This window comes from Staurois parvus, unplaced genomic scaffold, assembly GCF_062004578.1.
Source record: "Staurois parvus isolate SC_StPar_1 unplaced genomic scaffold, SC_StPar_1.0 ptg001553l, whole genome shotgun sequence".
In the NCBI taxonomy this organism is placed as follows: domain Eukaryota; kingdom Metazoa; phylum Chordata; class Amphibia; order Anura; family Ranidae; genus Staurois; species Staurois parvus.
In genome coordinates this window covers 88,212-160,300 of record NW_028319349.1, presented here as the reverse complement: position 1 = coordinate 160,300, position 72,089 = coordinate 88,212, and the positions used below count along the sequence as shown (strand labels likewise).

At 47.1% G+C, this 72,089-nt stretch overlaps 1 protein-coding gene across 1 annotated transcript; it reads left to right on the top strand.

Moving 5' to 3' along the window:
• Positions 1 to 13,168: 13,168 nt before the first annotated feature.
• Positions 13,169 to 49,416, top strand: LOC149435304 (endoplasmic reticulum membrane adapter protein XK-like). Its single transcript, XM_089662807.1, has 3 exons — positions 13,169 to 14,053; positions 23,283 to 23,545; positions 47,344 to 49,416. Exons 1-3 carry the CDS (start codon positions 13,752 to 13,754, stop codon positions 48,066 to 48,068), a joined length of 1,290 nt encoding a protein of 429 aa, XP_089518933.1. The 5' UTR covers positions 13,169 to 13,751; the 3' UTR covers positions 48,069 to 49,416.
• Positions 49,417 to 72,089: the final 22,673 nt, after the last annotated feature.

The following is a 72,089-nucleotide window of genomic DNA, read 5'->3' as shown; positions in this document are numbered from 1 at the left end:
AGCAGTGACCATAACATGGTTTCATTTATTGTTAACTGTAAACAGCGAGCACATATGGGAAAACAAAAAACGCTCGACTTTAAGAAAGGTAATCTTCCAAGGCTGAGAGCTGCTCTCCAAGACTTGGGGGGGAGCTAATTACGAAAGTCCATATAAAAGAACATCTGGGTAGCAGTGACCATAACATGATTTCATTCATTGTTAGCTGTAAACAGCGAGCACATACAGGAAAAATAAAACCGCTCAACTTTAAGAGAGCTAATTTTCCAAGGCTGAGAGCTGCTCTCCAAGACTTAGACTGGGAGGGAATATTGGCATCGAGGAACACAACACAGAAATCGGAGTTCTTCAAAAAGACTGTATGAGAACACACTGCAAAATATATTCCCATGGGCAACAAGTTTAAAAGGCTAAAAATCAAACCTACTGTATGTGGCTTACGGACAAAGTTAAAAAAAAGCTATACATAATAAGAAAAGAGCTTTTATAAAATATAAAAATGAAGGAACGCTATAATCATTTAAACATTACAAAGAATATAACAGAATATGTAAAAAAAGAAATAAATAAAAACATTCAACCAGCGCAAATAATTATAAATCATGAAAAACCATAAAAATTAATGATAATAATATTCATTATTAATTTTTATGGCTTTTCGTGATTTATAATTATTTGCGCTGGTTGAATGTTTTTATTTAGTTTGGTGTAGATTGCACTAATGTACAGCAGCATTTAATTAATTTTGGTACACATACTAAAATATATTTATTTGGCACTAAGGATTTTCTGATTATAAAAAAGAAATAAAGGCTGCAAAAATTGAAAACGAACGACAGATTGCAAAACATAGCAGGACCAACCCCCAAAAAATTCTTCCAATATATGAATAGTAGAAAGGTCCGGTCTGAGCATGTAGGCCCTTTACAGAATCATCTAGAGGGGGTGACTAATTTATTATTGATTACATTTATTACCGCATGGCAGCTCTTCCTCACAAGTGCCACTGGCGTGCGGAGTGCAGCTGCACTTTTTTAGGATGTTGATTTCTCAGGTGCTGTTGCCAATGGGCTGCATGGCAGCTCGTCATGTCAAGCATGTGGTGCCCAAGTGGCTGGTGCTTTAGCCACGCTTGATCTGCTTCTGTTAGAGACTGCAAACAGCAATGCTGTGGTCTGCTGCACGTGTTGAAAAAAGCCCACACCAGAGAAGTTTTGTAAGTCTGCTGAGAGTCATGAGCGCCCTGCACCTGTGGGGCTTTGTCCTTACGCCTGCCCCTGGAGGACATCCTGTCTCTGAGTTGTGCCTCCTCACTTTCCTCATCTGTTCTCTCAGGCACCCAAACAACAGTGACCTCATCATCCCCTCCCTCCTCGTCACTGGAGCCAACTTGGCAGTGTGCTACAGCTGGGGGAACATTGACTGCCAATTTATTTTCCCTCATTGGCACCCCCTCTATGTAGGCTCACATCTCTCCTTTCCTCAACCTGGGAATCGACATCAGAGCATTGATGTCAGTGGGAGGAATGGTGGCACATCATTGGTGTCAGTGAAAGAAATGGTGCCTCATTACTGGTGTCAGTGGGAGGAATGGTGCCCCATCATTGGTGTCAGTGGGAGGAACAGTGCTTCATCATTGGTGTCAGTGGGAGGAATGGTGCCCCATCATTGGTGTCAGTGGGAGGAACGGTGCTTCATCATTTGTGTCAGTGGGAGGAACTGTGCCCCTTCATTGGTGTCAGTGGGAGGAACTGTGCCCCTTCATTGGTGTCAGTGGGAGGAACGGTGCCCCTTCATTGGTGTCAGTGGGAGGAATAGTGCCCCATCATTGGTGTCAGTGGGAAGAACGGTGCCTCATCATTGGTGTCAGTGGGAGGAATAGTGCCCCATCATTGGTGTCAGTGGGAGGAATAGTGCCCCATCATTGGTGTCGGTGGGAGGAATAGTGCCTCATCATTGGTGTCAGTGGGAGGAATAGTGCCCCATCATTGATGTCAGTGGGAGGAATAGTGCCCCATCATTGATGTCAGTGGGAGGAATAGTGCCCCAACATTGGTGTCAGTGGGAAGAACCGGTGCCCCAACATTGGTGTCAGTGGGAGGACCGGTGCCCCATCATTGCTATCAGTGGGAGGAATGGTGCCCCATCATTGCTATCAGTGGGAGGAACAGTTCCCCATCATTGGTGTCAGTGGGAGGAATGGTGCCCCATCATTGGTGTCAGTGGGAGGACTAGTGCCGCATTCATTGGTGTAAGTGAAATAGTGCCCCATCATTGGTGTCAGTGGGAATCACAGTCCACTCCTACAGCAGTTAGAACTGAGCTTACATAAACATCAATGTCCACCTAAAATTCTCTCTTATAATTTGTAATGTTTTGGTTTTAGCTTCAATGAGGAAGGATTGGACCGTTTCCAAAATATTTCCTGCTGGCCTGTTAGAGAGGTTCTGAGATCATTCACACGGTCGCAGTGCAATAACGGTAAGGTAACACACATTGGCGCACTGCAGTGAGCTTCACTTTAACCTCTTCCCCTCCTCCCTATAGCAGAAACACTGCTACAGGGCGGCAGGGGTGCGCAAAATCACTTACATATAGGTGATTTTGCATTTCCAGGTAGGGGGCGTGCACCCTATCTGTGCCGCCATTCGCGGCTTTGGCTGTCAATCGCCGTGCCCCGGCCGGTGATTTCTTGACAGCATCCAGTGTTTGATGAGCATCTCCGAGGGGGGAGACACCTGTGTATAAACAACAAAGATCACTCCCGGCAGCTCCTACACTGCTTACAGAATGCTTACAGAGAAACACAGCACACAGTTAACCCTTTGATCGCCCCAGATATTAACCCCTTCCTACCCAGCGCCATTAGTACAGTGTCAGTGCTTTTTATTAGCACTGATCACTGTATTGGTGTCACTGGGGATGTCAGTGACACCAAGTCAGTTCCCCCCCATGTCCGAATTCCCTCCGCAGTCCCACTATAAGTCGCTGATCACCACCATTACTAGTAAAAATAAAAATCCAATATATATATACCGCCATTTGTGAAAATACTATTACTTTCCCATAAACCAATTCATTTACACGTATTGGGATTTTTTTTTTAGCAAAGACATGGAACAGAATACATTTTGGCCAAAATTTATGACGAAATTAGATTTTTAAATTTTTTTTACTGGATATGGTTAGTAGCAAAAAGTAAAAACGTTTTTTTTTTCTCAAAATTGTCAGCCTTTTTTTTATAGCGCAAAAAATAAAAACACAGGCAATCAAATACCACTGAAAGAAAGCTATATTTGTGGGGAAAAAAAGGAGTTAAATTTCATTTGAAATGACACCAATGATGGGGCACTATTCCCCCCACTGACACCAATGATGGGGCACTATTCCTCCCACTGACACCAATGATGGGGCACCATTCCTCCCACTGACACCAATGATGGGGCACTATTCCTCCCACTGACACCAATGATGGGGCACTATTCCTCCCACTGATACCAATGATGGGGCACTATTCCTCCCACTGATACCAATGATGGGGCACTATTCCTCCCACTGATACCAATGATGGGGCACTATTCCTCCCACTGATACCAATGATGGGGCACTATTCCTCCCACTGATACCAATGATGGGGCACTATTCCTCCCACTGACACCAATGATGGGGCACCATTCCTCCCACTGACACCAATGATGGGGCACTATTCCTCCCACTGATACCAATGATGGGGCACTATTCCTCCCACTGATACCAATGATGGGGCACCATTCCTCCCACTGACACCAATGATGGGGCACTATTCCTCCCACTGACACCAATGATGGGGCACTATTCCTCCCACTGATACCAATGATGGGGCACTATTCCTCCCACTGATACCAATGATGGGGCACTATTCCTCCCACTGATACCAATGATGGGGCACTATTCCTCCCACTGACACCAATGATGGGGCACCATTCCTCCCACTGACACCAATGATGGGGCACTATTCCTCCCACTGATACCAATGATGGGGCACTATTCCTCCCACTGATACCAATGATGGGGCACCATTCCTCCCACTGACACCAATGATGGGACACTATTCCTCCCACTGACACCAATGATGGGGCACTATTCCTCCCACTGACACCAATGATGGGGCACTATTCCTCCCACTGATACCAATGATGGGGCACTATTCCTCCCACTGATATCAATGATGGGGCACTATTCCCCCCACTGATACCAATGATGGGGCACTATTCCTCCCTCTGACACCAATGATGGGGCACTATTCCTCCCACTGACACCAATGATGGGGCACTATTCCTCCCACTGACACCAATGATCGGACACTATTCCTCCCACTGATACCAATGATGGGGCACTATTCCTCCCACTGATACCAATGATGGGGCACTATTCCTCCCACTGATACCAATGATGGGGCACTATTCCTCCCACTGACACCAATGATGGGACACTATTCCTCCCACTGACACCAATGATGGGGTACTATTCCTCCCACTGACACCAATGATGGGACACTATTCCTCCCACTGACACCAATGATGGGGCACTATTCCTCCCACTGACACCAATGATGGGGCACTATTCCTCCCCACTGACGCCAATGATGGGGCACTATTCCTCCCACTGACACCAATGATGGGGCACTATTCCTCCCACTGACGCCAATGATGGGGCACTATTCCTCCCACTGACACCAATGACGGGGCACTATTCCTCCCACTGATACCAATGATGGGACACTATTCCTATTGCATGACCGTGCATTTGTCAGTTCTGGTCTTCTCAACCAACATCAATTCCCAACCCAGGGGCAGATTGACCATTTGGAAGCTTGGGCACTGCCCGAGGGCCCGGGGTCAGTAGGGGGCCCCATGAGATGCCCCTGGTACCTTTTTCATAGGCTTTTTTGAGCTTGGGCAAGGACACAGGGGCCCCATGATCCCCTATTGCTCAGGGGCCCATGAGTTGTCAGTCCGCCCCTGCTGTTAGAGGATATAACAGCTAGCAGTAATCATTGTGTTCTGCTGGCCAGGAAGGCTCCCAGCACCCCCTGACGGCAGAACACAATAGCACTGTGGGAGGAATTCCCCTTATCAAACACTGACTATTCTGATGGGGAAAACTAGTGATTTTCTTTCCTTCCACTCATGGTGGAAGGAAAGAAAATATTTTTCTATGGGCTGCCTAAGACAGGAAATAAGTTATAAATTTTTTCTTCGTTGAACTAGATTAAAAAAAAAAACAAACAAAAAAAAAACGGATTCCCCCACGCACACATTTGAGGTGGATAGGAAAATTACTCCCACAGCTCTATTGTCCTGCCTGCAGGAATCCTTCCCTTCCGGCAGAACATAATGATCAGCGTTGCATAAGGAAAGCTGGTGCTCCAGTGCAACGGATGTAATCAAATGCTCTTTAACAGCTTCAGCACCGACCCCATAACAGAAATACTGCTACAGGGTGGCACCGTGTGCAAAATCACTACATATATATATGTGTGTGCATATACACAGTTGTGTTCACAATAATAGCAGTGTGTTGAAAAAAGTGAATAAAGCTGAAAATCCTTCTAATAGCTTTTATTTCCATCCACACAAATGCATTGGGAACACGACACATTCTATTCCAAATCACAACATGAAGAAAAATACATCAAATTTGTGTTGTTCCTCTAAAAAAAATGGAAGAAAAGTGAATATTAGACTGTTCAAAAAATAGCAGCGTTTGTATTCTTCTTTACAAACACATAAGAGGGGGGATATGATCTCCATGTATAATACATAAGGGGGGGGTATGATCTCCATGTATAATACATAAGGGGGGGGTATGATCTCCATGTATAATACATAAGGGGGGATATGATCTCCATGTATAATACATAAGGGGGGATATGATCTCCATGTATAATACATAAGGGGGGATATGATCTCCATGTATAATACATAAGGGGGGGATATGATCTCCATGTATAATACATAAGGGGGGATATGATCTCCATGTATAATACATAAGGGGGTATATGATCTCCATGTATAATACATAAGGGGGGATATGATCTCCATGTATAATACATAAGGGGGGATATGATCTCCATGTATAATACATAAGGGGGGATATGATCTCCATGTATAATACATAAGGGGGTATGATCTCCATGTATAATACATAAGGGGGGGTATGATCACCATGTATAATACATAAGGGGGGATATGATCTCCATGTATAATACATAAGGGGGGATATGATCTCCATGTATAATACATAAGGGGGATATGATCTCCATGTATAATACATAAGGGGGGATATGATCTCCATGTATAATACATAAGGGGGGATATGATCTCCATGTATAATACATAAGGGGGGGGGGGGTATGATCACCATGTATAATACATAAGGGGGGGGATATGATCTCCATGTATAATACATAAGGGGGGGGGTATGATCACCATGTATAATACATAAGGGGGGATATGATCTCCATGTATAATACATAAGGGGGGATATGATCTCCATGTATAATACATAAGGGGGATATGATCTCCATGTATAATACATAAGGGGGATATGATCTCCATGTATAATACATAAGGGGGGATATGATCTCCATGTATAATACATAAGGGGGGATATGATCTCCATGTATAATACATAAGGGGGTATATGATCACCATGTATAATACATAAGGGGGATATGATCTCCATGTATAATACATAAGGGGGGATATGATCTCCATGTATAATACATAAGGGGGGATATGATCTCCATGTATAATACATAAGGGGGGATATGATCAACATGTATAATACATAAGGAGGGTATATGATCTCCATGTATAATACATAAGGGGGGATATGATCACCATGTATAATACATAAGGGGGGATATGATCTCCATGTATAATACATAAGGGGGGTATATGATCTCCATGTATAATACATAAGGGGGGATATGATCAACATGTATAATACATAAGGGGGGATATGATCACCATGTATAATACATAAGGGGGGATATGATCACCATGTATAATACATAAGGGGGGATATGATCTCCATGTATAATACATAAGGGGGGATATGATCTCCATGTATAATACATAAGGGGGGATATGATCTCCATGTATAATACATAAGGGGGGTATATGATCTCCATGTATAATACATAAGGGGGGATATGATCTCCATGTATAATACATAAGGGGGGATATGATCTCCATGTATAATACATAAGGGGGGATATGATCTCCATGTATAATACATAAGGGGGATATGATCACCATGTATAATACATAAGGGGGGATATGATCCCCATGTATAATACATAAGGGGGATATGATCTCCATGTATAATACATAAGGGGGGATATGATCACCATGTATAATACATAAGGGGGGATATGATCTCCATGTATAATACATAAGGGGGGTATATGATCTCCATGTATAATACATAAGGGGGGATATGATCAACATGTATAATACATAAGGGGGGATATGATCACCATGTATAATACATAAGGGGGGATATGATCACCATGTATAATACATAAGGGGGGATATGATCTCCATGTATAATACATAAGGGGGGATATGATCTCCATGTATAATACATAAGGGGGGATATGATCTCCATGTATAATACATAAGGGGGGTATATGATCTCCATGTATAATACATAAGGGGGGATATGATCTCCATGTATAATACATAAGGGGGGATATGATCTCCATGTATAATACATAAGGGGGGATATGATCTCCATGTATAATACATAAGGGGGATATGATCACCATGTATAATACATAAGGGGGGATATGATCCCCATGTATAATACATAAGGGGGGATATGATCTCCATGTATAATACATAAGGGGGATATGATCACCATGTATAATACATAAGGGGGGATATGATCCCCATGTATAATACATAAGGGGGGATATGATCACCATGTATAATACATAAGGGGGGATATGATCTCCATATATAATACATAAGGGGGATATGATCTCCATGTATAATACATAAGGGGGGTTATGATCTCCATGTATAATACATAAGGGGGGGATATGATCACCATGTATAATACAGAAGGGGGGATATGATCACCATGTATAATACATAAGGGGGGATATGATCTCCATGTATAATACATAAGGGGGGATATGATCACCATGTATAATACATAAGGGGGGATATGATCTCCATGTATATTACATAAGGGGGGATATGATCTCCATGTATAATACATAAGGGGGATATGATCACCATGTATAATACATAAGGGGGGATATGATCCCCATGTATAATACATAAGGGGGGATATGATCTCCATGTATAATACATAAGGGGGATATGATCACCATGTATAATACATAAGGGGGGATATGATCTCCATGTATAATACATAAGGGGGATATGATCTCCATGTATAATACATAAGGGGGGTTATGATCTCCATGTATAATACATAAGGGGGGGATATGATCACCATGTATAATACATAAGGGGGGATATGATCTCCATGTATAGTACATAAGGGGGGATATGATCTCCATGTATAATACATAAGGGGGGATATGATCACCATGTATAATACATAAGGGGGGATATGATCTCCATGTATGATACATAAGGGGGATATGATCTCCATGTATAATACATAAGGGGGTGATATGATCACCATGTATGATACATAAGGGGGGATATGATCTCCATGTATAATACATAAGGGGGTGATATGATCTCCATGTATGATACATAAGGGGGAATATGATCACCATGTATAATACATAAGGGGGGATATGATCTCCATGTATAATACATAAGGGGGGATATGATCTCCATGTATAATACATAAGGGGGGATATGATCTCCATGTATAATATATAAGGGGGGGATATGATCTCCATGTATAATACATAAGGGGGGATATGATCTCCATGTATAATACATAAGGGGGGGATATGATCTCCATGTATAATACATAAGGGGGGATATGATCACCATGTATAATACATAAGGGGGGATATGATCACCATGTATAATACATAAGGGGGATATGATCACCATGTATAACACATAAGGGGGGATATGATCTCCATGTATAATACATAAGGGAGGATATGATCACCATGTATAACACATAAGGGGGGGATATGATCTCCATGTATAATACATAAGGGGGGGATATGATCTCCATGTATAATACATAAGGGGGGGATATGATCTCCATGTATAATACATAAGGGGGGGATATGATCTCCATGTATAATACATAAGGGGGGGTATGATCTCCATGTATAATACATAAGGGGGGATATGATCTCCATGTATAATACATAAGGGGGATATGATCTCCATGTATAATACATAAGGGGGGATACGATCTCCATGTATAATACATAAGGGGGATATGATCTCCATGTATAATACATAAGGGGGGATACGATCTCCATGTATAATACATAAGGGGGGATACGATCTCCATGTATAATACATAAGGGGGGATACGATCTCCATGTATAATACATAAGGGGGGATACGATCACCATGTATAATACATAAGGGGGATATGATCTCCATGTATAATACATAAGGGGGGATACGATCACCATGTATAATACATAAGGGGGGATATGATCTCCATGTAGAATACATAAGGGGGATATGATCTCCATGTATAATACATAAGGGGGGATATGATCACCATGTATAATACATAAGGGGGGGATATGATCTCCATGTATAATACATAAGAGGGGATACGATCTCCATGTATAATACATAAGGGGGATATGATCACCATGTATAATACATAAGGGGGGATATGATCTCCATGTATAATACATAAGGGGGATATGATCACCATGTATAATACATAAGGGGGGATATGATCTCCATGTATAGTACATAAGGGGGGATATGATCTCCATGTATAATACATAAGGGGGGATATGATCACCATGTATAATACATAAGGGGGGATATGATCTCCATGTATGATACATAAGGGGGATATGATCTCCATGTATAATACATAAGGGGGTGATATGATCACCATGTATGATACATAAGGGGGGATATGATCTCCATGTATAATACATAAGGGGGTGATATGATCTCCATGTATGATACATAAGGGGGAATATGATCACCATGTATAATACATAAGGGGGGATATGATCTCCATGTATAATACATAAGGGGGGATATGATCTCCATGTATAATACATAAGGGGGGATATGATCTCCATGTATAATATATAAGGGGGGGATATGATCTCCATGTATAATACATAAGGGGGGATATGATCTCCATGTATAATACATAAGGGGGGGATATGATCTCCATGTATAATACATAAGGGGGGATATGATCACCATGTATAATACATAAGGGGGGATATGATCACCATGTATAATACATAAGGGGGATATGATCTCCATGTATAACACATAAGGGGGGATATGATCTCCATGTATAATACATAAGGGAGGATATGATCACCATGTATAACACATAAGGGGGGGATATGATCTCCATGTATAATACATAAGGGGGGGATATGATCTCCATGTATAATACATAAGGGGGGGTATGATCTCCATGTATAATACATAAGGGGGGGATATGATCTCCATGTATAATACATAAGGGGGGGTATGATCTCCATGTATAATACATAAGGGGGGATATGATCTCCATGTATAATACATAAGGGGGATATGATCTCCATGTATAATACATAAGGGGGGATACGATCTCCATGTATAATACATAAGGGGGATATGATCTCCATGTATAATACATAAGGGGGGATACGATCTCCATGTATAATACATAAGGGGGGATACGATCTCCATGTATAATACATAAGGGGGGATACGATCTCCATGTATAATACATAAGGGGGGATACGATCACCATGTATAATACATAAGGGGGATATGATCTCCATGTATAATACATAAGGGGGGATACGATCACCATGTATAATACATAAGGGGGGATATGATCTCCATGTAGAATACATAAGGGGGATATGATCTCCATGTATAATACATAAGGGGGGATATGATCACCATGTATAATACATAAGGGGGGGATATGATCTCCATGTATAATACATAAGAGGGGATACGATCACCGTGTATAATACATAAGGGGGATATGATCACCATGTATAATACATAAGGGGGGATATGATCTCCATGTAGAATACATAAGGGGGATATGATCTCCATGTATAATACATAAGGGGGGATATGATCACCATGTATAATACATAAGGGGGGATATGATCTCTATGTAGAATACATAAGGGGGGATACGATCACCATGTATAATACATAAGGGGGATATGATCTCCATGTATAATACATAAGAGGGGATATGATCACCGTGTATAATACATAAGGGGGATATGATCTCCATGTATAATACATAAGGGGGATATGATCTCCATGTATAATACATAAGGGAGGATATGATCACCATGTATAATACATAAGGGGGGATACGATCTCCATGTATAATACATAAGGGGGGATATGATCTCCATGTATAATACATAAGGGGGGATACGATCTCCATGTATAATATATAAGGGGGGGATATGATCTCCATGTATAATACATAAGGGGGGATATGATCTCCATGTATAATACATAAGGGGGGATATGATCTCCATGTATAATACATAAGGGGGGATATGATCACCATGTATATTACATAAGGGGGGATATGATCACCATGTATAATACATAAGGGGGGGATATGATCTCCATGTATAATACATAAGGGGGGATATGATCTCCATGTATAATACATAAGGGGGGATATGATCTCCAGGTATAATACATAAGGGGGGATATGATCTCCAGGTATAATACATAAGGGGGGATATGATCTCCATGTATAATACATAAGGGGGGATATGATCTCCATGTATGATACATAAGGGGGGGATATGATCTCCATGTATACATCAGTGGTTCATATAGTGAACTCGGTGAGTTATTCACTCTGAGGTCATCACAGAGGACAAGGGGGCGCTCTTTACATCTGGAGGAAAAGAAATGAAGTCTCCAAATATGGAAAGGTTTCTTCACAGTGAGAGCTGTGAAAATATGGAATATACTAGAATGGAATAGTGACGGTTGAGGAGGGGACCGAAGAATAGAGGAGTGATAGTTGCAGAGAGGACAGAAGAATGCATTAGTGACGGTTGAGGGGGGGGGGATGGGAGATTTGAGGAGTGATGGTTGAGGAGGGGACAAGTGGATTGAGGAGTGACAGTTGAGGAGGGGATGGGAGAATTGAGGAGTGATGGTTGAGGAGGGGACGGGAGAATTGAGGAGTGATGGTTGAGGAGGGGACAAGTGGATTGAGGAGTGACAGTTGAGGAGGGGATGGGAGAATTGAGCAGTGATGGTTGAGGAGGGGATGGGAGAATTGAGGAGTGACTGTTGAGGAGGGGACAGCATTGTTCAGGAGTGACGGGTGAGGAGGGGACGGAAGAATTGAGGAGTGATGGTTGAGGAGAGGACGGGAGAATTCATGAGTGACGGTTGAGGAGGGGACGGGATAATTGAAGAGTGACGGTTGAGGAGGGGACGGGAGAATTGAGGAGTGACGGTTGAGGAGGGGACGGGGGAATTGAGGAGTGATGGTTGAGGAGGGGACAGGAGAATTGAGGAGTGATGGTTGAGGAGGGGATGGAAGATTGCAGGAGTGACGGTTGAACAGGGGGTGGGGGAATTGAGGAGTGATGGTTGAGGAGGGGACAGGAGAATGCAGGGTTGAGGGGGGGGGCTGGGAGAATTCAGGAGTGATGGTTGAGGAGGGTACGGGAGAATTTGGAATGCCGGTTGATGAGGGGATGGGAGGATTGAGGGACGGGAGCATTGACTGAGGGTTGAGGGGACAGGTGAATTAAGGAGTGACAGTTGAGGTGAAGATGGGAGAACCGTGGAGTGACGGTTGAGGAGGGGACAGGTGAATTGAGGAGTGACGGTTGAGGAGGGGACAGGAGAACAGAAGAGTGACGGTTGAGGAGGGGACAGGGGAACTGAGCAGTGACGGTTGAGGAGGGGACAGGAGAACTGAGCAGTGACGGTTGAGGAGGGGACAGGAGAACTGAGCAGTGACGGTTGAGGAGGGGACAGGAGAACTGAGCAGTGACGGTTGAGGAGGGGACAGGAGAACTGAGCAGTGGACAGGAGAACTGAGGAGTGACTAGGGGCAGACTGACCATTTGGAAACTCGGGCACTGCCCGAGGGTCCGGGATCAGTAGGGGGCCCCATGAGATGTCCCTGGTACGGTTGAGGGGACAGGAGAACTGAGGAGTGTCAGTTTATGGGGACCAGTTTATGGAGACAGGAGAAATGAGCAGTGACGGTTGAGGAGAGGACAGGTGAATTCAGGAATGACAGTTGAGGAGAGGAGCCGGGGACTCCTGGACTGTAGAAAGACATTTGCGTTCCTATAGAACAGCTGATCCGGCCGGTGGAAGGGGTAACCGTCATCGGGTGCACTCTAGGACCCAGCGGAGGGACACACCTACGCCATCCATCCGCGGAGGAGCCTGTAGACTTGTGATACGGGCGGAGGTTGGGGCCCCTGCACGTCTGTCCCTCAGGAGACCCCCGGCCGATGACGGGCGGTGTGCCTCCTCCATGCAACTGTCAGATGTCGGGGCGTGTGTAGTCTGATCGCTGTGACCATGGCCAAGGACGCGTATGAGGCTAGCAGGTCCCCGGAGGAGTTCGTGTCGGTCCGGTCCCGGCCCCCGGTCATCATCCTCCTCTCCACCGTCCTCTTCTGCGCGGAGACGGCGGCCGCCTGCTGGGTGTCGGCGGAGTACAGCCGGTCGGAGGACGAGGTGTGGATGGCTCTGACTATCGTCTTCATGCTGGTCCCCTCCATCGTGGTCCAACTCACCCTGAGCTTCATCCACCGGGACCTGGGCGGGGATCGCCAGCTGGTACTGCTCCTGCACCTGCTACAGCTGGGACCCATCATCAGGTACTGCGGGGGCGGGGAGACTGAGAACACATTCCTAGTGGTAGGGAGCACCGCTTCAAAGGCCCCATTGCCCCACAGAGTACATTACCTCATACACCACACAGCACATAAACACACAGAGTGCACACAGCCGCCGCCCCCCCCCCCCGCAGTGTGCACACCCCCCCTTCTACAGATCACCCATATAGCGCACGCTGGCCCTCACAGATCCCCCCCCAGAGCACACACCGCCCCCCACAGAGAGCACGCACCGCCCCCCACAGATCCCCCCGAGAACACACACCGCCCCCCACAGAGAGCACGCACCGCTCCCCACAGATCCCCCCGAGAGCACACACCGCCCCTCACAGAGAGCACGCACCGCCCCTCACAGAGAGCACGCACCGCCCCTCACAGAGAGCACGCACCGCCCCTCACAGAGAGCACGCACCGCCCCTCACAGAGAGCACGCACCGCCCCCCACACAGAGAGCACGCACCGCCCCCCACAGAGAGCACGCACCGCCCCCCACAGATCCCCCCGAGAGCACACACCGCCCCCCACAGAGAGCACGCACCGCCCCCCACAGATCCCCCCGAGAGCACACACCGCACCTCACAGAGAGCACGCACCGCCCCTCACAGAGAGCACGCACCGCCCCTCACAGAGAGCACGCACCGCCCCTCACAGAGAGCACGCACCGCCCCCCACACAGAGAGCACGCACCGCCCCCCACACAGAGAGCACGCACCGCCCCCCACACAGAGAGCACGCACCGCCCCCCACACAGAGAGAGCACGCATCGCACCTCACAGAGAGCACGCACCGCCCCCACAGAGAGCACTCACCGCACCTCACAGAGAGCACTCACCGCACCTCACAGAGAGCACTCACCGCCCCACACACAGAGAGAGCAGGCACCGCCCCCCACAGAGAGCACTCACCGCACCTCACAGAGAGCACTCACCGCACCTCACAGAGAGCACGCACCGCACCTCACAGAGAGCACTCACCGCACCTCACAGAGAGCACGCACCGCACCTCACAGAGAGCACGCACCGCCCCCCACACAGAGAGCACGCACCGCCCCCCACACAGAGAGAGCACGCACCGCCCCCCACAGAGAGCACTCACCGCACCTCACAGAGAGCATGCACCGCACCTCACAGAGAGCACGCACCGCACCTCACAGAGAGCACTCACCGCACCTCACAGAGAGCACGCACCGCACCTCACAGAGAGCACGCACCGCTCCTCACAGAGAGCACGCACCGCCCCCCACAGAGAGCACACACCGCACCTCACAGAGAGCACACACCGCACCTCACAGAGAGCACGCTCCACCCCTCACAGAGAGCACGCACCGCCCTCACAGAGAGCACGCACCGCCCCTCACAGAGAGCACGCACCGCCCCACACAGAGAGCACGCTCCACCCCTCACAGAGAGCACGCACCGCCCCTCACAGAGAGCACGCACCGCCCCTCACAGAGAGCACGCTCCACCCTTCACAGAGAGCACGCACCGCCCCTCACAGAGAGCACGCACCGCCCCTCACAGAGAGCACGCACCGCCCCTCACAGAGAGCACGCACCGCCCCTCACAGAGAGCACGCACCGCCCCCCACAGAGAGCACGCACCGCCCCTCACAGAGAGCACGCACCGCCCCCCACACAGAGAGCACGCACCGCCCCTCACAGAGAGCACGCACCGCCCCCCACAGAGAGCACGCACCGCCCCCCACACAGAGAGAGCACGTACCGCCCCCCACAGAGAGCACGCACCGCCCCCCACAGAGAGCACGCATCGCACCTCACAGAGAGCACGCACCGCACCTCACAGAGAGCACGCACCGCACCTCACAGAGAGCACGCACCGCCCCCCACAGAGAGCACGCACCGCCCCCCACACAGAGAGAGCACGTACCGCCCCCCACAGAGAGCACGCACCGCCCCTCACACAGCACGCACCGCCCCCCACAGAGAGCACGCACCGCCCCCCACAGAGAGCACGCACCGCACCTCACAGAGAGCACGCACCGCCCCCCACACAGAGAGAGCACGCACCGCCCCCCACACAGAGCACGCACCGCCCCCCACACAGAGCACGCACCGCCCCCCACAGAGAGCACGCACCGCACCTCACAGAGAGCACGCACCGCCCCCCACACAGAGCACGCACCGCCCCTCACACAGCACGCTTCGCCCCCCACAGAGAGCACGCACCGCCCCCCACACAGAGAGAGCACACACAATACCAGAGGGCTCTCCACCCCATAGAGGACACCCCGATACACAGAGCACACACAATACCAGGGGGCTCTCCACCCCATAGAGGACACCCCGATACACAGAGCACACACAATACCAGGGGGATCTCCACCCCATAGAGGACACCCCGATACACAGAGCACACACAATACCAGAGGGCTTTCCACCCCATTGAGGACACCCCGATACACAGAGCACACACAATACCAGAGGGCTCTCCACCCCATTGAGGACACCCCGATACACAGAGCACACACAATACCAGGGGGCTCTCCACCTCATAGAGGACACCCCGATACACAGAGCACACACAATACCAGAGGGCTTTCCACCCCATTGAGGACACCCCGATACACAGAGCACACACAATACCAGAGGGCTCTCCACCCCATTGAGGACACCCCGATACACAGAGCACACACAATACCAGAGGGCTCTCCACCCCATTGAGGACTCCCTGATACACAGAGCACACAGGGTGCACACACAATACCAGAGGGCTCTCCACCCCATAGAGGACACCCCGATACACAGAGCACACACAATACCAGGGGGCTCTCCACCCCATAGAGGACACCCCGATACACAGAGCACACACAATACCAGGGGGATCTCCACCCCATAGAGGACACCCCGATACACAGAGCACACACAATACCAGAGGGCTTTCCACCCCATTGAGGACACCCCGATACACAGAGCACACACAATACCAGAGGGCTCTCCACCCCATTGAGGACACCCCGATACACAGAGCACACACAATACCAGGGGGCTCTCCACCTCATAGAGGACACCCCGATACACAGAGCACACACAATACCAGAGGGCTTTCCACCCCATTGAGGACACCCCGATACACAGAGCACACACAATACCAGAGGGCTCTCCACCCCATTGAGGACACCCCGATACACAGAGCACACACAATACCAGAGGGCTCTCCACCCCATTGAGGACTCCCTGATACACAGAGCACACAGGGTGCACACACAATACCAGAGGGCTCTCCACCCCATAGAGGACACCCCGATACACAGAGCACACATACAATACTAGGGGACTCTCCACCCCATAGAGGACACCCCGATACACAGAGCACACACAATACCAGGGGGCTCTCCACCCCATTGAGGACACCCCGATACACAGAGCACACACAATACCAGAGGGCTCTCAACCCCATAGAGGACACCCCGATACACAGAGCACACACAATACCAGAGGGCTCTCCACCCCATAGAGGACACCCCGATACACAGAGCACACACAATACCAGGGGGCTCTCCACCCCATAGAGGACACCCCGATACACAGAGCACACACAATACCAGAGGGCTCTCCACCCCATAGAGGACACCCCGATACACAGAGCACACACAATACCAGAGGGCTCTCCACCCCATAGAGGACACCCCGATACACAGAGCACACACAATACCAGGGGGCTCTCCACCCCATTGAGGACCCCCCGATACACAGAGCACACACAATACCCCGATACACAGAGCACACACAATACCAGAGGGCTCTCCACCCCATTGAGGACACCCCGATACACAGAGCACACACAATACCAGAGGGCTCTCCACCCCATTGAGGACACCCCGATACACAGAGCACACAGGGTGCACACACAATACCAGAGGGCTCTCCACCCCATCCCTGTCTTCTGGCAGCAGATCTGTACAGAAGAGGCCCCCTTTGCATGCTTAACAGGGTTGATTTAATGCATGGGCTCTGTCCAAGGGCCCCAGGTGCTAGGGGGCCCAATAATATTCTTGCCTTACATCCTACTTGCCAACTGTCTGTATTTACCAGGACAGTCACACTTTTTACTAAGCTGTCCTGAGATGGCCGGGTCAGCCTCCCAGAATCTGTACTGCGCCCTCCTGACTCCCCTAGTACTGCGCCCTCCTGACTCCCCCAGTACTGCGCCCTCCTGACTCCCCCAGTACTGCGCCCTCCTGACTCCCCCTGTACTGCGCCCTCCTGACTCCCCCAGTGCTGCGCACTCCCGACTCCCCCAGTGCTGCGCCCTCCCGACTCCCCCAGTACTGCGCCCTCCCGACTCCCCCAGTACTGCGCCCTCCCGACTCCCCCTGTACTCCCCCTGTACTGCGCCCTCCCGACTCCCCCTGTACTGCGCCCTCCCGACTCCCCTGTACTGCGCCCTCCCGACTCCCCTGTACTGCGCCCTCCCGACTCCCCCAGTGCTGCGCCCTCCCGACTCCCCCAGTGCTGCGCCCTCCCGACTCCCCCAGTGCTGCGCCCTCCCGACTCCCCCAGTGCTGCGCCCTCCCGACTCCCCAGTGCTGCGCCCTCCTGACTCCCCCAGTACTGCGCCCTCCTGACTCCCCCAGTACTGCGCCCTCCTGACTCCCCCTGTACTGCGCCCTCCTGACTCCCCTGTACTGCACCCTCCTGACTCCCCTGTACTGCGCCCTCCTGACTCCCCTGTACTGCGCCCTCCTGACTCCCCCAGTACTGCCCCCTCCTGACTCCCCCTGTACTGCGCCCTCCTGACTCCCCCTGTACTGCGCCCTCCTGACTCCCCCAGTACTGCGCCCTCCTGACTCCCCCTGTACTGCGCCCTCCTGACTCCCCCTGTACTGCGCTCTCCTGACTCCCCCAGTACTGCCCCCTCCTGACTCCCCCTGTACTGCGCCCTCCTGACTCCCCTGTACTGCGCCCTCCTGACTCCCCTGTACTGCGCCCTCCTGACTCCCCCAGTACTGCGCCCTCCTGACTCCCCCAGTACTGCGCCCTCCTGACTCCCCCAGTACTGCGCCCTCCTGACTCCCCCAGTACTGCGCCCTCCTGACTCCCCCAGTACTGCACCCTAGTTAGTTTTTGGTTTATGTTTAAAATCAATTTTATTGAAAGTCCTAATAAATAGATGTTTCGTTTTATCAAATATTTATACTTTCATTCTTGAGAGTAGGTACATAAATTGGGGCAGGCTGGTAGGGTCCCCAGTGCAATACTTTGCCCAGGGGCCCAAGACGGCCCTGCTGCTTAGTGTATGTAGGGGGGGGTCACTGTCACGGCTTCTGTCTAATCAAAGTCACAGACTAAGGCCTTCTTCACAGGGCCGTCTAGGCGCATACAGCGAATTCCAGCTGGCGAGGATCGGCGGATTGTTGAGGCCGGAAGGACAGGTGCATGTGAATCGCATCAGCCGCTCGGCTTATATAAACCTATGGCAGGCTGACAGCGGCCCGCTGCTCTTCATATGTAGCCGCCCACCAAATGGCAAACAAAAGATCTAATGGACCCCCCCAGCCCCTCCCTCAGTACCTATTATAGCATTCAAATTTGGAATGGTCACACAGGCTTTAAGGCCTCCTGGATGGCCAAGGGTTAAAGAAGCAAAATGACAGTTCCCAGCAACTAAAATGATGAGTCATGATAGGCTGATTGCTAGTACAGTGGGGATCGAAAGTTTGGGCACCCCAGCTAAAAATTTGTATTAATGTGCATAAAGAAGCCAAGGAAAGATGGAAAAATCTCCAAAAGGCATCAAATTACAGATTAGACATTCTTATAATATGTCAACAAAAGTTAGATTTTATTTCCATCATTTACACTTTCAAAATAACAGAAAACAAAAAAATGGCGTCTGCAAAAGTTTGGGCCCCCTGCAGAGTTAATATCTTGTACTGCCCCCTTTGGCAAGTATCACAGCTTGTAAACGCTTTTCGTAGCCAGCCAAGAGTCTTTCAATTCTTGTTTGAGGTATCTTTGCCCATTCTTCCTTACAAAAGTCTTCCAGTTCTTTGAGATTTCTGGCCTGTCTGTCACGCACGGCTCTTTTAAGGTCTATCCATAGATTTTCAATGATGTTGAGGTCAGGAGATTGTGAAGGCCATGGCAAAACCTTCAGTTTACACCTCTTGATGTAATCCCCCGTGGATTTCGAGGTGTGTTTAGGATCATTATCCATTTGTAGAAGCCATCCTCTCTTTAACTTCAGCTTTTTCACAGATGGCATCAAGTTACCATCCAAAATTTGCTGAAATTTTATTGAATCCATTTTTCCTTCTACTCGTGAGATGTTCCCTGTGCCACTGGCTGCAACACAACCCCAAAGCAGGATTGATCCAACCCCATGCTTAACAGTTGGACAGAGGTTCTTTTCATTCAATTCTGTGCCCCTTCTTCTCCAAACGTACCTTTGCTCATTCCGGCCAAAAAGTTCAATTTTAACCTCATCGGTCCACAGAACTTGTTTCCAAAATGCATCAGGCTTGTCTATATGTTCATTTGCAAAGTTCAAACGATGATTTTTGTGGTGAGGACATAGAAGAGGTTTTCTTCTGATGACTCTTCCATGAAGACCATATTTGTACAAGTATCTCTTTATAGTGGAATAGTGTACCACAACTCCAGTGTCTTCCAGATCTTTCTGGAGGGATCGTGCAGTCAAACGTGGGTTTTGAATTGTTTTCTTACAATCCTGTGAGCTGTTCTATCTGATATTTTTCTTGGTCTTCCAGATCTTGCTTTAACTTCCACTGTTCCTGATGACTGCCATTTCTTAATTACATTCCGAACAGAGGATATTGACATCTGAAAACGCTTTGCTATCTTCTTATAGCCTTCTCCAGCTTTGTGAGCGTCAACTATTTTCAGTTTCAGTTTTCTAGACAACTGCTTAGAAGAAGCCATGGTGCTGATTGTTGGGGCAAGGTCAGATGAGTCTGGGCATTTAAAACCTTTGAGATTGACATCACCTGGTCTTCCCAGACGATGATTGAGAACAATCCATGACACTGGCAGGTCTCAGCTTTGCAAAGGGGGCAGTACATGCTATAAATTCTGCAGGGGGCCCAAACTTTTGCAGACGCCATTTTTTTAGTTTTCTGTTATTTTGAAAGTGTAAATGATGGAAATAAAATCTAACTTTTGTTGACATATTATAAGAATGTCTAATCTGTAATTTGATGCCTTTTGGAGATTTTTCCATCTTTCCTTGGCTTCTTTATACACATTAATACAAATTTTTAGCTGGGGTGCCCAAACTTTCGATCCCCACTGTAACTGTCTTATGATAAAAGCACCCAAATGACATGTCTCTGTGGCCTCCTCCGTGGACGTGGGTTGACCAGAACATCTGCATGGAAAGACATCTTTTAAGGACCAAACGCTTTTTCTAAAGAGACTCTGTTAGGGCCGGCTCACACTATAAAAACGTAGTCCAGATGCGTTCCGGGTGCGTTTTTACATGCATGTTTTTAATGCGTTCCGGTGTGTTTTTTTTTTTTATATGCATTTCATTTCATTTTTTCCCCTCTTTTTCTTCAATTGAAATAGGGACGTGTGCGTTTTTTAATTCATTTTAGTGCTTTCCAGTGCGTTTTGAATGCATTTTAGCGCGTTCCAGTACAGTTCTGTGCAGAAATAATGCAGCCTGTTCTACTTTTTTTTTTCCTGCAACCAGAATGCACTGGAACTGCAAGCGCTGATGTGAAATGACATGGACAACCAAATAACCTACTTTCTGTGCGTTTTGGATGCAGAAAAAAGCAACTGAAACGCATGTACTGTGCCCTCCTGATTCCCCCTGTTCTGTGCCCTCCTGACTCCCCCAGTACTGTGCCCTCCTGACTCCCCCAGTACTGTGCCCTCCTGACTCCCCCTGTTTTTTTTGCGTCTTAATGCGTTATGGCCAATAGATGGAGCTGGTGGTCATAGGAAGTATACATATTAGACACATTATGGGGATTATTCCTAAAGCAAAACTGTTGGAATTCCCAGATATGGAGCAATTCACAAACAGAGAGCAGGCAGCCCCGCTCCTCCCCAATGGTATACCATTACACCAGAAGCCTAGACATTGACTATGGCCACACCCTATACCTTTTGTCACAGACTTCCCCAGAAGCAGTCCACCCCTGATGAAGTTTGTGCATACTTCCTGTGAGTGTGATGACATCACCATTCTTATGGCCACACCCTATACCTTTTGTCACAGACTTCCCCAGAAGCAGTCTACCCCTGACAAAGTTTGTACTTCCTGTGAGTGTGATGACATCACCATTCTCATGGCTCCGGCCTATGCCATTCGTCACAGACTTCCTCAAGAACAGTCCACCCCTGACAAAGTTTGTGCATGCTTCTTTTGAGTGTGATGACTTCACCATGCTCATGGCTCCACCCTATGACTATCTTCCCAGACTTCCTCAGGAGACTCTGCCTCTTAGGAAGCCTATGGGCATGCTTCCTCTGAGCGTGATGACATCACCATGCACATGTTCCTAACACTGCCTTTCATCACATACCTTTTTTTTTTTTTTTTGGAGGTCTGTAACAAAACGTGAATGGTGGGACTACAAGCACTATGATATTATTACCCTGACAAAATGCATGCACACAGGTTTCCTAAGGGCCGGATGCTCCTGAGGAAGTCCGTAAGTTTGTTGGGTGGGGCATGAGTACAGCGATGGCTTTAGGCCAATGGGATGTGTGCACACACTTCCTCAGGGTGGATGCTCCTGAGGAAGTCCGTGACACAACGCGTAGGGTAGGGCATGAGTGCGGTGATGTCATTACACTGATGGGATGCGTGCATACAGACTTTCTCAGGATGGATGCTCCTGAGGAAATCCGTGACGCAACGCGTAGGGTAGGGCATAAGCACGGGGATGTCATTACACTGAGGGGATGTGTGCACACAAACTTCCTCAGGGTGGATGCTCCTGAGGAAGTCCTTGATTCAACGGGTAGGGCATAAGCATGGTGATGTCATTAAACACTGAGGAGGCATGTACTCACAGACACAGACTCACAGAGGCTCCTGAGGAAGTCTGTGATAAAACTTGCACTGATTTATATTCATATGTGGTTCATACATTTTTCATTCACAATTTATGACACATTTACTGCACTTTTGATTGTTCTTCACAGCACTCATGTGGCTGAGGCCTTAATGTCCGTCTTTCACTAACACAAAAATGTTTCTGTTCCGCCGCCCCCTAGGTGTGTGGAGGCGTTAATGATATACTGTCAGATGGGTCGTGAGGAGGAACCCTACGTGAGCATCTCCCGAAAAAAGCATCTCCGCAGCTGGGGGGTGTTTGAAGAAGAGGAACGAGAGGTGGGACACACTCTGCGGAGAATGGCCACGCATCGGAATGCCTTCAAGCGTACAGCTGTCATTCAAGCTTTTCTCGGCTCCACCCCGCAGCTCACCCTTCAGTTGTATGTCACCGTCATGCAGAGATATGTACCCACCACACGAGGTGAGACACTGACCAATCTAAAGCTCATCGGGTTGCAGTTACTTGATGGACTGTGCACATAGTTGACTGTTAAAGCAGAACTCTAAACCCGATCCAGTCCTGAACAGCCTGTCTGACAGGGAAGGGATTTCTGATATTTCTCTACTATAGTTTCCTTTTCACTTTCAGGTCCCTTCCCCATCCTGTGACCGGACAGTGAAAGGAGAAGCAGCAGGCTAATGAGCTCTTCTATTAGTCACTCTGCTTTCTCCTCCTGCCCGCATGCTTCTTTCACTGCAGCTGCTTGTGCTGCTTCTCCCTCTCCCAGTGTGAGCTCTGCTGTACAAGTCTGATACCAAGTCAAACGTAAATAGATACCCTACATGCATGAAAAAAAAATCATTTTAATGATGTATTATGATGGCAGAACTGCCTTTTTAACCACTTGCCACCACCTGTCAGCCCCATAGGAGGGTCTTAACTCCTGGAGGCAAAGGTGGGCTTCCAGATCATGTAATTGACTGACAGTGGACGCATGGTGAGGAGCGCCCAATCAAAAACAACGACTGAGAGCTGTTCATGAAAAGTGAGCATGCCCTCAACACGGAATTGCACCCCCCCATGGATGCAAATGTGCAACACGTGGGCGTTAAGAACTCCCCCCGTCCTACCACCGCATATATGTGTATGGCCATTGGGAACAGGTTAATCCAGAGGTCCCCAACCCCCGGGCTGAGCATCGGTACCGGTCCATGGCCTGCTGGGAACTGATCCGCGTAGCAGGAATTCACATGGGAACGGAGAGCTGCCGGAGTGCTCAACTGCTCTGGCAGCTTTCGGTTTCCAACTGCAGTAGGGGGCAGTGAGGTACGCAATTTGGCGCATCACACAGCTCCCCCTTTTCTTTTTCTTTTTTTTTGTACAAACTTTATTTGAAGTGTACAAAATGTACTCTTCATTCATGGCAATGTACAGCGGTGCGATTTGCTGCACTGCTGTATATTGCCATGCAATTCAGCATGGTGCGCTGCAATAAAATGCAGCATGTCTGCAATATATCGCAGCACGTTGCAGCGCAGCCATAGTATGAATGAGACACACAGACTGCATTGAGACAATGACTACTTATGTTCTAGCACAGGGGGCTCCAAGCTATGGCCCTCCAGCTGTTGAAGTACTACAAGTCCCATCATGCCTCTGGGAGGTCTTGTTTGTGGCTGTCAGTCTTGCAAGGCCTCATGGGAGTTGAAGTTCCTCAACACCTGTAGGGTCATAGTTTGGAGACCCCTGATCTAGCACAATATCCAACCCTACCCTCTCCAGTCCCTTGAAAATTGCCTTCCTTGAAACTGGTCCCTGGTGCCAAAAAAAGTTTGAAGACAGCGGAGTTAATTGGCCTGGAGTTTAGCTTGCTCTATGCCCGAGGATCCTTCCATGAAGGTCTTTGTCCAGGCACTTCCTGTTATAGGGTGACAACACTCTGTCCCTGCCTTGACATTGCGCTCTTGAGTTGTCACCCTGGCTGTTTCAGTTACACAGGCGTGGTCCACTGTTGTCCTCCCTGAAAAATGTAATGCAGCTGTCGCTGGAGTGCATGGAGACAGGAAGTGGCTGAAGGAGATTAGCATGCAACCAAGGATGAAAAAAAAGGGTGAAAACAAAGATTAACCACTTGCTGACCACCTCATGTAGGAGTGCGGCCGCAGAGTGGCTCTCCTGTGCCAGATCACGTATCTAGTATGTGATCTGGCACTGGTGAGTGGGGAGGGGGGCGCGTGTGCGCTGCCGGTGCACCAGCTGTGCTCTGATCAGACACAGCACAAGCCGATCAGCAGGTGGCGGTCAATGATTGACCGCTGGCACCCACTGATCTGTGACGAGGAAGACAGAACAGAGCTCTGTCAATGTAAACAATACAGAGCTGTCTCCTGTCACCAAGGAAAGTATTGTTTTTTGTTTCCCTGCAAAGCAGAGGATAAAAAAAAACCCAGCACATCCCTTACACCCTTGTCACACCAAATACGACTTTGAAATCGCGCAACTAACAGCGAAGTCGGAGGAAATGCTGATTTCAGGTGCGATTTGCAATTTGCAAAACATCTGACAAGGATGTCTACGCAAATCGCACCAAAAGTAGCGCATGTTCTACTTTGGATATCGGTACGGTTCAGACCAAGTCGGAACCGCACCAATATGACTGCTGTAATTGCGGACAATAGGGTGCGACTTGACATGCGATTTGCAAGTCGCATGGCATGCAAATCGCATTCCAATTCGAATCCAGTGTGACTGGGGGCTTAGTGAAAGCAACTCACAGTACTCATATAACCATGTTAGGTGCACGTTTAACCCTTTGATCGCCCTAGATGTTTAACCCCTTTCCAGCCAGTGTCCTAGTACAGTGAAAGTGTATATTTTTAGCACTGATCACTGTATTCGTGTCACTGGTTCCCACAAAGTGTCAGTTAGTGTCAGATTGCCCTCAGTACTATAAGTTGCTGATCATCACCATTAATATTTATGAAAATGCTATAACTTTCACGCAAAACAACAAAACAATCTCTATATACACTTATTGGTCTCTTTGGGGTTTTTTTTTTACCAAATACATGTAGCAGAATACATTGTTGCCTAAATTAATGAAGAAATTAGATTTTTTTTTTTTTTTAGCAGAAAGTAAAAAAATAATTTTTTAATTTTTAAAAAAAAAAAAGTTTTTAGGCCTCATATTTTTTAGACCTTTTTAAATTTTTGGTTATTATTTTAGGCCTATTAAAAAAAAAAACAAACAAACCACTCTTCTAGAAGCAGAAATAAATAGTGCAGGGCTAATAGTGGTAATTAAACATCATGTGGAGAAATCTAGATAGACGATAAATATTAACAACTGGACAACGGGATAAAAGACTGATGAATATAGAGAAGATATTATGCCAAATTAGTGCAAATAATCATATGTAGGATAACAAATATATTTCCAATAATAAAAATAGATATAAATAAATAAATATACAAATATCCGCAGAGGTGACTAAAAATTATGGACTCTAGCCATCCTGAGAGGGAGCCTGTTCCATCTACTGGCCCAGATGACTACCTGTTGACACGAGGATATAATATATAATGCACATTAATAGTGCACTTCTGGTGAGTGCGCATTTCTCATATTAATACAAGGCACAAGCACCGGTTTGAAGTTGTGGGGACTTTTTTTCCATAATTTTTAGCCACCTCTGCGGATATTTGTATATTTATTTATATCTATTTTTATTATTGGAAATATATGTTATTCTACATATGATTATTTGCACTAATTTGGCATAATATCTTCTCTATATTCATCAGTCTTTTATCCCATTGTCCAGTTGTTAATATTTATCGTCTATCTAGATTTCTCCACGATTTTTAGTTACCACTATTAGCGCTGCACTATTTATTTCTGATTTGATTAAGGATTTCTGTTGGTTGCCTTGAGTGTACAGCTGCTTATTGGAAAAGCGCTCACTTTTTACCCATTTATACACTCTTCTAGAAGCAGTCGTTCTCTCAGCAGCATTTTTGCAGAAAGAAACGCCTGACGCTTCTAAAAGTATCTAACGCTTTCACAAGCGTCAAGTGCTTGGGGGTGGTTAATTAATTCCAATGACCAGAATGATCATTTTTTCTGGCCATTGAAATTAATTAATGCTCAAACGCTAAACGCTCTTAGCATTTAGATGCATTCAGCCGCTTCGAGCGTTTTTTCTATCAAAACGGTGCTGCTCCTGGTTACCCTGGCCCCGTTTTTTTTTTTTTTTTTTTTTTTCTGCTGGTAAACGTTACTGCTACTAAAAGCTTCTAAAAGTCTGTGTGCAGGAACACCTAGGACAGCAATGGGCAAACTACGGCCCGGCGGACCTTTTAATCCGGCCTGTGGAGCGTGATGGTCAGGAGACCGGTGTAGCATGAAAATCTGTCTCCTATGAGGATCTGTCCCCCTCGACGTATCTGCGCATGTGCCGGAGATCGCCGATCGACTGCTAATGCCTGAAACTGGCACATGCGCAGATACGTCGAGGGGGACAGATCCTCATAGGAGACAGATTTTCATGCTAAACCGGAACGGCGCGGGAAGACGGCGAGAGGAACGCGCGGAGCAAAGGTAAGTGAATTGACACAGGGGGGACTTGGGGACTTAATATGGGGGATGAATTACTATATGGGGGATGAATTACTATATGGGGGATGAATTACTATGGGGGATGAATTACTATATGGGGGATGAATTACTATATGGGGGATGAATTACTATATGGGGGATGAATTACTATGGGGGATGAATTACTATATGGGGGATGAATTACTATGGGGGATGAATTACTATAGGGGGGATGAATTACTATATGGGGGATGAATTACTATATGGGGGATGAATTACTATGGGGGATGAATTACTATGGGGGATGAATTACTATGGGGGATGAATTACTATATGGGGGATGAATTACTATATGGGGGATGAATTACTATATGGGGGATGAATTACTATGGGGGATGAATTACTATAGGGGGGATGAATTACTATATGGGGGATGAATTACTATGGGGGATGAATTACTATGGGGGATGAATTACTATATGGGGGATGAATTACTATGGGGGATGAATTACTATATGGGGGATGAATTACTATATGGGGGATGAATTACTATGGGGGATGAATTACTATATGGGGGATGAATTACTATGGGGGATGAATTACTATTTGGGGGATGAATTACTATATGGGGGATGAATTACTATATGGGGGATGAATTACTATGGGGGATGAATTACTATATGGGGGATGAATTACTATGGGGGATGACTTACTATGGGGGATGAATTACTATATGGGGGATTAATTACTATGCTTACTATGGGGGAATATTACTATACTTACTATAGATGACACATACACATCATTCATCTACTCTTGGTCCGGCCCCCGGGTCCAATATATGAACCCATTGCGGCCCTCAAGTCAAAAAGTTTGCCCACCCCTGACCTAGGATAACATGGAGGGCTGTTTGGAATCGGGAAAAAAAAACGCCTGACGCCCCTAAAAGTAGCTGCAAAAACACTCTTCTTCGTTTACAGCACAGAAAAAAAGAAAAAAGCTCTATTTGTGTGAAGAAAATTATAGAAATGTCATTTGTGTACAGCGTTGCATGATCGTGCAATTGCCAGTTAGCATGACGCAGTGCCAGAAAGCAAAAAAAATTTCGGGGGGGGGGGTCAATCTTCCGGAGATCACGTTAAAATAATTTATGATACATTGAAATTGAATGAACAATTGATTGAGTTTCCATTGATAATACGCGGGCAGTGCAGTTGGAGCGACTTGTTTTCCTCGTTGTGTATCTTTGATGATTCACGGAATGGAAATGTCACGGCGAGGTGGGTTCCCGTGACGGCATTCTCTAATTACATTGTAAGACAGAATCCACCGGCAGCTGAGGACCAGAAGGCGGGTCACCGGGAGTTTCGGGGAAAACCGGTTCACCTATTGTCCTCAGCTGCATGGCACAGACTGATGATATTCCCAGATAGGGGAGCTCCTCCCCTTCCATCTTGTGCCTCACCTGGACTGACACAGCTTTCTCTGATGTCACTGTACACTGAGCTTCTCACAATGTGCACTGGAAGCTGCAGCAATCAGAGCTCTGCCTACTTTCATGGCTGGAGGACGCCCAGCATCATCTAGATTCTTCCTCCACAGCCTGTGTTTTTGTTGATGCGCACAGTGTAGGGAGACACAAGTCTACTCCCTGCATGCAAGGGAGACTCCATAGGATGCTGCAAGGGAAAGGAGTAAACCGGGGGGGGGACATAGGAAAGGAATAAAGAAGCTGCATAGTCAGCAGACCAGAGGATGTGATATCCCTTAAAGGCCGGGAATTTATGTCTAACCGGGATAAGACGATCTTGCCTGTGTGATGTCTGTGTCGCCAACATAGGTTGTAGCTACAATAAACAGTAGGCTCGGCGTGAGGAAGGGACGGGGACATGAATGAAGAGCAGAATGTTTGGTGTGGTTGGTACAGAAGAGGAAATGGCGGTTTGGACGCACTTCTCTGCAATCGATGGGATATCTTTCCGTTTCATCATCAGTGAGACGACAATGAGGTCATCACTGGAGGAATACAATGTTCCCTAATGCAGAGAAACCTTCCAGAATTCAACTTGTAGATATCAGAGACTTCATGGCAAGCTCTGCATTTTAAACATGACCTCCAGCTCCTCCCCTTCAGGCTTGCACAGGTGTAACGGCTCCTCCCCCTTCAGTCTTGCACAGGTGTACGGCTCCTCCCCCTTCAGTCTTGCACAGGTGTACAGCTCCTCCCCTTCAGTCTTGCACAGGTGTAATGGCTCCTCCCCCTTCAGTCTTGCACAGGTGTACGGCTCCTCCCCTTCAGTCTTGCACAGGTGTAACGGCTCCTCCCCCTTCAGTCTTGCACAGGTGTACGGCTCCTCCCCTTCAGTCTTGCACAGGTGTACGGCTCCTCCCCTTCAGTCTTGCACAGGTGTACGGCTCCTCCCCTTCAGTCTTGCACAGGTGTAACGGCTCCTCCCCCTTCAGTCTTGCACAGGTGTACGGCTCCTCCCCCTTCAGTCTTACACAGGTGTACGGCTCCTCCCCTTCAGTCTTGCACAGGTGTAACGGCTCCTCCCCCTTCAGTCTTGCACAGGTGTGTGGCTCCTCCCCCTTCAGTCTTGCACAGGTGTACGGCTCCTCCCCTTCAGTCTTGCACAGGTGTACGGCTCCTCCCCTTCAGTCTTGCACAGGTGTAACGGCTCCTCCCCTTCAGTCTTGCACAGGTGTACGGCTGCTCCCCTTCAGTCTTGCACAGGTGTACGGCTGCTCCCCTTCAGTCTTGCACAGGTGTACGGCTCCTCCCCCTTCAGTCTAGCACAGGTGTACTAGCTTCTCCCCTTCAAGCTTCTACAGGTGTAGCGGCTCCTCCCCTTCAGACTTGCACAGGTGTACTGGCTCCTCCCCTTCAGGCTTGCACAGGTGTAGCGACTCCTCCACTTCAGGCTTGCACAGGTGTAGCGGCTCCTCCCCTTCAGGCTTGCACAGGTGCCCTGACGACTCCTCCCCTTCAGCCTGGCACAGGTGCCCCGGCTCCTCCCCTGGACTGAAACAACTTACACTGATGTCACTGCACACTGTGAGCTTCTCATTAGAAGCTGTGGCAAGTCATTTCCTGGCTGGAGGACACCCAGCATCATCTAGCTCTTCCCAACTTGACTGTCCCTGGCCCTACCTTTTTCATTCATTAGGTTCCACCTCATTTCATGGCAGGAGGGTGCCAAGCATCATCTAGCGCTGTCCTCCCCACAGCCTGACTGTCCTTGGCCCCACCCATTTTATTAATTACAGCCTTTATCATTTCCTGGCTGGAGGACACTGAGGATCATCTAGCACTTTCCTCCCCCCTGCCAACCAGACTGTCTCTGACTGTCAACACCTGTGGTAGTGAGCTCTTAATCCACAGCTTGGGGTTCCCCAGAGCGCGGAGTCTAAGCCCCAGCCTGCTTGTTCACCAGAGCCCCTGATGGTGGGGATGGACTTGGAGCAGGCTGGGACCAGGTCGCGGCCCCCAGGTACACCCAGCTGAGGTAGAAGAGACCTCTAGGAGGAGTAGAGTACGATGGGAGTAGACTCAGGACATCCAGTAGGCTAGCCGAGGTCAGGACAGGTGGAAGACAGGCAATGTCAGGAACAAAGCCGAGGTCGGTACACGGATAGACAATATAGGAGGAATGTCAGGGACAAGCCGGGGTCAGTACACAGATATACTTGAACGGATACTTAGAGGAACACAGGGGAGCTCAGACAACAAACGATGCTCAGGCAAGTGAGACAGACTGAGCATGTCTTAAATAGACAGGCCAGCTAGGAGGCGGGGCAGGAAGTGATGAAGGGAAGCACATAAAACCCAGGGAATAGCAGACCACGCCCACAGGTGAGCTCAGAGAAACACACATGTGAAGGAACAGCAAGGAGGTAAGACAAACAAACAAGAGGCTGCAGGCTAACTTGTGACACTGACCTCTTCCCTTTCATTCGGCGGATTTCAGTTCTTGAAACCTCCGACTTAGATGTGGGATTGTATGCAAATACATTCTGCCTAGGCACGCCCACTGCTCCAGATCGACCCCCAACTATCAAATAATTTTGTTATTTGGATAACCCCTCCCAAGTGCCCGCCCCCTGCTTGCATCAGGGCTCTTGAGAGCAGTACTGAGGCAGGGTGCTGTGATGCTGGCCCCGCCCACCAAACCACGATCTGCCTGCATTGTATAAAGAAGCACAGAGACCCAGTGATGACACTTGTGCAACGACTTCAGGGTTCAAAGTCGCATGACAAGTCGCGCCCCATTTTTCCTAATGAGTATCATTCGTATCGCAGCAACGTGAAAGCAGTTCCTGCGCTACTTTGGTCCGGCTTCCATGCGTCTTGAGGGCCATAGACTTCAATGTAAACCCTCCAATGTCGCACCTGAATGATGCGACTTGTGAGCGACTTTGTACAGCATAATCCCATCATACTGTAAATTTTCCATGAAAATCGCGCAGTTTTGAAGTTGCACGAGTGTGAATGGAGCCTAAAGCAGGCCATACGTGGGTCGAATTCCGAACCATTTTTCGATCGAAAACGTTGTTTGTTCTGTAATCCGCCACCAATGATTTCGAAAAAAACTGTTGTTTTTCACAAATTGTTCAACATGCTCAATAAACGAAATGGGGAGGAACCATGAAAATCGGCCGGTGTCATTGCCCTACTAACAGAGCGAAAATCGGTCAATTATACTTGGGTCCAATTTTCGAACGAAAAATCATTCGAAAATCAACCTGTGTATGGCCGGCCTTAATGGAAATGGAAAGGTGTTATTTATAAAGCTGTGGGAGGGGGGACCAGAGAAAGGAAAATATAAGCAGATTAGACTTCAGCATAGTCGGCACATGATTAGGGTCCAGTGCTGTGAATAGACGCAGGGCGAGGTGGGAGGGGCATCAGTGCAGGACATGACCATTTAACCTATCATTTCCAGCGAACGGCTCCATCCTCAGTAGCTCACCAGTTGTTTGTTTCCCCTCAATGTCAGATCCCAGGGGCTCAGTGCAAATTCCTTCCATTCTATAACCGAACGCAAGCTTCTCTATACGGTGGCCTTTTTTTTTTTTTTCAGAATTACAGACAGCTGGTTGCCCATTTTTAGTTGAGCAGCCACTAAGAATTTCTTGCAGCGCCATCAAAACTGAAGCTGATTGTTCCCATCAAAGATCATGTGACCAGGGCCTTCGGCTTTGGGTCATGTCATTAGCACCAAAAGGAGGCCGAGTCGGAATTTTCTCCTGGAAAGTTATTTAAAACGGAACTCAAAAACTAAACGGAAAAATGAAATATAAAATTCCTTATGAGATGTTGTATTGCACGATCTGTCATCTGACAATGCCTGAGCAGCCCTGTGTCTGTAAAATGTATATGTTGTATCAATTTTTAACTTCTATTCATACAGAGGATTCAACAGAATCAAAACATATTTGGTGCTGGTTGGTTGGACCGTGGCGTAGGCGAGGCGGGCTGGGCCGTGGCGTAGGCGAGGCGGGCTGGGCCGTGGCGTAGGCGACCTGGGCCGCGGCGTAGGTGAGGCGACCTGGGCCGTGGCGTAGGCGAGGCGACCTGGGCTGTGGCTTACTGTGCTATGGTCGCACCTGGTTCTCCCTTAACCATCCGTATTTGAGACCTGCACCATCTCCTTATGAAAACACTTCCTTTAATACAGCTGCCTAAAGGAAATATATGCTTTGCCAATTCATGGCAAAGCATATCTGGTTTCCTTTATTCCCCCTACCTCCAGCAGCACCTACTCACTTTTCCTTTGCTCCCATACTTCTCTGTGCAGCACCCTGGGGCCAGATAAAATACCCAATACACCCAGGCATGGAGGATCATGTGACTCAATACATAAATCATCAGTGTCACATGGGGACCTCTTGAGTCCTGTGTAAGCTGCAACTCTGTCAACTCTTGTCTTACATTAGGCTTCCCTTCCTTTTCCTTTGGAAGCCCAATGAAGGTAAATGGGTCTACAGAGGTCTGCATTAAAGTTAACGTGCACAGGCAAATCACGGGGATTGCTTTAAGATTCAAAGTAAGCCACATTCTGGCAAAACTTTGGACATTCCTTAAAGAGGAACTGTATGCTCAGCAAAATTACAGAAATCTATAATTCAAACTATGAATTTAGGAGCCATTCAATATAGGAGTTCTTTTTAAACGGAGATGGTTCTGGTCTGAAATGTGTCCAAATGTTTGTGGAAACGTGACCACCACACCTAATATGAGCTTGTTGGGCCTTCCATTCCGAAACCAATATGGTTAATATGGAGATGGCCCCTCTTTGTGGATATAACAGCCTCCACGCTTCTGGGATGGCTTTCCGTGGGATTTTAGAGGATTTTTAGGGAATTTGCGTCCACTTGGTCAAAAGAACATTTGTAAGGTCAGGTACTGATGTTGGATGGGAAGGCTTGACTTGCAGTTGGCATTCCAGTTCATTACAAGGGTGCTCAACAGGATTGAGGTCAGGGCTTTGTGCCAGCGAGTTCCTCCATACCAAACTCTCATCAAACTATGCATTTATGGAGATGTTGGCTGAGAAGACCTGGTTCATTACAATTCATGCTAATGGTGTTCGGTAGGGTTAAGGTCAGGGCTCTGAAGTCTACTCAAGTTCCTCCTCAACCAACATCTCAATAAAAACATAGTTTGAAGAGCTTGCTGTATCATCCCAAACATGTTCAGTAGGGTTGAGGTCAGGGCTTTGTGCAGGACACTTGGGTTCCTCCAGACCAAACTCCTTAAACCATGTCTCTATGGAACTTTGTACACCGGGGCACAGTCATGATGGAAAGATCTTCCCCAAACTACTGGAAGGGCGCAATTGTCTAAAATGTCTTTGTACGCAGGAGCATTGCCGGTACCCTTCACTGGAAACACCTGAGTTTAGTCATAATTTAGAGCAACCTTTCTCAACCCTTTTAACACGGAGGAACCCTTAAAAATAACTTCAAGCTCAGGGAACCACTGCTAAAAATTACTATACCTACTGCTCACTGTATGTGTGTCATTGAGATGAATGCTGCTTATGTTGGTGGTCATTGGGAAGAATTCCTCCTTTACAGAAAGCTAAAAAGATCATCGGTGTTAGTGGAAACTTATCTGAGAGGCAAACGTTGCTCATTGCTCAACGAGCCCCTAGCAACCTTTTGGAAGAACTTTTGGGCTCCATGGAACGCTGGTTGAGAGAGGCCAATTTGGAGGATCCTCGTGCTTTTGGCTATATAGTAGGGGTAATTGTGAGGCATCAACATTTTTTTTGACCATATAGTGCAGGGGTTTCCAAACTTTCTAAACAAAGGGCCAGTTTACTGTCCTTCAGACTTTAGGAGGGGTAGACTGTGGCCACTGAAGGTAGAAAATGTCCTGTTGTTAGTGGGAGTAAACCGTGCTTTTTTGGCATTAGTGGGAGGAATAGGGCCCCATCATTGGTGTCAGTGGGAGTAATACTACCCCATCATTGGTGTCAGTGGGAGGAATACTGCCCCATCATTGGTGTCAGTGGGAGGAATACTGCCCCATCATTGGTGTCAGTGGGAGGAATACTACCCCATCATTGGTGTCAGTGGGAGGAATACTGCCCCATCATTGGTGTCAGTGGGAGGAATACTGCCCCATCAGTGGGAGGAATAGGGCGCCATCACTGGTATCAGTGGAAGGAATAGTGCCCCATCGCTGGTGTCAGTGGAAGGAATACTGCCCCATCAGTGGGAGGAATAGGGCGCCATCGCTGGTGTCAGTGGAAGGAATAGTGCCCGGTCGCTGGTGTCAGTGGAAGGAATAGTGCCCGGTCGGTGGAAGGAGTAGTGCCCCGTCGCTGGCGTCAGTGGAAGGAGTAGTGCCCCGTCGCTGGCGTCAGTGGAAGGAGTAGTGCCCCGTCGCTGGCGTCAGTGGAAGGAGTAGTGCCCCGTCGCTGGCGTCAGTGGGAGGAATAGTGCCCCGTCGCTGGCGTCAGTGGGAGGAATAGTGCCCCGTCGCTGGCATCAGTGGGAGGAATAGTGCCCCGTCGCGGGCGTCAGTGGGAGGAATAGTGCCCCGTCACGGGCATCAGTGGGAGGAATAGTGCCCCGTCACAGGCGTCAGTGGGAGGAATAGGGCCCCATCGTTGGTATTGTAGCAATCATGCCCACAGAGATGGACTCGGTTCAACCATTTTGGCTCCAACCTCCATCTTGGCAACGGATCAACCATCTTGTACAAACTTATCTCCCCTCATTCTCTCCCCCCCCTCCTCTGAGAGTCACAGGGACATTTGGTCGATGTGTGTGTGTTGGAAGTGTCACGGCAGGCCAGGGCACAGTAGGGAGCTTTGAGCTATAAACCACTTTGAGCTAGGTGGCGGGTGGGCTGGGAAGCTGAGCAATCTGGCACCTCGTAAAAAGATAACCCAAGCCTTCCCCTGAGTTCAAAGACATTCCAGAGGAGTAAGACTCTAGATAACACTTTTAAAATCCATTTTTCCCCTATGTCTCATATCTTGGAATATGAGAGACTTGCATAAAAAACAGGTATATCTTCAGATTGGCCACGAGAAGACAAACAGTTTGATAGGTCACACTCCCTAAATAATAAATAAAGTGCAGCGCTAAAAATGTCAAACAAATAGTTCGTTCTTAAAAAATTCTTTCTCAAAAGTTCATAAAATATCTCAATTGATACAATGACAACCAGATGGTGAACACAGCTGTGAAGAATCCAGTAGAAATGACAGAAATGCACACTCACCGACCGCGCATAGGAAATGTGCATATGTGTATTAAAATCCGCAGGTGTCGTTCTCCCTCAGGAAGGGGTGTCATCAGGCGATGGTCTGCTGGACTCACAGGACCTCCTTAGGGTCAGGATAAATCAACCAGGTAAAGGCTCCCTCCTCTGGGTGTAGTATGTATTGAAAGCTGTGGCTGCTGGTCTGGTAACCCCTCAGTAAGGGGCAAAAGATGGGAGAGTACCCATAGTGTAGTATGTCAAACTTTATTAGTAACAAACTTAGTACAGGACAGGTCAGTAATAATACTGGCAAGAGCCAGAAAGCACAAGGTAAAAAAAATGTGTTACTGACCTAAAGTAAAATGGCTGCCAGACCTCCTCGTGGTCTGGGCAGCGATGAGGCGTCACAAGCTGTGAGTTCCTCCTAAGGCCTTTCGTGCTAAGGCACATCTTCAGAGGGGAGGCTGACAGCTTTGTGACGGACGCCAAATGTTTACATAACAAAGATCGGGAGTCGCGCATGCGCACTAACTCACCACCATTTTCAAAGAGACCGGGCAACTGCGCATGCGCGCACGTCAAGACGCCATTTTGCCGTGGATACAAAAACTGTCAGCTGAGGTATACTACACACCGCTGTCAGGGCGCATTTGAGCCAGAGATAGTTGCTCACAATCCCAGGGGGGCAATCAGAATAATAAATCTAGTTCAAGATGGAAAATATAACAACAGGCCCCTTGGCAAGTAATTTATCACCAAAAATGGTGATTAATAAGGGGAATAATGCTAACTTATCCACGGCATAAAAATTATTATTAATAAAAATTAATAAAAATTATTATATACAATTGTATTAGTGACCGGTCTGGAATCGGGAGTCGCGCGTATGCGCAAATTCACCGCCATTATCAAAAAGACCGGACAATTCCACATACCTGCATTTCGAGACACCATTTTTGCCAAGGATTTAGATACTGTTAGCTGAGGTATAACTACACCCAGCAATCAGAGCGCATAGAAAACCGCTTTCGTGCCACAAATGATGGCTCTTAATCCCAGGGAGGTGATCAGAGTTATAACAGCAAGTCCCCTTACTCAATAATTTATCACCAAGAATGGTGATTTATTAAGGGAAATGACACTAGCTTGTCCATGGCATATAAAGGTGCTCAGGGTGCAACAGTCTATAATAAGAGTATTAGAAATACTCAAATAAAAATAAAAACACATAAAAGTATATCCCCATATAAAATGACTAATAATAATAGGAATAGAAAAAATTCACTAAAATAATGGTTCATAAAATATAGAATAGGATAGCATAAAGTAAATAGGATAGCATAAAAATGTCATAAACTCAATGTAAAACCTGTATATGTCAATCTAGAATAATCAATAAAAACAATAAAAGTAGGGTCAGTAACTTCTCAGTAAATACACAGGATCCTAATTATTAGCTATAAAACAATTGACATCAATCTCAATGTTGTGTCCTCTGGGGTGTAAGGTATCCAATTCGTATACCCATTTTGTTTCTGATTGTGACACAGCTCTGGTTTTATTCATAACCCTCCAGTGTGGTGATATCACATCAATTCCCACAAACTTAAGAGAGGAGGGGTCATTATTGTGGAACAGTCTATAGTTGTTAGAGAGTGAATGCTCCCTGTAGCCCTTCCTGATGTTGGCTACATGCTCTCTTAACCGGTCACGAAGCCGTCTAGTCGTGCGTCCCACATATTGTTTGTAACATGGACATTGGAAGAGGTACACCACAAATTTACTATTACATGAGATGAACCGGTTGATAGTACATGTTTTTCAAGTGGTGAAAGACTCAAAGGTATTAATTCTACATTTTCTAATGCCATTGCATTTGCAAATAATACATTTATTGCAAGGGTAAAACCCTTTTAGTTCATCAAAAAATGTAGTGCCAATTGGAGGGTTCACTACATTGGGTGCTATTTGGTGCCTGATAGCTGTCGCTTTCCAGAAGATAATCTCCGGTTTATCAGGCAGAATTTTAGATAGTGTGGGATCCAGTTTCAGTAAATTCCAGTTTTTCTTTATGATTCCCCCAATTTGTCTAAACTGTGTAGAAAAGGTTGTAATAAAGGGGCAGACCATTGATTGTGTTGGTCTGGGTTTACTCAATAGCATATCATTTCTGTCATATTGAGCAATCATCCGTATGGTATTATCTAGAATATCCTCCTTATAACCCTTTTCTAGAAACCTTTTCTTCAATATCATAGCTTGAGTAAAATAAGTATCCATATCTGTACAGTTGCGTCGGATGCGCATGAACTGACCCTTCGGAATGTTACTCAACCAGTTAGGATGATGATAACTGCTGGTTGGAATGTAGCTATTCCTGTCTGTAGTTTTAAAAAATGATTTTGTTACAATCTTACCATTAAAATTAATAAGAGTGAGATCTAAAAAAATTTATTTCAGATTGACTATATGTAAAAGTGAGACTGATATTAAGGTTGTTGTTATTAAGACTAGTAAAAAAAGTTGGCCAAAGATTCCTTCCCCCCATTCCAGAGAAGAATAATATCATCAATGTACCACACTCCCTGACTGGAATACCTAGGAAAGCAGAAAATCACATCTCTGGAACCCTGCAAGAATGTATTTCATATTTCAAATCTAACTGTTCCTCAGATGCGTCTGCATATTAGTCTACCCACGGGTGGAATGTTACTTGTGCCTAGGAAAAGTCATGAGCCAAAATATGAAATAAGAGAGATTTTGGTTCTAGTTTAGGTCTCCGCCCAGACGATCCCTCCCCAAATGAGGCATTGGTCCTTCAGAGACACCCCCTGCTGGGGGCTGTCAGGCCTAAGAGTGGAAGTTGAAGAATTCTCCCTTTTAACATCAGAACCACATTGGGAGACATGCCCTTTTGCTCTGAAACTTGATCTGCTTAACCTCAGGCTGATTGGCAAGTACTTTAACCCTTTAACCTCCTTTGTTACCGCTTTGCTGTGCTGTTGTTCTCTATATATATGTTGGTTACATCTTTTTTCTGTAAATATTTTTATTGCACCCTTTTGACCTTTTTGTAATAAATCTCTCTTTCTGGAAGTGTTGAACTGTTTCTATAGCTCGTTAATGCAACTTACGAATTCCTGCCTCTAAAAGAGCGCTACTATGTGTGTAATTAACCCTCTGTATAACCTCTGTCTGCGATGACAGTGCTATACAGATGATCTCAACCATCATAGTGGTATTGCTGATATTGCCGAGTTTCCGCTTTGTACAAAAAGGAGGTGGTGGCAGTGTGAAGGGTTAATTGCGTAATTAACCTGACCCAGTAACAATCGCTCCCAGGCTGCCGGTACATCGATTGTGGTCCAATTAGCTAGAAAATCGTTCTGCGGGGTGCAGCTGGGTGAGGCATTGTTACGCACGTGACATCGCAGTTTCAGATCAGCTAGTCCTTCGGTCACGCGTTTGGTGAGAAGGTCAGGGGTCTGATGTGCGATCATCACAGGTATCAGTGGGAGGAATAGGGCCCCATCATTGGTATCAGTGGGAGGAATAGGGCCTCATCACTGGCGGCAGTGGGAGAAATCGCGCTTTGCATCAGTGGGAGGAATAGCGCTTTGCATCAGCGGGAGGAAAAGTGCCCCAAGGGCCCAGATAAAAGCATACAAAGGGCCGCATCCAGCCTCCTGGGTCACAGTGTGGAGACCACTGATATAGCATATTGTAATATCCAGTATTAATATAACATTAATACTGTGTTCCTTTGTCTCCTTTACAGCTGTCCTCATGGCGATGTCTCTGGCCTCCACCACCTACGGCGCTTTGGTTCTCAACATCTTGGCCATCTAGATCAAATATGATGACTATAAGGTCCAGTTAAGCGTGCCAGCATTCATCTGCATCGTTCTGTGGAGGTCCTTGGAAATAGCCACCCGCGTTACCGTCTTGGTGCTCTTCTGCGCAGCGCTGAAAGCTTGGGTGGCCATCGTAGTGGTAGTGAATCTGGTGGCCCTCTTCCTATTTCCGTGGGTCAACTTTTGGAGAAGTGGGAACAGCATCCCGGAGAACGTGGAGAAGAACTTCAGCTGAATAGGCACCATGATCGTTTTGGGTACGGTGACGTTTTTGTACTCCGCCATCAATATGTTTTGCTGGTCAGCTGTCCAGCTCAACTTGGCCGAGCGAAACCTGATTGACCAATCCCAGAATTGGGGAAGACTCTGCCTCCACTACACTTTTCAATTACTTGAGAACGCGGCTCTGGTTATACTCTGGTATTTTTACAAGGAGGACGGCTTTGAGTATTTTTGCTCCCCTCTCCTCGTAGTGCAGCTGTTGGTGGGATATGTCGCTGCTATTTTTTTCATTATCTTTTTATACCAGTACTTTCACCCGTGCCGTTCGCTCTTCAGCCACAACGTGTCAAACTTGTTAACGTGTGCGTGTTGCAAAAGAACAAAGTCTTTGCAGAGGCACGGGGTGGGAAGAGAGAGCATTGTATGATGAAGGTACTCCGTTGATGAAGGTTCTCCGAAGGTTCGGTTTTAGTTGGGCTTGAGAAGAAGAGAACTGTAGCAAAGTTATGGTGGTTATCTTTTCACACGATATATCGGATTTACTCATGAACAAGGGAAGTGCCTAGGCCAAGTCTTATCACTGCATAGCAGCTGTGCAAGGAGCACACTCGGCTGTCACTTGTGCTACTGTTACAAGCAACGACCTCCACGCGGTTCACAGTTTCCTGTGCTTATGAAGCTGAACTCCAGGCACACAAGCTGGATACATCGATGACGTACAAATAAGGGGGGGATGATTTGCCTGTTAAAAGGGTGTGTTTTTCTGTCCATCCAGTCCTGAGATTTACACAGCTCTAATGCATAGCACACACCTTTCCCTGTTATAGACTGTAGACCAGCCTCAACGTTTTGGGCACCACGGACCGGTTTGGTGGAAGACTGGTTTTCCACAGACCGGAGGTGGGGGGGTGGAGATATGGCCTGCCACCAGATGCAGTCACCTGCCACCAGGGCTTTCTTGTAGGTGAAGGTACCCCCCCTTTCCGAATCACCCCTTGTCACCACAGCCCTATCCACCTCCTAGCACTGTCCATTGCTTCTACCTCTACCCATCTCCCAGTACCGCCATTTTTAGAGAAAACAGAATCAAATATAATTTTGTGGTGATAAGGAATTTAGTAATTATAATAAGAAAAAAGTATAATAGATCCCCTATAGCCAGCAACAATAGATTCCCCCCCCCCCCAGCAACAGTCCTGGCCCTCAACAGACGATCTCTCCCAGCATCAGCAGATTTTTCCCAGCAACAATAAACCCCTTTAACAGTAGATCCCTCCCAGCAACAATAGATCCCTCCTTCAACAGTAGATCTTTACCAACAACAATAGACCCCTCCTTTAACAGTAGATACCTCCCAGCAATAATAGACCCCCCTAACCTCCTGCAGTGTGCCCCCCCCCTCCGACTTCCTGCAGTGTGCCCCCCTCGACTTCCTGCAGTGTTACTCCCCCCCCCGCTGCTGTGGTGTGGCGCCCTCCCAACTTTCTGCAGTGTGGCCCCCCTCCGCGGCTCGTGCAGTGTGACCCTCTGACTTCCTGCAGCGTGGTCCAGTTCTAAACAGGCCATGGACCGCTACCATCCGCAGCCCAGGGTTTTGGGATATCTGGTCTACAGGAACCCTGGAGCATTGCACCCGTCATCCGCCGATCACTGATGCAATGCTCTTCAGGCCTCCATGACAAAAATCCAAAATAACAAATACAAATTTTTGCAACATGGTCACATTTATTGTTTTTTGTCAAAACATGGAATTCCCCTTTAAGGATGTATTCCTAAATGCCGATCTGCATCCATCTGTGTATTTAGTTACTTGCCTTGAGTTCAGCTTTAATGAAGAATTTTGTGTTTCCTATCTTGTGGTGCACTTGTAATAAACTATATGTTGAAATTTTACCGAAATTGGTGACGTCCCTTCTTTCCTAGCCGGAGCCCAACACGCACGCAGGCTGGATAAGGAGAACGGAAGATCTGGCTTTGTTTAAAGAATTTTTGGTCGAAGATGATAGGATGACATTCAGTGCCATGACTGAAGTACTCATCCTATCAGTGTTCTATGTTTAGAAGTCGTTTGTTCCTTTTTATCATTTGAGTGTTTATGGACGTCGTCCAGTGGAGAAGACTACATTTATGGGATTTTCTCAGGGCAGATAGAAAACTGGTAACACAGGGTATACATCAAAGTCCACTTTTATTGTAGAAATATTCAGAAGGAGACACGTGATTCCATCCATATGTAGTGACAAAAAAGATTTACAGATTCCGTAACAGGACCATTGTAATTATACGACAAAACTAGATGCATTTCGCCAACACTCAGCCTTCCTCAAGAGCACGTGTGAGCATAATGTTAGCATACAATGTATTGCCCCAAGTATTGGTCGGCCGGCCTTTCCACGGACATGACCTTTAATGGCATCCCAGTCTTAGTCCGTAGGGTTCAATATTGAGTTGGCCCCGCCCTTTGCAGCTATAACAGCTTCAACTCTTCTGGGAAGGCCGTCCACAAGGTTTAGGAAGGTGTCTATGGGAAGGTTTGACCATTCTTCCAGAAGCACATTTGTCAGGTCAGGCACTGATGTCGGGGGAGAAGGCCTGACTCACAGGTATTCTGTGGGGTTGAGGTCAGGACTCCGTGCAGGCCAGTCAAGTTCCTCCAACCAAAACTGGCTCCTCCATGTCTTTACGGACCTTGCTTTGTGCACTGGTGTGCAGTCATGTTGGAACATGAAGGGGCTGTGACAGGCGCGGCATCAGACCCCAGTCCTCACCAACTTGTGACCCAAGGACTAACCAATCTAAAACCGCGCTGCCACTTGCGTAACAATGCACCTTCAGATACACCCTGCACAAAGATTTTCCAGCTCACTGGACCCCAATCTAGGTGCCAACAGCCTGAGAGTGATTGTTACTGGGTCAGGTTAATTACGCAATTAACCCTTCACACTGCCACCACCTCCTTTTTACAGAGGAGGAGGAAACTCACAAATCCTAGCAGTAACACTATGATGTTTGAATAATCGTCTGTATACACACTGTCACCGCAGACCGATGTATCCAGAGGTTTTAAAACACACAGTAGCACTCTTCATTAACGTGCTTTAGAAACAGTTTAACACTTTTCAGAAAATATAATTTATTACTAAAAAAGTCAAAATGGTGCAATAAAAATATTTACAGAAAAGATGCAACCAATATATATATATATATATATATAAATAGAGAGAGCAATAACACAACAGAGAGATGAAAGAAAGAAGTTTAAGAAGGTAGAATACTTGGCAGAGTACTTGGTTTAAGCAGAGTTCAAGTGTCCTGAACAAAAGGGTGCCTTTTCTCCTGAAGTTGGTTCCTGATCTTTAAAGGGAGAATCTCTTCATCTTCTCTCTCCAGGCATGACAACCTGTTTTCTAGGAACCCAGCAGGGTGTCTCCTTAAAGCAGAGAACCAATCGCGTCATTTGGGGAGGGGTGTTTAGGCGGGGACTCAGACTGTGACCCAAATCCCTCGCAAGTTTATACCATGGTCAATAACCTTCCATAGGTGCATGCAGCAGCCTAGCCACTGGCAGGTTAATATGCAAAATGATATTCTGAACGTCTAGACATCAAATATGACATATCCGGCTGTGGCGGTTAAAGAGATATCGCTTTCTGCTCTCTGGTAGATGTTATCTAGGGCTGTGAGGTATCAGGTGACTCATATTAAACTGACCTATCTGAATATATGCTTTGATTTATTGTACCTTGTTCCTTCCGGGATTTATGAAATTGTATGAAAAAGTGGTTTCAAGTGGGATGTATGTTTTACTGCCACTCGGGAATGCTTTCATGTCCAGTGACTGACTGGTTTATAGCTTTACGACCAGGCCAAGGCAAGAGCCTGACAGACACCCTGGAACCAGCTAATTGGGTTTATAACCATGAAATGTATCCAGTTGTGCCCTGTGCACTCCTGAACTCAGCACACACACAGACCACATTTGATTCAAAGGAAAGGAGGGGGGAGAGAATGATATTTGCAGAGTATGATCCAAATTATTGTTGTCATTGTCCATATCTGTGCGCACAATTATCACAGGGGCCATCCCCAAACTCTTCCCACAAAGTTGGGAGCATTAAATTGTCCAAAATGTCACCTTGAGAGTTCCCTTCACTGGAACTAGGGGGCCAAGCCCAGCCCCTGAAAAACAACCCCACACCATAATTCCCCCTCCACTAAACTTTACACTTGGCATAATGCAGTCAGGCAAGTACCGTTCTCCTGGCAACTGCCAAACCCAGACATGTCTATTGGATTACCAGACAGAGAAGCGTGATTGGTCATGCCAGAGAACACGTCTCCACTGCTCTAGAGTCCAGTCGTGGCATGCTTTACACCACAACATCCAACGCTTTGCATTGCACTTGGTGATGTAAGGCTTGGATGCAGCTGCTCGGCCATGGAAACCCATTCCATGAAGCTCTCTACGCACTGTTATGCTAATCTGAAGGCCACGCCCACTAATAATCCCGCTAACAGTTGAGCGTGGAATATTTAGTAGCCAGGAAATGTCACTGATGGACTTATTGCCCAGGTGATCACCTATCACGGGACCACGCTTGGAGTCACTGAGCTCCTGAGAGCGACCCATTCTTTCACCGATGTTTGTAGAAGCCGTCTGCATGCCTAGGGGCTTGATTGTATACACCTGTGTCCATGGAGGGGATTGGAACACCTGAATCCAATCATTTGGAGGGCGGGGCCAATACTTTTGGCAGTTAGGGCTGGCCATACATTATATAATTTTCTGTACAATTTCATTTCAATTGACCTTAAACTCTGTACTGCAAGGGCCTACTTAATTGGATACAACTGAAAGTGTTGTTTAGGTTTGACCTCATAGGGTTTTTGGTAAATCTAAAGGAAAATTGCACAAGAGAATTGTATAGTGTATGACCAGCCATAGTATATGTCATAATATACACACCCCAGCCACTTTATTAGGTCCACCTGTTCAATTGCTTGGTAACACAAATTGCTAATCAACCAATCACAAATGCATCGCAAAGCAATGCATTTAGGCATCTAGACGTGTTGAAGACAACTTACTGATGTTCAAACCGAGCATCAGAATGGTGAAGAAAGGGGATTTCAGTAACTTTGAACGTAGCATGGTTGTTGGTGCGAGACGGGCTGGTCTGAGTATTTCAGCTGCTGGGATTTTAATGCACACCCATCTCTAGGGTTTCCAGAGAATGGTCCGAAAAATAGAAAATATCCAGTGAGTGGCGGTTGGGTGGAGAAAAATGCCTTGTGGATATCAGAGGAGAATGGGCAGACTGGTTCCAGATGATAGAAAGGCAACAGTAACTCAAATAACCACTCGTTACAAGCAAGGTGTGCAGAATACCATCTCTGAACACACAACACGTCCAGCCATGAAGCAGATGGGCTACAGCAGCAGAAGACCACACCGTGTGCCACTCCTGTCAGCTTAAGAACAAGAAACAGAGGCTACAAGTCGCACAGGCAAACCAAAATTGGACAATAGAAGATTGGAAGAACGTTACCTGGTCTGAGTCTGGATTTCAGCTGCAACATTCAGATGGTAGGGTCAACAACATGAAAGCATGGATCCATCCTGCCTTGTATTAACGATTCAGACTGGTGGTGGTGGTGTCATGGTGTGGTGGATCCATGCTGCGCAATTGTCTAAAATGTCTTTGTACGCAGGAGCATTGCCGGTACCCTTCACTGGAAACACCTGAGTTCAATCATAATTTAGAGCAACCTTTCTCAACCCTTTTAACACGGAGGAACCCTTGAAAATAAGTTCAAGCTCAGGGAACCACTGCTAAAAATTACTATACCTACTGCTCACTGTATGTGTGTCATTGAGATGAATGCTGCTTATGTTGGTGGTCATTGAGAAGAATTCCTCCTTTACAGAAAGCTAAAAAGATCATTGGTGTTGGTGAAAACTTATCTGAGAGGCAGACGTTGCTCATTGCTCAACGAGCCCCTAGCAACCTTTTGGAAGAACTTTTGGGTTCCATAGAACACTGGTTGAAAGAGGCCAATTTGGAGGATCCTTGTGCTTTTGGCTATATAGTAGGGGTAATTGTGAGAGGTCAACATTTTTTTGACCATATAGTGCAGGGGTTTCCAAACTTTCTAAACAAAGGGCCAGTTTACTGTCCTTCAGACTTTAGGAGGGGCAGACTGAGTGGGAGTAAACCGTGCATTTTTGGCATTAGTGGGAGGAATAGTGCCCTATCACTGGTGTCAGTGGGAGGAATAGTGCCCCATCATTGGTGTCAGTGGGAGGAATAGTGCCCCATCATTGGTGTCAGTGGGAGGAATAGTGCCCCATCATTGGTGTCAGTAGGAGGAATAGTGCCCCATCATTGGTGTCAGTGGGAGGAATACTGCCCCATCAGTGGGAGGAATAGGGCCCCATCGCTGGTATCACTGGAAGGAATAGTGCCCCATCGCTGGTATCAGTGGGAGGAATAGTGCCCCATCGCTGTTATCAGTGGAAGGAATAGTGCCCCATCGCTGGTATCAGTGGAAGGAATAGGGCCCCATCGTTGGTATCAGTGGGAGGAATAGGGCCCCATCGTTGGTATCAGTGGGAGGAATAGGGCCTCATCGTTGGTATCAGAGGGAGGAATAGGGCCCCATCTTCGTGTCAGTGTGAGGAATAGGGCCTCATCATTGGTGTCAGTGGGAGGAATAGCGCTTTGCATCAGTGGTAGGAAAAGTGCCCCAAGGGCCCAGATAAAATCAAACAAAGGGCCGCATCCAGCCTCCTGGGTCACAATGTGGAGACCACTGATATAGCATATTGTAATATCCAGTATTAATATAACATTAATACTGTGTTCCTTTGTCTCCTTTACAGCTGTCCTCATGGCGATGTCTCTGGCCTCCATCACCTACGGCGCTTTGGTTCTCAACATCCTGGCCATCCAGATCAAATACGATGACTACAAAGTCCAGTTTAGCGTGCCAGCATTCATCTGCATCATTCTGTGGAGGTCCTTGGAAATAGCCACCCGCGTTACTGTCTTGGTGCTCTTCTGTGCAGCGCTGAAAGCTTGGGTGGCCATCGTGGTGGTGGTGAATCTGGTGGCCCTCTTCCTATTGCCGTGGGTCAACTTTTGGAGAAGTGGGAACAGCATCCTGGAGAACGTGGAGAAGAACTTCAGCCGGATAGGCACCATGATCGCCTTGGGTACCGTGACGTTATTATACTCCGCCATCAATATGTTTTGCTGGTCAGCGGTCCAGCTCAACTTGGCCGAGCGAGACCTGATTGACCAATCCCAGAATTGGGGAAGACTCTGCCTCCACTACACTTTTCGATTACTTGAGAACGCGGCTCTGGTTATACTCTGGTATTTTTACAAGGAGGATGGCTTTGAGTATTTTTGCTCTCCTCTCCTCATAGTGCAGCTGTTGGTGGGATATGCCGCTGCCATTTTTTTCATGCTCTTCTTCTACCAGTACTTTCACCCGTGCCGTTCACTCTTCAGCCACAACGTGTCAGACTTGTTAACGTGTGCGTGTTGCAAAAGAACAAAGCCTTTGCAGAGGCACGGGGTGGGAAGAGAGTGCATTGTATGATGAAGGTACTCCGTTGATGAAGGTTCTCCGAAGGTTCGGTTTTAGTTGGGCTTGAGAAGAAGAGAACTGTAGCAAAGTTATGGTGGTTATCTTTTCACACGATATGATATCGGATTCACTCAGGAACAAGGGAAGTGCCTAGGCCAAGTCTTATCACTGCATAGCAATTGTGCGAGGAGCACACTCGGCTGTCACTTGTGCTACTGTTTACCAGCAACGACCTCCACGTGGTTCACAGTTTCCTGTGCTTATGAAGCTAAACTCCAGGCACACAAGTTAGATGCGTCGATGACGTACAAATAAGGGGGGGATGATTTGCCTGTCAAAAGGGTGTGTTTTTCTGTCCATCCAGTCCTGAGATTTACACAGCTCTAATGCATAGCACACACCTTTCCCTGTTATAGACTGTAGACCAGCCTCAACGTTTTGGGCACCACGGACCGGTTTGGTGGAAGACTGGTTTTCCACAGACCGGAGGTGGGGGGGGGGGTGGAGATATGGCCTGCCACCAGGGCTTTTTTGTAGGAGAAGGTACCCCCCCTTTCCGAATCACCCCTTGTCCCCACAGCCCTATCCACCTCCTAGCACTGTCCATTGCTTCTACCTCTACCCATCTCCCAGTACCGCCCTTTTTAGAAAAAACAGAATCAAATATAATTTTGTGGAGATAAGGAATTTAGTACTTATAAGAAAAAATTATAATAGATCCCCTGCAGCCAGCAACAATAGATCCTCCCCCCCAGCAACAGACCTGTCCCTCAACAGAAGATCTCTTCCAGCATCAATAGATCCCTCCTTCAACAGCAGATTTTTCCCAGCAACAATAGACCCCTTTAAGAGTAGATCTCTCCCAGCAACAATAGATCCCTCCTTCAACAGTAGATCTTTACCAGCAACAATAGACCCCTCCTTTAACAGTAGATACCTCCCAGCAGCACAGCAATAGACCCCCTCCTTCAACAGGAGAGATCTCTCCCAGCAATAGACCCCTCCTTCAACAGGATATCTCTCCCAGCAACAGTAGACCCCCCAACCTCCTGCAGTGTGCCCCCCTCCTCAACTTCCTGCAGTGTGCCCCCCCCCTTTACTTCCTGCAGTGTTACTCCCCCCCCCCCCCGCTGCTGTGGTGTGGCCCCCTCCCCGACTTTAACAAATATATATTTTTGCAACATGGTCGCATTTATTGTTTTTTGGCAAAACATGGAATTCCCTTTTAAGGATGTATTCCTAAATTCTGATCTGCATCCATCTGTGTATTTAGTTACTTGCCTTGAGTTCAGCTTTAATGAAGAATTTTGTGTTTCCTATCTTGTGGTGCACTTGTAATAAACTATATGTTGAAATTTTATCGAAATTGGTGACGCGCCTTCTTTCCTAGCTGGAGCCCAACACGCACGCAGGCTGGATGAGAACTGAAGATCTGGCTTTCTTTAAAGAATTTTTGGTCGAAGATGATAGGATGACATTCAGTGCCATGACCAAAGTACTCGTCCTCCTATCAGTGTTCTATGTTTAGAAGTCGTTTGTTCCTTTTTATCATTTGAGTGTTTATGGACGTCGTCCAAAGGAGAATACAACATTTATGGGATTTTCTCAGGGCAGATAGAAAACTGGTAACACAGGGTATACAGTGAGGAACAGAAGTATTTGAACACCCTGCGATTTTGCAAGTTCTCCCACTTAGAAATCATGGAGGGGTCTGAAATTCACATTGTAGGTGCATTCCCACTCTGAGAGACAGAATTTACAAAAAAATTCAGAAAATCACATTGTATGATTTTTAAAGAATTTATTTGTCTTGCACTGCTGAACATAAGTATTTGAACACCTAAGAAACAGCAAGAATTCTGGCTCTCAAAGACATGTTACTGTGCAAAAAAGTCCACCTCTACTCCACTCATTAATCTAACTTAGTAGCACCTGTCTGAGCTCTTTAAAGACACCTGTCCACCTCACAGTCAGTCAGACACCAACTACTACCATGGGCAAGACCACAGAGCTGTCAAAAGACACCAGAGACAAAATTGTGGACCTCCACAAGGCTTGAAAGGGCTACGGGGCAATTGCCAAGCAGCTTGGTGAAAATAGATCAACTGTTGGAGCAATTGTTAGAAAATGGAAGAGGCTAAAGATGACTGTCAGTCTCCCTCGGACTGGGGCTCCATGCAAGATCTCACCTTGTGGGGTATCACCGATGATAAGAAAGGTGAGGAATCAGCCCAGAACTACAAGGAGGAGCTGGTCAATGACATGAAGAGAGCTGGGACCACAGTTTCAAAGGTCACTGTCGGTAGAACACTACGCCGTCATGGTTTCCAATCATGCATTGCACGGAAGGTTCCCCTGCTCAAGTCATCACATGTCCAGGCCCATCTGAAGTTTGCCAATGACCAACTGGATGATCCAGAAGAGGCATGGGAGAAAGTCATGTGGTCAGATGAGACCAAAGTAGAACTTTTTGGTCTAAACTTCACTCGTCGTGTTTGGAGGAAAAAGAAGGATGAGTTGCATACCAAGAACACCATCCCTACTGTGCTGCATGGGGGTGGTAACATCATGCTTTGGGGGTGCTTTTCTGCGAGGGGGACAGGACAACTGCACTGTATTAAGGAGAGGATGAATGGGGCCATTTATTGTAATATTTTGAGCAACAACCTCCTTCCCTCAGTTACAGCATTGAAGATGGGTCGTGGCTGGGTCTTCCAACATGACAACGACCCAAAGCACACAGCCAGGAGAACCAAGGAGTGGCTCCGTAAGAAGCATATCAAGGTTCTGGAGTGGCCTAGCCAGTCTCCAGACCTAAATCCAATAGAACATCTTTGGAGGGAGCTGAAACTCCGTGTTGCTCAGCGACAGCACCGAAACCTGACAGATCTAGAGGAGATCTGTGTGGAGGAGTCGGCCAAAATCCCTGTTGCAGTGCAAAACTGGTCAAGAGCTACAGGAAACGTTTGACCTCTGGAATTGCAAACAAAGGCTTCTGTACCAAATATTAACACGGATCTTCTCAGGGGTTCAAATATTTATGTTCAGCAGTGCAAGATAAATAAGTTCTTTACAAATCATACAATGTGATTTCCTGAATTTTTTTTTAATTCTGTCTCTCAGAGTGGGAATGCACCTACAATGTGAATTTCAGACTCCTCCATGATCTCTAAGTGGGAGAACTTGCAAAATTGCAGGGTGTTCAAATACTTCTGTTCCTCACTGTACATCAAAGTCCACTTTTATTGTAGAAATATTAAGAAGGAGACACGTGATTCCATCCATACGTAGTGACAAAAAAGAGGTTTACAGATTCCGTCACAGGACTTTTGTTGTAATTATACGACAAAACTAGATGCGTTTCGCCAACACTCAGCCTTCCTCAAGAGCACGTGTGAGCATAATGTTAGCATACAATGTATTGCCCCAAGTATTGGGCTGCCTGCCTTTCCACACACATGACCTTTAATGGCATCCCAGTCTTAGTCCATAGGGTTCAATATTGAGTTGGCCCCACACTTTGCAGCTATAACAGCTTCAACTCTTCTGGGAAGGTTTAGGAGGGTGTCTATGGGAAGGTTTGACCTTTCTTCCAGAAGCACATTTGTCAGGTCAGGCACTGATATCGGGGGAGAAGGCCTGACTCACAGGTATTCTATGGGGTTGAGGTCAGGACTCTGTGCAGGCCAGTCAAGTTCCTCCAACCCAAACTGGCTCCTCCATGTCTTTACGGACCCTATTTTGTGCACTGGTGTGCAGTCATGTTGGAACAGGAAGGGGCTGTGACAGGCGCGGCATCAGACCCCAGTCCTTCTCACCAACTTGTGACCCAAGGACTAGCCAATCTAAAACCGCGCTGCCACTTGCGAAACAATGCACTCTCGGCTACACCCTGCACAAAGATTTTCCAGCTCACTGGACCCCAATCTAGGTGCCAACAGCCTAAGAGGGATTGTTACTGGGTCAGGTTAATTACGCAATTAACCCTTCACAATGCCACCACCACCTTTTTACAGAGAAGGAGGAAACTCACAAATCCTAGCAGTAACACTATGATGTTTGAATAATCGTCTGTATACACACTGTCACCGCAGACCGATGTATCCAGAGGTTTTAAACACACAGTAGCACTCTTCAGAGACAGGGATTCTTAGTTTGCATTAATGTGCTTTAGAAACAATTCAACACTTTTCAGAAAATATAATTTATTACTAAAAAAGTCAAAATGGTACAATAAAAATATTTACAGAAAAGATGTAACCAATATATATACAGCTGCAAGAAAAAGTATGTGAACCCCTTGGGATTACGTGGAGTTTTGCATGAATTGGGCATAAAATGTGCTCTGAACGTCATCTAAGTCACAACAATAGAAGAACAGTCTGCTGAACATAATACTACACAAAAACATTAGATGTTGCCATGGTTTAATTGCACATAACATGTAAACATTCACAGTGCAGGGAGGAAAAAGTATGTGAACCTTTGGACTTAATAACTGGTTGACCCTCCTTTGGCAGCAATAACCTCAACCAAACGTTTCCTGTAGTTGCAGATCAGACCTGCACAACGATCTGGAGTAATTTTGGACCACTCCTCTTCACAAAACTGTTTCAGTGTAGCAATATTCTTGGGATGTCTGGTGTGAATCGCTCTCTTAAGGTCATGCCACAGCATTTCAATCGGGTTGAGGTCAGGACTCTGACTGGACCACTCCAGAAGGCATATTCTGTGCTGTTGCAGCCATTGTTTTGTTGACTTACTTGTATGCTTTGGGTCATTGTCCTGTTTGGAATACAAACTTTTTTTTTTTTTTTTTAAATAAACCACATTTAGTGTCACTTTAACAGAACAAAAGAAAACCAATAAGAGAAGTTCATTGTTAGGGTTTGCATACGCTGTAATAAAAAACACATCCACTAGGTCAGTGGTGGGCAACCTTTTTTTTCAACTGAGCCAAATCTCGCCAAAACCACGATTGAAATTTATTTTGAGAGCCACATTTTTAAAACTCAAAATACATAGGATGGTACACTGTTTTTAGTTTCAATAAGTTTTTATAGTAATTCATCCCCCATATAGTAATTCATCCCCCATAGTAATTCATCCCCCATAGTAATTCATCCCCCATATAGTACTTCATCCCCCATATAGTAATTCATCCCCCCTATAGTAATTCATCCCCCATATAGTAATTCATCCCCCATAGTAATTCATCCCCCATATAGTAATTCATCCCCCATAGTAATTCATCCCCCATATAGTAATTCATCCCCCATATAGTAATTCATCCCCCATAGTAATTCATCCCCTCTATAGTAATTCATCCCCCATATTAATTCATCCCTCATATAGTAATTCATCCCCCATATAGTAGTAGTAAGTAAGTAGCAAGTAGTAAGCCAAGTCCCCCCTGTGTCAATTCACTTACCTTTGCTCCGCGCGTTCCTCTCGCAGTGTTCCCGCGCCGTTCCGGTCTTCAGGGCGGACTGTGAGAGGAGCCTAGCTCCTCTCACGTTCGTCACGCTGCCCCGCCTACACACATCCTGACAGCCAATCACTGGCTATCAGGATGTGAGTGGCAGCGAGACTGGCCAATCATTGCATTTGAGCGCGCTGCCCTGGCTGTTTTTTTTTTGGATCACGCACACAAGAGCCGCATTAAAGCGTGTAAAGAGCCGCATGTGGCTCGCGAGCCGCGGCTTGCCGACCACTGCACTAGGGGATGACAGATGACAGGGTAATGTATACAGAGCATTGTATCCTCACCTCCTCCTCTCTGCACCCAGTAGGTAGCTCAGGTTCCCCATATTCAGGATGGCTTCCAGATCCTTGTCAGTGAAGCCTTTACCCCCTTGTCATCTGCAGTGTCGGGGTCAATCACCCGATCGTGGAGGGCCCGATAGACATGTAATATTGATGAAGTCCTAGTGGAGGGTTATTGGTTACTACCAGCAACCACAAGGGTGAAGGATTATTGGCCATCAATACAATATTGCATACTGGGATAGTCCCAAAAGCACATTTGACTTACCTAGAGATAGGAGGTCATGAGAAGACGGCGAGTTTACATCTATTGGGGCACCAGTGTGAACACAGTGAAGCACTTGTCACTTCAGTATGGAGGTTCACCGTTAAAGATACAGCCCCATTGCACAAAAAATTCACATGTTGGGACTGAATACCAAATTAAATTTATGTCCTTTTTTTCAAACAAATAGAGCTTTCTTTGGGTGGTATTTGATCACCTCTGGAGGTATTTACTTTTGCGCTATGAACAAAAAAAGGGCACAAAAATTTGGAAAAAAAACCCAATATTTTTCAATTTTGGTTATAAAAAATATCCAATAAACTCAAAGTTGGTTTTAAATTTAGGATAAAAATGTATTTTGCTATATGTCTTTGGTAAAAAAAAAAAAAAACCCAATATGTATATACTAATTGGTTTGTGTGAAAGTTATGGCATCTACAAACTATGGTATATATATTGGAATTTACGTAGCTTTTACTTTGCCTAAAATACCAGGGCAGTACAAACCCCCCAAAATGACCCCTTTTTGGAAATGACAGCTCAATGATTTTGCAGAGGCATGTTGAGTCCATGGAACATTTTATTTTTTGCCAGAAATTTTTTGAAAATGACAATTATTTTTTCTTTTACACAAAGTCATCACTTTAATGAGATATGTCTCATGTATGCCATGGGCATATGTGGAATAACACCCCAAAACATTCTTTTACTTCTCCCGAGTATGGGGATACCACATTTGAGAGACTTTTTGGCAGCGTAGCTACATACAGGCCCCCAAAATCCAATGACTACCACCAGATTTTCAAAGGGCATATTTCCTCATATCAGTTCTCCACTACTTATCACGGTTTCAGAGGCCCTAAAATGCCAGGATAGTACAAACTCCCCCAAATGACCCCTTTTTGGAAAGTAGACACCCCAAGGAATTTGATAAGAGGCATGGTGAGTATTTTACAGATATCATTTTTGTCACAGCGTTTTGAAAAAAAAAAATAATTTTTGCTTTCTTGCTTCGTTTTCCAAGAACACGTGGCAACAAATGAGATCTGCAAAATACTCACCATGCTCCTTAGCAAATACTTTGGGGTGTCCGCTTTCCAAAAAGGGGTCATTTGGAGGGCTTGCTTCTACTATCCTAGCATTCCAGGGCTAACACTTATTATTATACAGTATTTATAAAGCGCCAATAGTTCGCTCAGCGCTGTACATTACAAAGGGGGACAGAACATGTGACAGAACAATACAAATACAATGCAAAACATGAGGGGATTGAGGGCCCTGCTCTTTCGAGCTTACAATCTAGGAGGGAGGGGATGGTGGCACAGGAGGGGATAACTGTGGGGGATGGAGTGGTAGGAAGAGTGGAGGAGGTCGGCAAGTTAGCAGGGGGTGGGGTAGGCTTCCCTGAAGAGATGGGTTTTCAGGGTGCGCCTAAAGGAGAGGAGAGTAGGTGATAATCTGATGGGTTGGGGTAGGGAGTTCCAGAGGATGGGTGACACCCTGGAGAAGTGCTGGAGGCGGGCATGGGAGGAGGAGACCAGGGAATTAGAGAGAAGGAGGTCTTGTGAGGAGCGGAGTGTGTGTGTTGGGCGGTACTTGGATATTAGGTCAGTGATGTAGTTCGGGGCAGTATGGTGGACAGCTTTGTACGTCAGTGTTAGGATTTTGAATTTGATCCGTTGCGCAATCGGAAGCCAGTGGAGGGATTGGCAGAGGGGGGTGGCGGAGACAGAGCGGTTGGAAAGGTGAATGAGTCTGGCAGCCGTATTCAGGATTGACTGAAGCGGGGATAGCCAGCGGCGAGGCAGGCCAGTGAGGAGGGAGTTTCAGTAGTCGAGTCGTGATATGATGAGGGAGTGCTTATGCCACACATCACCCACTCCTATTACTTTGAACCCCCAAACATCATATTGTGCTCCTTCAGAACAACCACACTGTCTTTTTCCAGAGCAGCCTGTATTTTTCTTGTTTACCTTTGGGTTTCCCTTTGAATTCCGAACAATTCTTCTGGCAGTTGTGGCTGCAATCTTTCTTGGTCTACCTGTGCTTGGCTTGGTATCAAGAGATCCCCGAACTTTCCACTTTTTTTGAAACAGATAAAAATTTATTTTGGTGGTATTTATTCCCCACTGGGTTTTTAATTTTTTTGCCATGTAAATGAAAAAGTCCAAACAGTTTGAAAAAAAAAAGTGTTTTTCTTATAAAATCTTGCAAATACGGTAAACAATCTTTCTTCATATATCTTGGTTAAAATATATTCAGCTATCTTTTTAGTAAAATAAAAAAAAAAACCCAAATTAGTTTATAACAAAAAAATTATAACTTTTCAAAATATTTTTTTTTTTTTACTTTTTTTATATGATTATTTATTGTTTACATACTGTCACCATGGTGACACTGTACTACTTGTGGGGGGTGATGAAGATTTTTTTTTTGTACACGGATTGCTTTTATACCCATAAAAGCTGTAAAAGCAATCATTTCTCCTTGGTACAAGGCTGTTGTGAATAGCCTTGTACCATGTGACCTCTGTGATCATTCACAGATTTCACACATAGTAAGCAATGATGTCCTGAAGTGACATCTTGCTTACTACTATTCATGTGATCACTGATTGGCCAATCACTGATCACATGATAGGAACCTCACACAGAGGTCCTGAACAGCAATCGGTGTTCCGCAGTGTCCACAGGACACAGCGTGCACTGGATCGCGGTGCTGCGCAATCCCAGGTAGCGCACACAGGCAGGGAAGCGGGAGGATGTTTATAAACGGCGACCCGCTCCTGCACTGCTCCCGCCTGACCGTTTATGTACATGGGCCGGATGGGAAGTGGTTAACTATCGAAGGGTATAACTAACTTTTTTTTTTATACACAGCTGAATGTGGCTCAAGATAATGGGGCTGTGTGCCTGTAGTATCATATCTACTTGAAGATCAGGCCTCTTCTCTGACACTTTATCTTTACAAGTAAGAATCGGTATAATTTGCTAGAAAATTACTTAGAACCCCTAAATGAATATCACACACACGGGGCATTCAAGTCAAATCTGAGTTTATATAACGTTTACACCCCTCAAATGTCTTACTGCACGCTTTTATACCTGGAAAATTAAAAGTCCCGGGGGTATATATATCTATCTATCTCTACTGTATATATTTTTCACACAAACACAATACCCAATTTGTGATTACACATAAAAGATGGCGTTACAACGAGTAAATAGATACCCAACATGTCACGCTTTAAAACTGCGCACCGTTGTGGAATGGCGACAAACTGCGGTATATAAAAATCTCCATAGGAGCCACTTTAATAAGGGGCAGAGGAGCCTAAACAGAATGTGTAGGCAAACAGCTAAATACATATTTGTGAACAGTCTTGCCGACCAATAAACATGCAATACTTTTCAGCCAATAGTGTTACTAAACCCACAACAGTGACATCAGTCTGTAGATGCAGCAAAGCGTGCTTGTTATACTCACTATGAGACCCAAGGGGTTAATCCTTTGCATTGTGTAAAAAGACTGTTTGATCCTGTCTTCTCTGATCCTCCCCTTCTTCCACAGTCCCCAATCTATCTGCTGAGAGTACAGAGCTTTAGGAGTCATTCTGCACATGATCAGTTTAGTGTGTATTGCTGGAGTTTTTCTTTTTCTTTGGGTGGGCGCATGTGATCAGCACAGGGCCAGTCGGCACTGTCCAGACAGAGTCAGAGGTTATGCAGCCTCATAGGACAGTCAGAGGAGAATGAAAACTCCTACAAGTTTAACCAGTACTCTGCTGGACACTGATAGAAGTCACAAGACTGCTCTATACTACTGATGAGAAAAGGTATTTAGCAGTTTATATTTACTAAAATAATTGCATTTCCATGTTCTGTGTACTGTGGGAGACCAGATAAAGTGAATGCAGGGTCCAGGGAGAGCAGATATAGTGAATACGGGGTCCGGGGAGAGAGGATATAGGGAATGCGGGGTCCGGGGAGAGCGGATATAGGGAATGCGGGGTCCGGGGAGAGCGGATATAGGGAATGCGGGGTCCGGGGAGAGCGGATATAGGGAATGCGGGGTCCGGGGAGAGCGGATATAGGGAATGCGGGGTCCGGGGAGAGCGGATATAGGGAATGCGGGGAACGGGGAGAGCGGATATAGGGAATGCGGGGAACGGGGAGAGCGGATATAGAGTGAATGCCGGGTCCGGGGAGAGCGGATATAGAGTGAATGCCGGGTCCGGGGAGAGCGGATATAGTGAATGCGGGGTCCGGGGAGAGCGGATATAGTGAATGCGGGGTCCGGGGAGAGCGGATATAGTGAATGCGGGGTCCGGGGAGAGCGGATATAGTGAATGCGGGGTCCGGGGAGAGCGGATATAGTGAATGCGGGGTCCGGGGAGAGCGGATATAGTGAATGCGGGGTCCGGGGAGAGCGGATATAGTGAATGCGGGGTCCGGGGAGAGCGGATATAGTGAATGCGGGGTCCGGGGAGAGCGGATATAGTGAATGCGGGGTCCGGGGAGAGCGGATATAGTGAATGCGGGGTCCGGGGAGAGCGGATATAGTGAATGCGGGGTCCGGGGAGAGCGGATATAGTGAATGCGGGGTCCGGGGAGAGCGGATATAGTGAATGCGGGGTCCGGGGAGAGCGGATATAGTGAATGCGGGGTCCGGGGAGAGCGTATATAGTGAATGCGGGGTCCGGGGAGAGCGGATATAGTGAATACGGGGTCCGGGGAGAGCGGATATAGTGAATATAGGGTCCGGGGAGAGCGGATATAGTGAATGCAGGGTCCGGGGAGAGCGGATATAGAGTGAATGCGGGGTCCGGGGAGAACGGATATAGAGTGAATGCCGGGTCCGGGGAGAGCGGATATATAGAGTGAATGCCGGGTCCGGGGAGAGCGGATATAGAGTGAATGCGGGGTCCGGGGAGAGCGGATATAGAGTGAATGCGGGGTCCGGGGAGAGCGGATATAGTGAATGCAGGGTTCGGGGAGAGCAGATATAGTGAATGCGGGGTCCGGGGAGAGCGGATATAGTGAATGCGGGGTCCGGGGAGAGCGGATATAGTGAATGCGGGGTCCGGGGAGAGCAGATATAGTGAATGCGGGGTCCGGGGAGAGCAGATATAGTGAATGCGGGGTCCGGGGAGAGCGGATATAGAGTGAATGCGGGGTCCGGGGAGAGCGGATATAGTGAATGCGGGGTCCGGGGAGAGCAGATATAGTGAATGCGGGGTCCGGGGAGAGCGGATATAGTGAATGCAGGGTCCGGGGAGAGCGGATATAGTGAATGCGGGGTCCGGGGAGAGCAGATATAGTGAATGCAGGGTCCGGGGAGAGCGGATATAGTGAATGCGGGGTCCGGGGAGACCGGATATAGTGAATGCGGGGTCCGGGGAGACCGGATATAGTGAATGCGGGGTCCGGGGAGAGCAGATATAGTGAATGCGGGGTCCGGGGAGAGTAGATATAGTGAATGCGGGGTCCGGGGAGAGCGGATATAGAGTGAATGCGGGGTCCGGGGAGAGCGGATATAGTGAATGCGGGGTCCGGGGAGAGCGGATATAGTGAATGCAGGGTCCGGGGAGAGCAGATATAGTGAATGCAGGGTCCGGGGAGAGCGGATATAGTGAATGCGGGGTCCGGGGAGAGCGGATATAGTGAATGCGGGGTCCGGGGAGACCGGATATAGTGAATGCGGGGTCCGGGGAGAGCAGATATAGTGAATGCAGGGTCCGGGGAGAGCGGATATAGAGTGAATGCGGGGTCCAGAGTTTAGTAACACTTTAATTGAAAGGTTCACATGCGGAAGGCAGTAAAGAGCTCCCAGCTCACTTCTATGCTAGCTAGAAAGATAAAACTAACTAAACGATTCCAACTACTTAACTTAAAACCAGCCCCTCCCCCCCACTGATCTTACCCTTTAGTTAGGTGCTTTTCTACCCCCACCTTGCTGCCCCAAGTCACAACACCCCCTGCTCAGAGTGACTTCCTCCCACCCAACCACCTTGCATCGGCTCATAGCGCCTCCTTTAGGAAATTATACAAAGTATTCTGACACAGTCAGCTCTATGTAAGGCTGACATCAGACAGGATGCAATGCCGCAAGCGACAACATCGCCAGCATCTGAATCGCCCTGTCCCGATGGAATTGCTCCCTCACCATCCCAAGCACTCCCCCAGAACACTGCCGAATTTTGATTGCTAGCTATGGGAGTGACATCTCATCGCCTCATCTACAGAGGAAGCAACTCCATAGGGTCAGGCAGGCAGCCTTTTAGCGACCCTGACACTGGTGACCGACCTCTGTCCGCAGCATAATCGCTATGAGCAGAGATACCCATCTTCTATTAGCTTAAGGGCTTGGATACAGGAGGATGTGGGGGGGGGGGGGGAGAACATACTGGAGGCTGCCAGGAGGGGAAGAGGATACAGACAACTGCGGGGGGGGGGGGAACATACAGGAGGCTGCGGGGGAGAACATACAGGAGGCTGCGGGGGAGAACTTACAGGAGGCTGCCAGGGTGTAGGAGAGGATACAGGAAGCTGCGGGGGGGGACATACAGGAGGCTGCCGGGGGGGGGAGAGGATACAGGAAGCTGCGGGGGAACATACAGGAGGTTGCCGGGGGAGAACATACAGGAGGCTGCCGGGGGAGAACATACAGGAGGCTGCCGGGGTAGAACATACAGGAGGCTGCCGGGGGAGAACATACAGGAGGCTGCCGGGGTAGAACATACAGGAGGCTGCCGGGGTAGAACATACAGGAGGCTGCGGGGGGGAGAACATACAGGAGGCTGCAGATAGAGGAACCGAGAACTGCCCAGCCCGCTTCCTCTATGTACGACCCAGCTGCCCCACCTATCCGGTGGGAGAACATACAGGAGGATGCAGGGGGGGAGGGGGGACATACAGGAGGCTGCGGGAGGAGACCGTACAGGAGGAGGCTGCGGGAGGAGACCGTACAGGAGGAGGCTGCGGGAGGAGACCGTACAGGAGGAGGCTGCGGGAGGAGACCGTACAGGAGGATGCGGGAGGAGAACATACAGAGAGGCTGAGGGAGGAGAACATACAGAGAGGCTGCGGGGGGGGGGGGGGGGGGTGGTAGGATACAGGAGACTACAGACAGAGGAACGGAGAACTGCTCGGCCCGGTTCCTCTATGCACGACCCAGCTGCCTCTCCTATCCGGTGCCCTACGGCCAGTCCGGGCTGGTTTGGACCAATCCTGAGCTCCTCCCTACACCCGTTACCTATTGTAACCCCTCCCCCTCAAATCTCACCTTGTGACCCCCATAGAAGGTGATGTACCTCCTCAGCTCTATCCTCCACCTCCAGTATCTTCCCATCCCCATCCACTAGCCTAGGCTGCTTCGAGACTACGAGGTACAATAAAGTTTCTTCAATCTGGGCTCCACCCTTGGGTGTGTCCGCAGGAAGTGTGAGGTTGTGAGGTGATTAGAGTGAGCTGCGTTCTGACAGAGCTGTGTTTTGGCGGGAAGGTGAATTTTCTGTGCTGTCTGTGATTGTACGCGGCGTTTGTCCCCTTGTCTCTGTATACAGCGGGGTTACAGGACTACAAGTCCCAGCATGGCCTGAGAGGAGGGGGTATGTCTCCAGTGTCTGAGGGGGGCACACTATGCCCTGACACACACAGGCCGTATGCAGTACATACAATACATCCACATCCAGCCTTCCCCCGGGCCCCGGTGAAAGTCGGGAACAGTCGCAGAAGCCGTCCTGGGGGGGGGTGCACTTCCTCCAGGACGGCTCCTGCTTATCCCGACTTTCTCAGCCCCGATCGGGTCGCCCCCTCATCCCTTTACAAGTGAACACATAATCACACATGTTCTGTGAACCAGCAAACACAAATGCTCCTGCGCTTGGGGATGGACTCGATGCTGCAACCACATTAAGAATGTCCTGGAACATGCACACCTTGCTGCCCTCAAATGGATCGGGGGAATCCAAATATACTGAATGAGGAAAGACAAAACAGAGGGCGCACAGGTAATGCACTATGGTAATGCACTAGGCCTGTGCGCCCTCTGTTTTGTCTTTCCTCACACATGTTCTGTGTCTGATTGAGGTGCTAATTACACTCACTTGGTGCCTTACCTGCATTAACCCCTTCCATCCCGGGCACTTATACCCCCTTCCTGCCCAGGCTAATTTTTCAGGTTTCAGCGCTCTCACACTTTGAATGACAATTGCGCGGTCATACAACATTGTACCCAAACTAAAATTTTATCATTTTCTTCACACAACTAGAGCTTTCTTTTGGTGGTATTTAATCACTGCCAGGGTTTTTATTTTTTGCTAAATTAACAAAAAAAGACCAAAAATTAAAAAAAAACAAGTTTTTCTTTGTTTCTGTTATAAAAGTTTACAAATAAAGAATTGTTCTTCATAAATTTAGGCCGAGATGTATTCTGCTACATGTCTTTGGTGAAAATAACCCAAATTAGGATGTATTATTTAGTCTGTAGGAAAGTTATAGAGTTCACAAACTATGGTATAGATCTGAAAATTGATCAATCCTGAAGTACTGACAGCCAATCTAATTTTTTGAGGTCCAAGAATGTCCAAACAGTACAGATATCCCCCAAATGTCAGGACGGTACAGATATCCCCAAATGTCAGGACGGTACAGATATCCCCCAAATGTCAGGACGGGACAGATATCCCCCCAAATGTCAGAACGGGACAGATATCCCCCAAATGTCAGGACGGTACAGATATCCCCCAAATGTCAGAACGGGACAGATATCCCCCCAAATGTCAGGACGGGACAGATATCCCCCCAAATGTCAGGACGGTACAGATATCCCCCAAATGTCAGAACGGGACAGATATCCCCCCAAATGTCAGGACGGGACAGATATCCCCCCAAATGTCAGGACGGGACAGATATCCCCAAATGTCAGGACGGGACAGATATCCCCCAAATGTCAGGACGGGACAGATATCCCCCCAAATGTCAGGACGGGACAGATATCCCCCCAAATGTCAGGACGGGACAGATATCCCCCAAATGTCAGGACGGGACAGATATCCCCCAAATGTCAGGACGGGACAGATATCCCCCCAAATGTCAGGACGGGACAGATATCCCCCCAAATGTCAGGACGGGACAGATATCCCCCAAATGTCAGAACGGTACAGATATCCCCCAAATGTCAGGACGGTACAGATATCCCCCAAATGTCAGGACGGTACAGATATCCCCCAAATGTCAGGACGGTACAGATATCCCCCAAATGTCAGGACGGTACAGATATCCCCCAAATGTCAGGACGGTACAGATATCCCCCAAATGTCAGGACGGTACAGATATCCCCCCAAATATCAGGACGGTACAGATATCCCCCCAAATATCAGGACGGGACAGATATCCCCCCCAATGTCAGGACGGGACAGATATCCCCCCAAATGTCAGGACGGGACAGATATCCCCCAAATGACCCCTTTTTGCAGAGTAGACAGTCCGACGTACTTCATAAGAGGCATGGCAAGTTTTTTTAAGTTGTATTTTGTCATTTTACGGAAAATGAAAAAAATTATTTTCACTATTTTTTTTTTTACATATTGTCATCAGTGCAGTACAGTGTCATCATATAACTGGCATGGCGGTGATCAGGGACACTGACTGGTGACAGTATGAAAAAAAAAAATATTTTTTTATTATTTTTAATTTTTTATTACATTTTTTTTTTTATGATTTTTTTTTCATATTTCACTATGACCAAAGTAGTACAATGTTACCATAGTAACATTGTACTACTATGGGGAAGTGATCAGTATTTTTTTTTTTTTTTTTTTACACAATTTGCTTATAGCAAAGAATTACTTTGCTATAAGCAAGCATTTACCAGAATGACATCGATTCATTCAGGGTTTTTTTTTTTTGTGCTTAGCTGTGATTTGGTCACAGCTAATCACATGACATGTGCATGTGACCTGCTGTGACCATTCACAGCTAGACACTAGTATACAATGGATGGCATGAATGAAGCCATCCATTGTATACAACTGTCATGTGACCTGCTATGATCGGTCACAGCAGGTCACATGGTACCGTCAATGGGGGCCGGCATTCAGATCTGTCATCGGCCGTGTCTGAGGTACACGGCTGGTGACAGATCGCGCGGCTCTGCAACCGCGCAAACTGTGCATGTGCGGGAGCACGCCAAATGGCGTGCACCCGGAATGCCGAAGCGTTTTTGCAGCCGCCAAACGGCCATAGGGCGGGCGGCTAATGGTTAATCACCGCTGGGGTTTTTGTTTTTTGCAAAACAAAAAAAACCTGAAAATTTTACATCTGGCTATAGGCTGGGCATCAACTGGTTAAATTCCCCTCAGAAACTCATTCAGTGTCATTCATATGTGTTCGGGTGTACAGGGATGAGGCAGCAACCCTCAGCCCCGCCCACTGCCTACAAGTCCTGGAGGAGGCAGACATTTGTGGGCATTTCCAGGGGGTGGGAACTAACAGCACCTGGCGGGAGGGTGGAGCCTGTCACCTGGGGGGAGTTCAGAGCCTGTCACCTGGGGGGAGGGTGGAGCCTGTCAGCTGGGGGGGGGAGGTTGGAGCCTGTCATCTGGAAGGAGGGTGGAGCCTGTCACCTGGAGGCAGAGGGGAGGTTGGAGTCTGTCAGCTGGGGGGAAGGTGAGGCTTGTCACCTGGAGGGGGAGGGTGGAACCTGTCACTTGGGGGGAGGGGTAATTGGAGCCTGTCACCTGGGGGGGAGGGGGGAGCTTTTCACATGGGAGGGTGGAGCTTGTCACCTGGAGGGGGAGTGGAGCCTATCACTTGGGGGGAGGGTGGAGCCTGTCAGCTGGGGGGGAGGGGAGGGTGGAGCCTGTCAGCCTGGGGGAGGGTGGAGCCTGTCACCTGGAGGGGGAGGGGAGGGTGGAGCCTGTCACCTGGAGGGGGAGGGGTGGTTGGAGTCTTTCACCTGGGGGGAGGAGAGTTTGGAGCCTGGCACCTGGATTGGAGGGGAGGGTGGAGCCTGTTACTTGGGGTTAGGGAAGGTTGGAGCTTGTCACCTGTGGGGGAGGGGAGAGTGCAGCCTTTCACCTGGATGGGGAGGGTGGAGCCTGTCACCCGGGGGGGGGGAGGGGTGGTTGGAGCCTGTCACCTGGGCAGCAGGGTAGGGTGGAGCTTGTCACCGGGGGGGGAAGGGTGGAGCCTGTCACCTGGGGTAGGGGAGGGTGGAACCTGTCACCTGCGAGGGAGGGGAGAGTGGAGCCTGTCACCTGGAGGGGAGGGTGGAGCTTGTCACCTAGAGGGGGAGGGGAGAGTGGAGCCTTTCACCTGGGGGAGGGAAGGGTGGAGCCTGTTACATGGGGGGAGAGAGGGGTGATTGGAGCCTCACCTGAGTAGGGGGGTAGGTTGGAGCCTGTCACCTGGGGAGGTTGGAACCTGTTACCTCACGAAGGGGGGGGGTTGGAGCCTTTCAAGTCACGGTGGGAGGGTGGAGCCTGTCACCTCACAGTAGAGGGGTGCAGGCTGTCATGGTAGGGGGGTGGGGTTAAGACCTGTCACCTGATGGTTGGGGGCGGAGCCTGTCACCTAAAAGTCATGCAAAGTGTGACAGCACTGAGCTCTGAAAGCTGTCCTGGGCAGGAAGGGGGTGAAGTGTCCGGCATTGAAGGGGTTAAGTCCCCTTTCAATCAGCTCGCTGCGGTTTCCTGGTAGTGCGGGTGAAGCGCAGTGTATCTGGGAGTGTCGTGTGCGTTTCCTGCGCTCTCCCATAGACCTCCACTAGATCTGGTGATTTTGGTGTTTTCTGAGAGCGCATCAGGGATGCAGCATGCCGGAGCTTTGTTGCGCTTTCAGAAAACACCAAAATCGGCAGATCTAATGGAAGTGTATGGGGGAGCGCAGGAAACGCACATGAATGCCGCGGCTACACTGCGCTGTGTGAAAGGGACCTAATAGTATGCCGTACAGCACTGCCGAAATATTGCCGTCTGTTCCTACACTGCGTCTCCACACAGATTGTAAGTCATCAGCAAACGTTGGAGCACCTCTAGGAATTGTTAGCAGAAACTTTCCAGGCTTAACCACCTCAGCTCCAGAAGATATTACCCCCTTCATGACCAGGCCGTTCTTTGCAGTTCGGCACCGCGCTACTTTAACTTGTGATTGCGCAGTCCTGCAACGCTGTGCCCAAGCAAAATTTGTATCTTTTTTTTTTCACACAAATGGACATTTCTTTTGTTGGTATTTGATCACCGCTGAGTTTTTTGTTTGCAATATAAACAAAAAAAAATATTTCCAACTTTCTGCTATAAAACATATCTAATAAAAAATATAGCGGGACTGTGATAGTACGGTGGGAAATCTGACACTAACTGACACTTTGTGGGAACCGGCTTACTGCCACTGACATCTCCATTGACACTAACAGTCATCAGTGCTAATAATATACACTGTCACTGTACTGGCTGGGAAAGGGTTAACATCTATGGGCATTCATGGGGTTACTTGTGTGCTGTGTTACGTGTTTACTGTGTGCTGTTTTTATTAATGGATTTGCTGTTTTATATTACCTTCTTTGTAGGAAGACCAAAACCCGGCACATTGCCACTGTCAGGGCAGAGCTCTGTGTTGTTTGCAATCACAGAGCTTTGTCCTGTCATCCAATCGGCGCAAAACATTAAAAATAAATGTTTATACTGATTAATGGATGAGTTCACTTTTTACAAAAAAAATAAATAAATGCATTTCTATTTGTAGGTAAAAAAGAGCATTTATTATATTTTTACATTCCAGTCTGCAATGCATTGTACCTGTGATCAGCAGATTGCGGGTGCAATGCCTGGATCCTGCAGACTGTCGGTAAGCTGTCTGCACCTCCTACCAGCAGGAAGCATCATTGGACTATGAGAATGCTCACCAGCGCCCTCACAGTCCATTGAGAACTACAAGCCGTCTGCTGCAATGGCTGATCTTACTTGTAGGCGTTCATTCACAGGAAGCTGAATGAATGACGAGGCTGTGTGGGCGGAGTTGAACTGTGACAGTGGGTGCTGGGAGGAGATCCCCGGCCTGCTGTCACAGGGAGGGGGGATCAGGAGGGAGAGGAGGCAGCAGATGGAACATGTTACATGTTCCACCCTAAATATCGGTGGAACATGTTCCAGAAGGTGAACTTTTCCCATACAATTCAGCAATACCCTGCTCTGCACATGCTCAGTTGCACTTGATTTTTAGTCAATGTGCCAAAAATCAGAGTCATTAGAGGCCAATCTTCTGACAGCCTAATTACTGCTGCTCAGGGGCTCTGGACTTCAGCAAAATGGCCGCCTGCAGCAAGAATACACAGGATCATTGCTGGAGGCCATTTACAGCACACACTCATTTTAGCAGCATAATTATTAATATGGACAGTATATTCCTTGTTAAAGAACGTTATATTTTATCAAGTTGTTATTAGTAAAGATCCGCTTTTCTAGACTGACAATGTACCTGTCCAAATATGCCACCTGTGCTCCTTCATCCAGAGTGGGGGCACTCTAATACAGGTAGGTGTGTTACTGGGCAGACTAAAAAAAAAAAGAAACCAATGCAGCCTCCAAATGTAATGATTGGTAAGCTGCAATACTGTATGCTACATGTATGGCTTGGGGTTTAATACCAGCGGTGCACCGAAATGAAAATTCTGGTGCCGAAACCGAAATTCAGGATGCACTTGGCGGAAAATCCGAAACAGACATTTTTTTAAATTTAAGTCACGTGACTGGCAATTTTGCATTGAAGTCAATGAGGACTCAACTGTGAATGAAAGACTATGAGATGCAATTTTGTATTGAAGTCACTAGAGGGCGTTTTTGCATGAAAGTCTATAAGATGAGATTTTACATTTAATCGGCACTTTTTCTCCTATCGGCAAAATGCGGACAACACTGTTTTCGGCCCCCGATATATCGCTGCATCCATGTTTAATACGGCTTTAACCACCTGCTTGTATTGGGCCGGCTACACTGTATGCATTTGTCATTTTGATTTCTGCATTTGAAATAAAAAAACTGTACCCATTTGATGACTCCATTATTATTGTCAGTACTGCTCTGCTCTATTATGACTCCTTTACACCCACACAGTGTATACTCTCTGCCGTCAAGATTCTGCACAGAGCATATCCTTCACACCATAGAGCTGAAAGCAGAGACATCATTTACTCCTCTTAAAGCCAAGTTGCAGAAATACATTCAATAGATAAAATATTATTGTTATTTGATATATTTATTATTTGATAGATCTGAATTTAGAGACATCACTTTACTCCTGTTAAAGTCAAGTTGCAGAATGACATTTGATAGAAAAATGATTATTATTTGATAGTTCAATTATTATATTATTTGAGTGACAGATTACATTTGATAGCATTATTATTATTAAATAGATACAGTACATTTGATAATTCTGAATGTAGAGACATCATTTTACTCCTGGCAATGTCAAGTTGCAGAATGACATTTGTACTTGTGAGTTATAAGCTTCATTGTTTCCCTGATGGAAGAAACTTTGCTTGTCAGCAATAGATTGCCTCTGTTTTACCTTTCTTATGACTATATTGCACAAGTGACACACCCCTCCCTGTTCTGTTAATTTTTCAATGGTGGTAATATCTCAGGGTTCCCATATTTGTCCAGTCTGCCAACCAACCACAATATGCACTATTCATCCTTTTTACTATGTGGGGCTCACACTTGGCATCTTTACCCCTTGGTTCTGCGCTGTACATTCCCTATTCAACACTACCACATTATGCACTTTGTAAGTCATCTCAGACTCTAACCACACCCTTGTAAGTCACGCCCAGTATTTAGTGCAATTTAAACCACACCCACTTTTCAGCGCACTACATTCTCCTTTCCTCTGTGTCTAGGGCTTAATTTGTAAACCTGCACACAGACCCCTGATTTCCGTAAACACCTCTGCTTCAGACCACAAAAAAAAAAAAAAAAAGGAATTCTCATGCAAGTCCAGAAAACATGTCCGCTGAATGGTACACACATCTCCAGTTTTGGGGAGAAATCTCCGCCTCTGGCATCAAATAAATCCAAAGCAGATTAAAATGGATCAATTTCTCCCTACTAGCAACTGACTGAAAAGGGATCTTCCCACATATCTTCCCAGTCTTCATCATCATCATCATAATCTGGAATGTCCGCCTTTGAAATGAAGACTCCATTCCAGTGTGAACAGAAGGCATGAAGGCCTTATAAATTTCAGATATTGGTTTAGACTTGGAAGGTTCCCACAGTAAGGTCTCTGTAATGTACTAGGAGCGCAAAGAGAGAGCACACGGAAGCAGATCACACAAAACCCGATGTGCGGGCATTTATTGGGGAGTTTTTCGGGGTACAGGCAATAGAACAGCTAGTCCACAGATCCACACAAGATACAGTGACACAGTAAAGTTCTCAGGATGGCAATATGGGACAACAGGGGGCTGATAGTCCACAGGGTTCAACAGGACAGAGAGGCGGAGGTTCCGTGGGAATTGGAGTTCATGGGAAGAACTGGGCTAAGTCTTTCGGACAGCACGGGGTTAATCCACTTACTGGATGCGGGGAGCAGGACACGGAGAGTAACAGTCCACAGACGCAACACATAGTCAATCCACACAGGCAGCAAAGGGTTACATCTGCACAAGGGAAGGATCCGGGCAGCAGGCTAAGTCCACCAGGCTCAGAGGCGACAAAGGGTTAATCCCATAGACCGGGGAAAGATCCACGCTTAGTGAGAGGAGGGTGGTTGGCTCAGTGAGGTCTGACTGTAGCCTACACCTCGCTCACACCAGCAGGGAAAGCAGCAAGGAGCACACACTGGGACCAGAGCCCCGCTCTCCATTATATACAGAGCCGGGTGCGTTTCCGTTGCCATGGTAACCTGAGACTTAGCGTCGGGGTACCATAGCAATGGGCCCCGCCCCCTCGATGCTGGCCCAGCACAGGGACCGCTGCCTTTGTCCCTAGCAGGCACAGAGCGCGGGAGGAAGGGATCGCGCCATGCCCGTGGGAGACGGGGGGGGGGGGGGGGGTGACAGGAGGGGAGCATGCATATAGATTCCCACAGCAGGGGGACCAACTTTCTGGTGCTTGGCCAGAGGTGCAGGATGCTCCCTTGGCAGGGGGCCAGATTGCTGGCAACAAGAGGGGCGGGGTGGCAGGCAGCAAACCGGGGAATGGGTGGGAGACCAGCTCTGTGACAACCTCCAAATCAGAAGGAGCAAGATCCAATTGTAGGGTCCCAAATTGGGAGTGATAGGTATGGTGGAGCTGCAGATATCAGAAGAAGAGGGAGTTGAAGAGTCTAAGTCAACGCTTTAGGCTGTCAAAAGGTAGCAATGTACCCCAGGCACAAATTGGACCAAGGGTTTTCATGCCCAGATGATCAGATCAGGAATCAACTGAAATTCCTGCAGTGTAGGGTTAAACCAAAGGGGAGTATGGGAGGACCAATGAGCGTCTGGACACAGTCAGCTTTCAAGCCTTAAAAGGATAAGTTCAGCTTTTGCACAAACACAATAAATGCACATATTTTTACTTGCAAAAACAAATGTGCATTTATGTGCATTTATTTTTGGTTGCAGGTCTCCTGCAGACCTGTCAATATATCTGCTTGCCCCTTAGGAATGTATGGGAAAGCAGATATACTGACAGGAAGATTCAATGAACTACCACAGCTGCTAAGGCTGTCATGACTTGTAGTTCGTTCATTCACAGAACACTGTGGATGCATGATGTGGTCATGTGGGCGGAGCCCTGCATGGCTGTGCTGTTTGTAACTACTGACAGCCAGTATGGTTAGCTTCTCCCCATACTTCTGTCACAGGGAGAGGGACAGCGGGCAGCAGCATTGGGGACATGCTACATGCTCCACCCTAGAAACAGGTGGAACATGTTCCCAAGGGTGAACTTATCCTTTAAGCACTGCCTACATAGAGAGGATAAGGATAAATGGGTTATGGAGGCCCCAGTACAGGAGGAATTACAGGGTTTCATAGGATCCCAAGTGCGGAGCCTCAAGGACCACAGAGGAATTGGTGTCATCAGAAATCACCCAGTTGTGGACATGGGTGGGTAGGGCTGCCAAAAAGTAAGTTTGTTAGTCAGAACATGCCAGACCACCAGGTGTCCGAGGCCTATAAAGTAGTTGTGCACTAAAATGAAAATTCTGGACTGAAATCGAAAATTCAGGCCGCACTTGGCTGAGAAATGAAATGGAGAGTTTTTTTTAAAAAGTATATATTTTTTTATACATAAATTGTATTATATTTGACTTTTTAATTAATATGAACATAAATTTAAAAAATACAATCCAGTAACTTAAAATTACTTTCAATAAAAGTAACACACAAAAATTGGACTGAAAATAAAATGAACTATATATAAAAGTTAAAAAAAAAAAAACTTTAAATAGGAGGCATGTGACAGCTGTAGGTGGGATTGAACACATGCAGAGAGCAGTGGGGCACACAAGGCTTTTATTGAGCGATTTGGAGGACGCACGATAAGTATAGCAAAGTTTTGGCAAAACAAAAGTTAAGTCCGTACCACAGGGTGGGACATACGACAAGGAGCACAAAACAGGCTGGCAGACTGGCAGCAATGAGTTAAGTTCGTGGCACACAGCAGAAGGCGCGCTCTGGCAGGCAATGGGTTGAGTCTGGGGGGCACACAGCAGATGGCAGGCAATGGGATAAGTCAAGGGCACACAGCAGAAGGCAGGCTTTGGCAAGCAATGGGTTAAGTCCAGGAGCACACAGCAGAAGGCAGGCAATGGGTTAAGTCCAGGGGGCACACAGCAGAAGGCAGGCAATGGGTTAAGTCCAGGGGGCACACAGCAGAAGGCAGGCAATGGGTTAAGTCCAGGGGGCACACAGCAGAAGGCAGGCAATGGGTTAAGTCCAGGGGGCACACAGCAGAAGGCAGGCAGTGGGTTAGGTCCGGCTTGGCTGTAGGGTCTGGCCACAGCACAGGA

Bases quoted from the DNA above. Each gene is read 5' to 3' on its own strand.
- LOC149435304 (XM_089662807.1), top strand. From the start codon at position 13,752: ATGGCCAAGGACGCGTATGAGGCTAGCAGGTCCCCGGAGGAGTTCGTG. The intron at 14,054-23,282 runs GTACTGCGGGGG...GCCGCCCCCTAG, and splicing joins CAGCTGGGACCCATCATCAG to GTGTGTGGAGGCGTTAATGA. The intron at 23,546-47,343 runs GTGAGACACTGA...TCTCCTTTACAG, and splicing joins ATATGTACCCACCACACGAG to CTGTCCTCATGGCGATGTCT.